Raw genomic sequence first — 72,089 nt, 5'->3', positions numbered from 1 at the left:
CGTAAGTTAGGGAGGGGGACATTTTTAACTTCATGACTGTTATTAATGGAGACAGACTTGGGCCCAATAGATGTTTAGCTAGTTTGCGAATGCCACTTGTTACATCAGGGCTTTTGCTCCAACCTCTTGCCGTTGTTTTGTGAAGGTACATCTCGCATCAATATGGACCCCAGAATATTTGTAGAGGTGTTCCGTTTGAATGCTTTGGCCGCCATAGGACCATCTTCGTCCTTGATATTTTCTTCTCCTGTAAGTTACTACCTTGGTTTTCGTCAGGTTTACGTCCAGATTATTCGCAGTTGTGTACGTACATAGTTGGTCAAGAAGCCGCTGTAGGCCTACCCTTGTGTAACTGAACAGTGATAGATCATCTACGTACAGGGGCTTACTGTCCCGGGTGCCACAAATTTTTGGGGACTGACTAGTGATGTGATTGAGGGATTGTGATAGATCTGCAATGAAGAAATTAAAGCGCAGGGGGGCCAACACGCACCCCTGTTCCACTCCACGTTATGTTTGTATTTTCCTTGAGATATGTGCTCCTTCACCCATTTTTATGCAGATCCAGGTGCCGGTGTGAAGCTGGATGATGGCCTCCAATAGGGGGCAAGGTATCCCCCATTTCGGTGGCTCGGACCACAGTAACCCCCTTGGTACACAATCAAACGCTGCCTTAAAATCAACAAAGCAGTAGTGTTTTAGGCATTTTGCAACTGCTGCTTTGTTCGTCAGGACTGATATCGCAAGCAAATTGGAAGGGTTCCTGATTTGGCCACAAATCCTGTCCGGTGAAAGGGGAATAACTGTGTTTGTTCCGTCCACAGCGTAAGATCTTCCAACAACAGGCTGGGTAGTATTTGGCATTGTTGTCAAGAAGGGCGATCAACCTATAGCTTTTTGGTTCTGAGATTGTGTCTCCTTCATGGATTGGATGAATTATAGCCCCACAGCATGATGGTGGTATCATGTGGTCTGACAAAAGTCGAATAGCAATGAACTGTTCCGCCCAGAACAAGATGTTTTGTTTGTATAGAGCCTGCGGTAGCCCGTTTGGCCCGGGTGCCCCATCCAATTGTCATTTGTTATGATGAGTGCTATTCAAGATGCTAAGACTTACAGAGCATTACTACCCAGATACTGTGAGTGCCGTAGTTGGGGGTAAACTTCATAGTCTGTTGTATGTAATGACCTGGTGTTGCTGTCGATGTGTCGGTCACCTTCCTCCAGAGCAGTTGTACCTGTGGTGGGTTGTAATTGATGCAGAGAACATATTTCGGCCGAAGGCACCATTTGTGCCAAGTTGACAGCAGGAGTGACTTCCTTATCTGTGGCTTCAAAATGACTGGTTAAAAACGATGCCTACTCTTCTTCTGGGATGTTGGCAAAGCCTTGTCCCCTCTGACCATTCAATTGCCGATTCACAAAGGACCAGAAACCCTTTGAATTGGGGTTCTTACTGGCATGAAGAAGTTTTAGCCAAAATTGTTCTGAAAGTTCTGAAAGTTCACAATACTCAACAGAGACTGCTTGCCTGAGGGCTTGTAGATGTTAAGCGGCATCTCTGCTGTGCTGTGTTGTTGAGTTTCTAAATCTCAGCTGTGGTAACAATTTGGTTGCCTCCATTAAATCTACGGGTGGAGTGAACAAATTTGAGAAACATTTGTTCTATAAAGTTCACCCATGCAATCATTGGCGATATGTTGTTTGTACTGTTCTCACTCAAGGATGCCCTGCAAACGGTCATGATGGTGTCTATGGTGGAGCTTGTCCATTTAAGCCTTTTGAGATTCTCCGTATAAGTTCCACAGGTTGTCAGTCTTGCAGTGGCATGATGTGGTAGGTTAGATGACAAGGTTATTATTTGTGGACGGTGGTCGCTCTCCCTCTGCGCAGCGATGCAGTAATTCTCAATCAAGGGGAGCATTTCTCCATTGCAGATGGAGTAATGGATGTAAGAATAAGATTTCCCATTGGTTCTTGCCCAATTAGATGGCTTGTCCTTCAGAAATCAACCATTCCAAATTGTGCAAGCCATACTGTTGTGGAACCATGTATTCGCCGAGCTCGCTGTACCTACAACCCCTAGGTTTTGTCTGCTCCATGGTAGTGTGAGTTTACCTGGGAACATTACCTCATAATCTTCCGGAAGGTCTCGGAAGAGGTTTGTGTTATAGTCCCCTGTGATCAAGCACGCTGTGTTGGTGTAACCGTTTAGCAGGGCAGACATGATTTGAATTAGATGGTCGAGCTTGGATCTTTTCTCCCTGGCACTTGGACTGCTGCACACATTTATCAGCAACAGCTGTTGTTGTCATTTCGAGCTTCTAATCCTTACACCACCAGTAAGCCAATCCTCCTCAAATGGTAACTGGTCGGTTTTTACTTTTAACTTGGCTGAGATGTAAATGAATAGCCCACCTCTTGGTCTACCAAACTCATGGGTTCTTGCGGCAGGGGCCCTATTTTCCTGGTAGCCTTATAGTGGTTGGCTTGTCTCGGCCCGTGTTTCCTGGAGAAGTTTGACTTCGTGGGTTTCTAAAAACATAATCACGTCCGGGAACTGGGATTTCCGTATGAGACCACTAATGTTCCAGGAGCACATGGATAATCGGGATGTATTAGCTTGAGCATCTCTTCGAGAATAATTCAGTCCTGATTCTCTCTGGTTAATGCTGGTGTCAGCCAGGCCCAGTCGCCTCCCGTGTGGTCTGAGTACTTTGCCTTTTGAACCTTGTTTTCCATGACGGTGCCACCTTGAGCTTTTTTTAGTATTGAAAATGGATTGTTCCTGTCGATATTTATAATAACCAATGGCTTTTCTAGTACTGTGGGAATACCTGGGTCTTTCTGGGTGATTATTTTGATATCCCACCTCTTGAACTGCTTCATTCTAAGTAGAATTTGCTCTGTAATTGCTACTGATGCTAGTGTGACTAATGTGGACTCTGTAGTTTGTTGGCCTTTGGGGGGGTAGAAATTATACCACAGTTCAGGGATAGATTTAAACAGCCTAAGGATAGTCCCCCTATTTAAGGTGTCATGGGATCCTTGAGAGGGGTACTCCGGAATGAACAATAACCTAGCTATTTGATTTGTGGAGATCAACTCCTGATCAAAGGCTGGATTGTTGCCGCTGGTCCCTTTAGGGACCTGTTCCTTCCTTCTTGGGTCTGTTGTTGGTCTTGCTTCTACTCCTCTTGTTGGTCATGGTGCCAATGATTCGTTTTAGATGATTCTTCCTTATGCACTTTCGGATCGACCGGATCTTTTGTGATCATTATCCAGATGCTGTCAATGCGACATAGTGCTGAATCATTGCTAAGTACTTTGTCAAGATTATGTCGCTCTGTGACTACTTTTCTGATGGGCCTCGGGTTTAATGTACTCATGCTCCCTTTGTTGTTGCTTCCGTCCCGCTGAGGATGACGTCAGGAGTGGTGGAATCAAGGCTTCTTTCATTGACTCTGCTGTAATCAGATTATGTTGTTTCACCCCCAAGACTCCCTCTGTATGGACAGGGGGTGGTCTTAGGTCATTTTTGAAATGTACTTCCTGTGACTTTAAGCCCTGCGACTTGTGACCTATCGGTTCAGCTACTACCTTCAAGGACGGCATCCATATTGTTTGCAGCGGTGAGGTGCTACTTTCACTACCAGTTGAATAAGATCTTGTTTCGCCTTTGAAGATTGGAAAGGGGTCGAATGTTGATTTTTGGGTAGAGTGGTTGACCTTATTGTGCTGTTTTTGAGTCTTTTCTTTTCCCTCTTACTAAGGGGTCGCTGTTGCATCGGGTCTTCAGTTGCTGAGTTGCTTGGTACAGCTTTCCCATTGCCCAAAGCTGTCTTAGTCTTTGACACGGTCAAGGGATCTATCCTCTGCCCTAGCTGGTCTAGATTCTTCTCTCTGGTTGCTGGAGTTTTCTGCTCTTGGGGCAATTCTCAAAACACTGAATAAATATGAATAACTACTAATAAGATGGCCAAAAATTTAATATGGATAAATACAGGTGGAGATGTAGAAAAATAAATACCATAAAACTGGAAGCACTATTTATGAAGTAGTGTACAGCTTGTCAGCAACCCTACAGACTTAAGAGTTCTTTGAGTAACCTGCTTCTTTCTGAAGTAGCTGTGGACTGAATTTGTTAAGAGGTGCAACCCAGCTCTCTGAGCATCAGGAGAAGGATCAACACCTCTCTGAAACCCATGCAGTGTTCTCGCATACGGCCAGATTTATTGACAAACATCACTACACCACTGTGAGAAGTTGGCCTGGTATATGATGCTCACTAGTTAAAGTGATCACCTTGTACCATGCCAAGCAACCCTTATGGTGTGGTTGTAAGTCAACCTTTTCGGACTAGCTGCCCTAGTGGTAGCGTAGGCTAAGCAGTCTTTGAGGCTAAACTCGTGAAGCGTGTTAAGCCAGCTGTTTTACCAAATGCAACCCCCTTTTATACCAATGAAAGGACACCACACAGATATATATTCAAAATATATATGTATTTATTTCTCAAAGTAACCCCTAGTCTCTTTATGAGCACAGGAGCACAAATCGTCAAACAAGATTACAGTAGAATACACAGAAGTTGCACTTTATATGGATAGGCCCTGGTGGCCACTCGAACCATATACTAAAATAGTGGTATAAGTACCACGAACAGAAAAGGGAAAAGGCCTAGGGCCTCTAGAATCGCTGGGCCTACAAGGAGCTAACGTCAGTTAGTGACCAGGAGGTCCACGGGTGGCGTGTGCAGAGCAAATAGTCACACGCGTGCTCCCATAGGTTTCAATGGGTGCGTAAAAAGTACAAAGTTACTGCAAAGAGGATCTTCCGGATGGACTAGGAACTCAAGATTTGGAACACAGGCACTAGAGATGTAATACTACACTTGGGCACAGGTGTGCCAGCTTTACCTCACCCACAGGAAGCGGGTGCATAGGCCTCGAAGTGCGTCGGGTTTCTTCTATCTGTTCCGTGGAGCCTGAAGACAAAGATGCGGCAGGCGGTCGGTCCGGGAGAGATGCAGTGGATCCAAGAGTGGATCGGAGCTGTTGAAGACCTGTAAGCAGAGGGGACAGTGTTCACAGTCACTAGCCAGTGACCGGCGTGGCACCAGGTGGGTACCAGGCAATGTCGGGTGCAAACAGGAAGAAAGGTGTAGCTTGTCTCTGCAGCCACGTGGTCCCTGGAGGTCGACGACGTCCAGGAGTCGGTTCACGAGCTGTCCCACGCAGGCTCTCGCTGTCGGCGGTGTCGGCGACTTGATCGAAGCAAACAAGCCTTGGCAAAAGCAATTGTTGTAGGAGATGAAATAAGCTGATGGTTCTGACCAGCAAGGTCAGAAGGACTGCTCCTTTGGAGGGGAGCAAGGGCCAGTCTGGAGCAACCAGACCAGCAGTGTATGTCTTGAAGTTCGTCGCCAAGATGGCCACTAGCCAGCGGGCCAGCAACCGGTTAGGCGCGTCGAGTGGCAAAATGCAGAAGGGCCCCACGCAGATCGTGGAGATGCTGGAGGGCTCATCTTTGGTGCAGATGCTGCTCGGGTGTTGGACTTCTCAGATCCCAAAGCACAACTTGGAGGGAGCCTCGGTTGTTGCACTTGTCAGCTTGTCGTAGTCGTTCCAAGATGGCTGGCTCCACGTGTCTCGGTGCCTCCACGGGTCTCCTCTTTTCAGGGACTGTGGATCGGGCGGTGAGACGTCTGGAGGTCCAGGTCTTGTCAGTCTCTGGGCTCGGGCTCCGGCGGGAGGCGGCGGCAAAGCAGACGTTGATTCGCTGGATGGTGCTTGCGTTAGCAAGGTGGTCACTCCCTGACCACAGGGGAGATTGGCTTCAGTCCTCTGTGCAACAGAGCGTCGAAGTTCCCGTCTTCTTCTTAGTGTTAAGTTGATTCCAGGATGTCTGAAGTCTTAGGACACAGCTCCTACCTTTAAGCGGATTCTAGGGGCCGGACTACCTGCTAGGTCCCTCCCTATGGGTGGGACCAGGAAGGGGGGTGGTTACACCCCCAATCCTTTGTCCAGCTCGCCCCAGGCCCGGGACTGGTGTGCCCCAGGACCGGTTTGAACTGGCATATGCACCGAGGCTCCTTGTGAGCCACAGGCATGTCTGGTTTCTTTCAAGCCCTACCTGACCAATACACAAAATCCTGTCTGGGGTGGTGCACGCACCTCCCCTGGCAGGAAACCCTTTGTCCACACCTCCCAAGCTGGAAGGACTCCCAGCAGCAGGAGGGCAGACTTGTGTCTGTGGTGGCAGCATCCATTTTGTGGAGCTGAGGCTATGTCTGATTTTACCCGGGTTTCAGGTACTGTACATGTCGTGTCCCTCTAGAAGGGTGGAATGCTAACCCCGTCGCCAGAATTGGCGAGGGGTTAGTATTCCAATTCGTATGACACCTTACTCGACATGTTTTGATAAAGCCAAACCAAAGATAGCATTTAACCGCGAGGTTCATAATGCACTTAAGAGTATATGGTATGACGATATCTGGAAACAGTAGAAGGAAGTTGTTCCGACCACTGCAGACAGGCTCCGCTCATGCTAGAGCACCATCTCACATGGAACCAAGCACTCTGCCTTCAGGATTGTTAAGGCCTGCCATAGGAGTGACTTATAGGTTACCAGGTGTCCCATTTAAGGTTAGGTATAGGTATACTACACCTAAGTAAGAGGTGATTACACCAACTTACCCCAGCTGAGTGATCAGCCAGTTGTGTCAAATTGTTAGGCCAAGCCTGGGGTGGCATAATACATGCTTCAGCCCCTGGCAGGCCTTGGGTACACCAATGCCCTGGGTACCTAGTGTACACTGGTACAGGGGCTGACAGGGTGATCCAACCAATTGGGTATGTACCTAGGGTACATGGAGTCCATTTTAAAGAGAGAACAGCCAGGCTGAGACCCTGAATAGCAGGATCTCAGGCCAACTAAGTCGAAAAACCAGCTAGACACTAGGCAAAAGTTTGGGGGTAACCATAGTCAGATATCCACCTTCCTACACAACCCCCCCCCAAACGAAGGGAGATAAGGCTGACCTTGACCAGGTAAGCCTATATTGCCCAAGTGGCCATATAAGGAGGAACCAGCACTGGCATGGTTACCCCCTGTCTCATGGTCCACTAAGCAATCCCTCACCCTAAGGGTATCAGAGGGTCTCCACCATAGGGAATCTCTACCTTTGGTGTGTCTTGGCAAAGTAAAAGGCTGGTGTTGAGATGGAGTACTGAAGTGAGTGTCCTCAAAGTGAGGCCTCACCTTCCTCCAATCCCCCTCCACCATGGATGCCTTTCTTTCCTTAACTGAGTTGCACTGTGCTCTCAGGGTCAGCCTCTGGCTACCTAAAGCTGGAGGCTGGGTCCCTTTTGTGGGCTTACTGGAGGGACAGGTCAGGTCTGGGGCACTAAGGTCCCATGTTTGCCTGTACCCAACAGAATCCCTCTGGGGGAGGTCCCTAACTACCTGTAAAGGAGATCCCTCAGGAATGTTTTTACCCATCACCTGACTAGGGCTACTAGCCAGGCAATCCTCATTCTTTTGATGGGGGGGTTCTTGTGGACAGGGGCCCTCTTGGGGTCCACTGGCCTCCCTGACCTCTGCAGCCCTGGGCTGACTGAGGCAGGGTAGAGAGAGGCAGGCTACCTGCACCAGACTGGGTCCCACCTTGGAAGGGGCCACTGACATCAGAGGCTCTGCCAGGCCAGGCCTGGCTACCACTGGGGCAGTTCCTTCACAAGGGGTGAGGTCAGCTCCCTGAGGAGGCTGACTTTTTCCTAATGTCTGGGGAGAGGGAGACTTTTCTTCCTCCCCACTACTCTCTGTTTGTGTGGAGTGATCCATAGTTTCAGGCTTCACTACACCTATGTCAGTCTGAGTATAGGCTGAGACCATTACAGCCTTGCCAACCTTTTCAGGGGGGCACTCAGTTTGTGTTTGAGCTGTGACTGTCACAGCTCTGCCAGTCTCTACAGGGAAGTCTGTCTGTGCCTGGGCTGTGGCTACCACTGCCCTTCCAACCTTTCCAGGGAGGAAATCTATTTGGACAGGGGTTGTGAATGGCACAACCCCACTACCCTTTTGTGACAGGCCTACCATTTTAGAATGGGTGTCTTGTTCAACTCCAGCCCAAGCTGAGAGTTCTAAGTCATTCCCCAGTAAGCAGTCTACAGGCAAGGTTGGGGACACTGCCACCCTTTTAGGGCCAGTGACACCTCCCCAGCTGAGACATACCTCTGCCATGGGATGACTGTTCTGTTTGCCATCAATGTTGGTCACCTGGTAGGAGAAACCAGGCAAAAGCTGCTCAGAGGGAACTAGCCAATGGGCCACCATTGTGATGCTAGCTCCAGTGTCTCTGTAGGCCTCAGCTTTTGTACCATTGATGTAGGGCTCCTGTCTGTACCTACCCAAAGTGTTGGGACAGGCAGTGAAGTTGGCAAACCCCATGCCACCATCACAGACAAGAGTATCTGCTGCAGGGGAATTGGCTAAGCCAGGGTCCCCCTGTGTTCCCCAAGTAAACCCACCCAAATTTTTGGGGGCACTCCCACCACCTGGGGGATTACTGCTGACAGTAATAGGTGGTGTGACAGGAGTAATTGGAGGAACAGTTTTGTTTGTAGCCCTTGGGCAACTGTTGTCAGTTTTCCAATGCCCAGGAGTTTTACACTCATGGCAGTAAGGCTTTTTACCTGTGGTAGCGGAGGGAGCTTGGGACCCACCACCCTGTGTGGAGTTTTGGGGCCCTGAGGAAGATTTCTCTTTTGCCTTATCCCCTCCCTTCTCTTGAGGTTTGGTGGTATCTTTCTTTTGGTCACCACCCTGATTCTTAGGCCTGATCCTGGTCCTGACCCATTTATCTGCCCTCTTTCCCAATTCTTGGGGAGAGGTCAAATCTGAGTCTACCAGGTGTTGATGGAGGAGCTGGTTTTGACAGTTACTTAAAATCTGTTCTCTCATCATCAAATTGTACAATCCTGTATAATCAGATACCTTACTTCCCAGCAACCAACCCTCCAAAGCCTTAGTGGCACATTCAACATATTCAGACCAGTCCTGAGTCGGTGTCTTCTGGGTGTCTCTGAACATTAACCTGTACTGTTCAGTGGTTAAGCCTAACCCATCAACTAGGACACTCTTCAGGGCTCTGTAATTTCTGACATCCTCCTCCCTAACAGTGAGGAGTCTGTCTCTGCCTCTTCCTTCAAAGGAGAGCCAGAGGATTGCTGCCCACTGGTCTTCAGGAACCTGCTGTACTTTGCAGGCTCTCTCAAGAGCAGTTATCCATTTGTGGATATCATCCCCACTTTTGTAGGGGGGCACAACCTTAGACAGGTTCCTATTATCAAAGACCCTATCTTTGTCCTTAGGGACAATGCTGCCACCAGTGGGTATCGACCCACTCTCTCTAGGTTGCCTAGCCTTCCTCAGTTTTTCTTCCATCAGGGCTACTTCTAGCTCCTGCTTCCTGATCCTCAGCTGGGCTTCCTGCATTCTGGCCTCATGTTCCCTCCTCTGAGGGGTGGTCATCCTTTTCCTGGAGTGACCTTGAGAGCCTCTAGAGCCATGAGAAGCATTGGAGTCACCTGAGCGATTCCTTTGCCTCCCAAGCCCTGTGTTAAGTCCACTGGGGAGATCCAATGGGGTAAACCCACTGTCAGTCCCCAATAGCCTTAGTTTAGCTGGGCCAAGTATAACACTTGGCACTGGGCTAGTTCTCCCTTCATCATCACTACTTTCTGTATCAGCACCTTTATCACTCTCATCCTCTGTGGTATTATTGCCATCTAAGGGGTGACTATTGGAACTGGGTACCTCTGTAGCATCTTCAGAAGGGGGGGCCTCCTGTTCCTGACCCTAAGGGGGCTAACTGGGAAGCTTTCTTGAGCTCTCTCTGATTCTCATCATTTTGCAAGAGTTCTCTGAGCTCAGCAGAGGTAGGGTTCTTGGGCTGTTTAAGGCCTCTAAGAGTTGCCAAATGCCTGAGCTCATTCTGATTAAGGGTAGCAAAGATGGATGGTGCCCTCTGGGGGTCACTCTCAACAGAGATGGGTACAGTGGACCCCTCTGCCCCGGCCATTGCTCTTAAGTGTGGGTGGATGTGTTGCAATCTACCTACACTTGGGTTTACCTACTAAACCTATCTAGTAGTTGTAGTCAGGGTGTGCTACTCCCTTTGCTCTACAACAACTAAGTTCAGTAGAACTTATGTATATCTAATCTTGTTTTATATGTACCTACAGGTACCTATGTGATCTTTCAATTGGTAACCAAGAGATTACAATGGTAAAACACAGCAAGCTCAAATCCAACCGCTGCTCACCAATGTGAGAAGTTGGCCTGGTATATGATGCTCACTAGTTAAAGTGATCACCTTGTACCATGCCAAGCAACCCTTATGGTGTGGTTGTAAGTCAACCTTTTCGGACTAGCTGCCCTAGTGGTAGCGTAGGCTAAGCAGTCTTTGAGGCTAAACTCGTGAAGCGTGTTAAGCCAGCTGTTTTACCAAATGCAACCCCCTTTTATACCAATGAAAGGACACCACACAGATATATATTCAAAATATATATGTATTTATTTCTCAAAGTAACCCCTAGTCTCTTTATGAGCACAGGAGCACAAATCGTCAAACAAGATTACAGTAGAATACACAGAAGTTGCACTTTATATGGATAGGCCCTGGTGGCCACTCGAACCATATACTAAAATAGTGGTATAAGTACCACGAACAGAAAAGGGAAAAGGCCTAGGGCCTCTAGAATCGCTGGGCCTACAAGGAGCTAACGTCAGTTAGTGACCAGGAGGTCCACGGGTGGCGTGTGCAGAGCAAATAGTCACACGCGTGCTCCCATAGGTTTCAATGGGTGCGTAAAAAGTACAAAGTTACTGCAAAGAGGATCTTCCGGATGGACTAGGAACTCAAGATTTGGAACACAGGCACTAGAGATGTAATACTACACTTGGGCACAGGTGTGCCAGCTTTACCTCACCCACAGGAAGCGGGTGCATAGGCCTCGAAGTGCGTCGGGTTTCTTCTATCTGTTCCGTGGAGCCTGAAGACAAAGATGCAGCAGGCGGTCGGTCCGGGAGAGATGCAGTGGATCCAAGAGTGGATCGGAGCTGTTGAAGACCTGTAAGCAGAGGGGACAGTGTTCACAGTCACTAGCCAGTGACCGGCGTGGCACCAGGTGGGTACCAGGCAATGTCGGGTGCAAACAGGAAGAAAGGTGTAGCTTGTCTCTGCAGCCACGTGGTCCCTGGAGGTCGACTACGTCCAGGAGTCGGTTCACGAGCTGTCCCACGCAGGCTCTCGCTGTCAGCGGTGTCGGCGACTTGATCGAAGCAAACAAGCCTTGGCAAAAGCAATTGTTGTAGGAGATGAAATAAGCTGATGGTTCTGACCAGCAAGGTCAGAAGGACTGCTCCTTTGGAGGGGAGCAAGGGCCAGTCTGGAGCAACCAGACCAGCGGTGTATGTCTTGAAGTTCATCGCCAAGATGGCCACTAGCCAGCGGGCCAGCAACCGGTTAGGCGCGTCGAGTGGCAAAATGCAGAAGGGCCCCACACAGATCGTGGAGATGCTGGAGGGCTCACCTTTGGTGCAGATGTTGCTCGGGTGTTGGGCTTCTCAGATCCTAAAGCAAAACTTGGAGGGAGCCTCGGTTGTTGCACTTGTCAGCTTGTCGTAGTTGTTCCAAGATGGCTGGCTCCACGTGTCTCGGTGCCTCCCCGGGTCTCCTCTTTTCAGGGACTGTGGATCGGGCGGTGAGAGGTCTGGAGGTCCAGGTCTTGTCAGTCTCTGGGCTCGGGCTCCGGCGGGAGGCGGCGGCAAAGCAGACGTTGATTCGCTGGATGGTGCTTGCGTTAGCAAGGTGGTCACTCCCTGACCACAGGGGAGATTGGCTTCAGTCCTCTGTGCAGCAGAGCGTCGAAGTTCCCGTCTTCTTCTTAGTGTTAAGTTGATTCCAGGATGTCTGAAGTCTTAGGACACAGCTCCTACCTTTAAGCGGATTCTAGGGGCCGGACTACCTGCTAGGTCCCTCCCTATGGGTGGGACCAGGAAGGGGGGTGGTTACACCCCCAATCCTTTGTCCAGCTCGCCCCAGGCCCGGGACTGGTGTGCCCCAGGACCGGTTTGAACTGGCATATGCACCGAGGCTCCTTGTGAGCCACAGGCATGTCTGGTTTCTTTCAAGCCCTACCTGACCAATACACAAAATCCTGTCTGGGGTGGTGCACGCACCTCCCCTGGCAGGAAACCCTTTGTCCACACCTCCCAAGCTGGAAGGACTCCCAGCAGCAGGAGGGCAGACTTGTGTCTGTGGTGGCAGCATCCATTTTGTGGAGCTGAGGCTATGTCTGATTTTACCCGGGTTTCAGGTACTGTACATGTCGTGTCCCTCTAGAAGGGTGGAATGCTAACCCCGTCGCCAGAATTGTCGAGGGGTTAGTATTCCAATTCGTATGACACCTTACTCGACATGTTTTGATAAAGCCAAACCAAAGATAGCATTTAACCGCGAGGTTCATAATGCACTTAAGAGTATATGGTATGACGATATCTGGAAACAGTAGAAGGAAGTTGTTCCGACCACTGCAGACAGGCTCAGCTCATGCCAGAGCACCATCTCACATGGAACCAAGCACTCTGCCTTCAGGATTGTTAAGGCCTGCCATAGGAGTGACTTATAGGTTACCAGGTGTCCCATGTAAGGTTAGGTATAGGTATACTACACCTAAGTAAGAGGTGATTACACCAACTTACCCCAGCTGAGTGATCAGCCAGTTGTGTCAAATTGTTAGGCCAAGCCTGGGGTGGCATAATACATGCTTCAGCCCCTGGCAGGCCTTGGGTACACCAATGCCCTGGGTACCTAGTGTACACTGGTACAGGGGCTGACAGGGTGATCCAACCAATTGGGTATGTACCTAGGGTACATGGAGTCCATTTTAAAGAGAGAACAGCCAGGCTGAGACCCTGAATAGCAGGATCTCAGGCCAACTAAGTCGAAAAACCAGCTAGACACTAGGCAAAAGTTTGGGGGTAACCATAGTCAGATATCCACCTTCCTACAACCACACAGGCATGTTTGCTGATGAAGAGATGTAGTAGTGTCAGTACATTGAAGCGCGGACTCATTTGTGCTGTTACATTTATTTCTTATGAGGCAGACTCCAGTTAATCCTTTCCTATGATCTGGCTTGTCCTAGAGCATGTAATGTCATTTACTGTGATGTCAGTAGTCGGTACACGTTTCTTACTTGTGCTGTCTGCATTATATGCATTAATTCAGGGAAATTACAAGTAATTTGTATTAACTGGATAACTCAAATGCAAAAAAGGCCCTCGGCTTTGTGCTGAAACAGCTCAGCTCTACATGATACGGCCACACGAGAGTGAAAATCAAGAAATCCGCAAAACTTTGCAGACAAAAGACAATGTTCACACAACCGTATTAGATTTACTATCACCTGTGATAGGGAAATTACTACTCAAGTGTTGTGATACTTATGCAATTCCCATCTTATGCTACCTAAAGGATATTGTTTTCAAATATTTTTATTTAAGACTGCATTTTCATTGGCTATCACTTCAGCAGGGCGACAGGGAGAGCTTCAAGCGCCACCAGCGTCTCCTTGTTTTTAAGTCTTGCTTTCCAAACAGCCGTCAGCTGTCTGTAGGCGAAAGCATCTTGTGAACCATTCCAATAACCTACTATGGGCTTAGGGCCCATGCACTGCATGCCATTTGTTGGCTTTATTACTATTCTCATTTATCGGCTTCTTATTAGATGGTTGGTGTTTCTCTTCATGCGGTTCCCCTCCCCTGAAGCACAGCCTCTTCACCATCTTTTTTATTGGATAATGTTGTATTTATAACACTTTAACTTATTACCTGGATAGAGTGTGTATGCCATGCGTTCTTGCATGAGGGATTCTGAATCTAGAATATAAGGGGGCAGCTGGTAGGGAACTGCCTGGCACACAGATGTGGGTACTGTGCGATGCCACAAATAAACTTCCTACTGAAACTCATAGGATCTCCGCGTGTTGAACTTAACTAACACTGGCGACGAGGGGGAAAGGGCACTTTCTACCCATTGCAGCACAGGAGTTGTGTCCTCTTCTGGAACCTGAATCATTTTCGGCTAATAAGCTTTGTGGATTGGATTATTTCCTGCTTTTGCATGCGGCAACAGCAACGAGGAAATATATGGTGATTGCTTTGATTCTCCACATCCTACCGGTACAAGCACAATTTATTAGGATTATATTGCTTGTAGGTTACTACATTTGCTTACCGTTGCAAGGCTCAGCATCATTTGAATTTTGCATTCTTACGCTGCCGTAAACAAGATCCAGTGTTCGAATTCCTCCTGCGCTGCTGTGTCTTATGGATGAATTGTGGAGAGCGTGCAGTGCAGCATCTGACGTCATCATGTATTTAAACACCAAAGCCATTTTGGATTGTGATACCATTGTACTCTGCGCAAGAACATTTCATGTTACACTACGCAGTGTGCGGATACACCACCATAATTGAGATTGACATTGAGGGGTCTAGCCAACAACAGACTCCTATGATTTGGAGGATTTGAGAGTGACTTTATGATTCCTTGCAATAGAAACTATAAAACGTAGGAGGATTTCGAATGACATTGTCAGTTAAGGTGACATTTTTGCCTGTTGGATTTGGCATATATCACCTTTTCTGAGCAGTTTGATCCACCAGCTAATTTTTACAGAGTAAAGGTGACCCACCTATTCCATGGATTGGATGGAAAGAGTAATTTATAACGTATATGAAAGCCATTGATGAAGAAAGAATGGCTGCCTAAAGAAAAAAATAATATTTTACTACATTGCCAAGGTTCAGAAGGACAGGTGGTTGTTAAAACATTACCTCAAGTTGCTCCTCAAGGAGGACAAGAGGATCTTAATGTTTTTGAAGAAGCCTTATCAAGAATCGAGCACAGGTATAAGTCGACATCTAGCATAGCTCTGAACAGATTTAAGTTTTATACATCAGCTCAAAGAGAGGGAGAGTCATTTGATGATTTTCTTTCAATGAATTGCAACTTTGGGGGTTTTACTGATAAGATGATCTGAGAACAAATTATTGTGAATATAAAGAGTAGAATTGCATTAGTATAGTGGATGCAAGTTTGTATAGTGTAGGAAGTGTGGGAAGTAAGAATGGAATGTCGCACCCTGAATGACAATGAAAGGAGGAATGCTGTCACAGAGAGGGAATTGATGGCAGGTGTGTGGGCGGCGGAAAACTGCCGCCATTATATTTGGGGATCTTGCTTTCCTTTCAAAATTGATCACAAACCCCTTGTTAATATTTTTTCTCCTGGTGGGGAAAGGAATGAGACAACTCGCCTTGCCATGTTGATGTCCAAGCTTCAGGAGCACAGTTTTAGAGTTGAGTATGTTCCTGGCAAAAGCATTGCACGGTGGACTGTTTGTCAAGATTACCATGTGTTCATGAAGAAAGTTCAGATGAACTGAGAGAAGTGGACATGATTGCCACCATTTCAGATGCTGTCTCTCGAGGTTTTGAGAGTATTAGTAAAGAGATGTAGAAAGAGTGTGTGGAAAGTGATCAGCTATTGAAGAGTGCGATGGAATATGTGAAGGAAGGTTGGCCAAAGAAGAGAGTAATTTCTGCTGAATTACTTCCTTTCTGGAATATCTCTTGAAAGTTGGAGGCAGAGATGTTGTTTAAAGAAGTAAAGTGTATACCACTCTGTGGATTGCGTTACCACATTTTGTAATCAGCCCATGAAGGACATATGGGTGTGTCTTCCATGAAAACACTTGATAGGATGATGTTTTGATGGCCAGGTTTAGACAAGATGGTGGACAGAGTGGTGAGGGAGTGTGTTCCAATCTTGAAAAAAATGTTAAAGGTGGTTCCAGCTCCTTTATGGCCTGTTGAATGGCCGGAATTTCCATGCAAGAAAGTGGCATTTGATATTTTTGGGCCTTTTAATGCTTTACCCTAGGATTGCGGTTTTGCCGTGGTTTTGGTGGATTACATTCTAAGTGGCCAGAGGTCAAGTTTGTTGCACAAGCCACCACTAATGCAGTTATTGAGTTTTTCAAAGAGATTTTTGCCCAGGAGGGCTTTCCAAACGTTTTGGTCACCGACAATGGAATGCAGTGAAAATCATGTGACATGGAAAGCTTTCTCAGGTATAGTAAGTGACATTAGTCATGTCACTACTGAGTTATTTGAACCTCACGGGAATAGACAATTGCAAAGGTTTAATTGTGTTTTGACGGAAAAGGTAGTGTGGGTGCAGTGTTTTGGCTGTGAATGGAAAAACAAGTTGAGGGAGAAGATGTGGTTGTATCACATCACTACCCATACAACCGCTGAGGTAAGACCACTTAGATTGTTAAGGGACAGGGATCCTGTGTCTAAGTTGTGTCCGTGGTGGTTTAAGAAAAGACAAACACAGGTGGAAGATGTTATTGTAAAGGAAGAAGTGGCTCTGAAGGTGGAAACAAAGCAGGAACAAGTCAAGCAAGCTTATGGCTCTAAGTGGAAGGTAAAAGAACCTACGTTTGAAGAAGGAGATTGGATTAGGGTTCACAAACTAGGTACGTTTTCCAAACGTTTGGAGAGTGGCCAAGGTCAACAAAAACAGTGTGGTTACTCAAGATAGCATGGTTTGGAACATCAGGAGAGTGGCGATGTGAAAGGGTGATGGAGGACTTCAGGGAGGGAGTTTAGCTACCAATTTAAGAACAATACATGGTAACCGGTGGATGGTACAACAAGACATGCTCAGTGATAATACTGAATGTGTGGCATCACGGGTCAAGGGAAAAAAAATCTCTGGAGAAGACCTCCTGTGTGATAAGTAGATTATGTGTAGTGTTTGTCAATTTGCTGTTGTCTTGGATTTTGTGTGTATGTGCTTGGGTTGTGTCGCCCTTAAGTTGTTATATTGTCTGTTTATGGGGATAGATGTGTGTTATATTTATATGTCTTTCATTTCAATTTATTAGCTGTTATAGAGTGTTTATTTTTTAGTATGCCATGCGTACTTTCATGAGGGATTCTGAATCTAGAATGTATGGGGGCAGATTAGTTTTTAACTACCTGGCATACAGATGCGGGTACCGTGCTGCGCTAATAATTAACTTCCTTCTAAAACTCATTGGATCTTGGCATGTTCAACTTAACAGATGACTTGAGTTCTTCCACTGCTCACATTAAGGGAACTACTTTTTTTATTTGTTTCAACTCCCCATCAGAATGCATGTATTTTTTGCCTCTCTCCTCCATCTGCGGCTTCACCTCAAACACCTGCTCACTGCTCTCAGTGTGTTTCAAGGTGTTACCTTATAACTCCCCCAAGCTCTCCATTGCTTTCCTTACCCCTCCCTACCTTTTTTCTATTATTCTTTTTCTTCCCCCCCATTGGTCACTCACCCTCAACCACTCCCTGTTGCTTCCCCATCACTCACTCACTCCATCTACTCCTCCATTGTTCCCTAAACTTGTTGTGCAACATAACATTTTTATCATTTTGTTATATTATGTGAGGCCTCTGAAGCTGGCATTTTCTGCCGCCCCTCTGCAGAGTACAGCACACTTCTGCTCAACTGGAATTACACTTTGTTTTTTTTTACAAATCCAAATGGTGTCTCCGATCCTGGATCGCCAAATTAAAACAAATGGCCTCCACATCATTATTTCCAGGCACGCGCACACATGATAATGTTTTTGCTCTTTCTTTTGCTGATGCTACATATCATTCCCAAAAACATTTTGCTTTTTGCAAGAATTGGCCAAGCCAATCGGTTAAAAAACAGGACCTATTGGCTTTACCAATGCTTGTTACTTAAAGTTGAGACAAGGGGGCATATTAGCAAGGACATGCGGTATTTTCCGCAAAACGCGCTTAGCGCGTATTTTTTTATCGCCGCCTATTGCCAGATATTATCGCAGCGATAGCACGCTAGTAGCAACGTTTATCTCTGATGCGATAAAATATCCAGCGATAGCGACTAAATGCGTGAATATCGCTGGAAATCCAGCAAAATTCACGCATTAACGCCAATGGGGACCTAACCTGACAATACACCTCCCATTGATTACACAGGTTAGTAATGTTTTGATCAGGTGTTAGATTCTGGCGATAATCGCGCTTAGCGTGACTTTTTTTATCGCACAGCCTGCGTTGCAAATAAGCGATAGCTGTGTTAGCGACTGCTTTCAGTCGCAAACAATTTGGGTACGCCCACTTTGCATGTCATTAGCGATGAATATCACTGACATGCAAAGCGGGCCCCAAAACGGTCGCTATCGCCTGAAAGCTGTCGCTAACTGCTGTTAGTGACAGCTTGCTAATAGGGCGATAAACTAATTGCCGCTTTAGCGGCAAAAAGTGCCGCTAAAGCGGCGATGAAGCCCTTGCTAATATGCCCCTAAGTTCCATAAATCTAATTTTATCTCCCTGCCTTCTCTTTTTCATCCTCCTCCTGCACAGGATGGAGCCTAGATGTTAACCACTAAGGGCCAGATGTATGACCTAGAATTGCATGCGCAAACGGGTTTGGACCCGGATGCGCATGCAATTTCAGTCTGGGCCATGTACAATTCCTAAATAGCGAGTCGCAATTCATTTGTGATTAGCTATTTAGGAATTGCGAGTCGCAATTAGGAAAGGGGCGTTCCCTTCCTAATTGCATCCGCAAATCAATGTACGAATGTTTTGTGACTGAAATTGCGGTCGCAAAACACTTGCAAATTACCACCCTCTTCAAGAGGGCTATAATGCAATTGCAATTTGGAAGGGGTCCCCAGGGGACCCCTTCCACTTTGTGACTGTCTCTAAAAATATTGTTTAAGGGCATGCAGTGGTCCCAGGGACCACTACCTGCCCTGTACCGCATAAAAGCAAGTAAAAAGATTGTCATGCAAATAGGCTTATTAAAAAAGCTGAGGGGTATATTCACAAGAACGTGTGATAACTACTGCAAGAGTAGCCGAACGCAACTTTCAACATCGCAGCCCATTGCGGGAAAATTTTGCGTGCCTACCAAGTATTCACAACGCGGCGGTAGCATGCAATAGTCACCAGATAACGAGTCAAATGGCCGCGCAAAATCCAATGCCACACTGCAAAAATGCAAAACGCGAACGCAAAAAATCATGTGATGAGGCCAATCGCGGTAAAAAAAATCGCGAAAACCAGCCACAGGCCTGCAGATCCCACGTGACTGGCGGGAAAATGCACCTTAAAAGACACAAAAAAAAACCACCAAAACCAATTCAAACTGCGTAGCACCATGGATGCACCCAGACTGAGTGCAGAGGACATGCCGAACTTCCCAAGCTCCACAGAAGACCAGCATGGAACCCCGGGGTCTGGGAACGGCAAGGAGAAGAGGAAGAGGAAGACGGGGTTCAGTCCACAGGAAGACCGGATCATCGTCACAGAGGTGATAGAAAACTATCAACAACTGTTCGGCACCTGCCCTGAAGCACTGGTAAAACAAACAGAAACATGGCAGTCCATTGTCACAAAAGTCAATGCAATCGGAGTGTCGAGGAGGTCAATGGAGGAGGTCAGGAGGCGCTAACATGAAGTACACAGCCAAACTAAGGAGAAACTCGCCGCCAACAGGAATGCAGCAACAGCGACTGGAGGGGGGAGTCCTGCGACACAAGAGGAGCTGGATGAGCTGGAGGAAATGGTGGCCACAGTCAGCAGTGTGGAGACGGTGGCAGGAGTTGGGGGCATGGACACAGCTCGATACGACCTGACCCAACAGCAACAGGGTGAGTAACTACCAGGGACAGGGGGGACGGGGTAGATGGGCACAATGGGACACATGCACAAATATGTGGCTCACACTGCACACCCACAATGATCGTGGAACATGTCCCTGACAGCCTTGGCACACTGCAGCACACAGAGAAACACCAAGTAGACCCCCGTCCACTATGTGCACAAAGGGGACCCCCAACACCAATATCACAACCTACCCATGCACATGTGCTGAATCCAGGAAAGCAGCGGCTCTGTGAGCCACACTGACTATGCAAGTGACACTGCATGACAGATAGCATGGCTGCAGTCACAATACATACCATGGACCACGAATCGACATGGAGGTGTCCCAGTGCGGATCACATCCGTAAAGGAGCAGGTCACACTCTGACATATCCACGTGCACCCACAACTCATGCCACACAACACACGCAGCAGACGAACAATGCACCAGGCCACAAAATCTGTCCGGGAGCACATATGACCCAAGTCAAAAACAATACACCCCCCGAAAAGCACACAATTCAAAGGCCGCCTTCCTCAAAGGGTGAAGGGTACACCGAATCAGAGCTGTAGGGCCAACTACCCTACAATGCAGCACCCACACATAGCAATCACAGTACATCAGAAATGACGGCAACGTGGTACAATGCGCAACACCAGAGTACAGAGCTCACAACATGTTTCGCTCGTGCGTATCAACTGTCCACTCACATCAGGCATTGCCTGACACTGTGTGATGACAATGTACAGGTACTACCACACATCCATCATGTAGTCGGTAAACACACTGTCTCCCATCAAATAACCAGCTCCACCAAAACAGTCACAATGTACATTGCATGCAGTCTGAATGTAAACATCTGCAATCTTTCAAAATACATTTACATCACTGTTAACCTGCATCACCATTTTACACTTCAGAGGGACAAAAAACACCTTGTGCAGAGCACACCACACTTCCCATCAGTGATGATGAAGAGGACAACCTACACATATTTTAGGACACCCTCCAATGGATAATGGACAGCCTCCGCACCCCATCCCCAGGAGCAGGGCAGGCCAGCTGCCTCGAGGTGACCCCACCACCTGCACAGACCACACAGCAGGAAACACACACCACCACGGCTGTCTCCCAGGGCCCCTCCGACCAAGACATGGAATTACAACAGCGTGTGTTGGCATGCCAGGTGGAGTTGGCTGATCAGCTGCGGGTGGGTTTCGAGCTTGTGGCAGCCAAACTCGATGCCATACGTGGGTGTCTGAGTCCCATCAGGGACAACATACAGTCCCTATCGGACACCCCCTGTACGTACCATGCTTCACCACAGACCTTGGCTGACCTCGCTGGGGTCATTAATCAGATACAAGAACTGTCTGGTCAGACAGGCACCAGCGATGACAGCACAGAGTTGGCACAGCTGCAGAGGGCAATGGAGACCATGGAGCAGATGCAGGCTGCACGTCTTGCTGCCATGTCTGGACACCAGCGAGCAGTAGCCGGGAACTTCAACGCCAAGCAGTACATCATCTTGCCATTGATGCCACTGACCCTGTCACAGATGGCTGCAGCGGGAACATCGACACACACAGCACCTACCCCTGATATGTCAGTGGCACACGGTGATGCAGCCCCATCACCTTCGCAGTCTGATGTGTCAGTGGCACACAGTGATGCAGCCATTACCCCGCCACACAATCCTGACACACCGGACACAGAACCTGTATCAGGGGAGTAAGATGGGGATGGAAATTACTGTGTGAGGAAGGAGGCAGTAGAATCCATCACCGCCATATGGTCTGTCCCTGCCTGGTTTTGACCTGTGCATCATGCCCTGGGACACCTCCCACTGACACCCGGAACACTCTGCGACATTCACCCGGACCCCAACACGGACTGCCATATCCTCACTGCTGGACAATCACACAGCAAGCCTGCTGCGGACTGCACTCCCCCTCGTCCAAATCACTTTTCATTCCCCAAAGGACTCTGTTTGGCCCACCGCTGGGCTTCCATGTAATGTGGGCTTGGATGGCCATGTACAGCTCCAGGTCCGTCAATCCCCTGAATGTGAATAAAACATTCTAAATCACACATATGTGTCATGTCTATGTTCACTTACATATAGAGGTATGGCGGGACGTAGGGACAATGATGCACATGTATGTACACCTTGGTAACTGACATCTATGCGTATGTATATCCCTGAGACACATGGCCAATTGGATGACTGTGGAGGTGAGTACTAGCTGTGTCCCTAGCTGGTAGAGAGGTGTGGCTCACTGGATAGAGGCGGCAGACCCGTAAGCAGAGAATTGGCCAGGGACCAGGGTTCAATTCCCGACGCGGCAGGGTTGTGGACCAGGGTCAAAACGGACTCGATAATTCTCGCCTCGGTACCTACTCTAACCAGGAACACACTCGGCAACTCTGGGCATTAAGCTTGCCTCATCTCTACAACGGCCCCCCACAGATGCTGGGGATGCCTGGTTTCACCTTGGAGATACCCAGAAAGGGACCTTCTCACAGGGATAGCCAGGACGGGTTCCCCAGCAGTCTATAGTGCCGGGACACCTCCTCGTGAGGTAGCTGTTCGCGCTTTACAAATATCAGTATAGTCCCCATTGCACATTAACTACAGTCTCACAACCCCCCAACATAGGCACACATACATGTATTGAATAGGGCTGTGTGTAGGAATGCCCAATCGGTAGCAGGCCAGAGGTGGTGTCCTACAACACATGTGACAACCGGACCCCACGTCGCATACCTAAGCGCACACATCTGTGCGGCCATGTCCTGTTACAATTCATAACATAGCTACACAGGGACAGGCTTAAGGCGCTTACAGGCAGCATGGGCACATGTCGAGGTTCAGGAAATGGTGTGGCAAAAATGGACAACGGTCTCAGCATACCTTGCCGTTCTGGACGAGTCATGTGTTGTCTGGCGTCTGCCCATTGCCCCATGTGAGGGGGCTCGACTCACTGCCCATGTGATCAGCATAATGCTCTGCCACCGGAGTGCGCAGATTGTCTGCTCTGCTGACAGTGATCATTTGGAAGGGTCCGACCGGTTCACATGTCGTCCTACATTGCCATGTGTGTTCACTCACCCCAGCAGTGTGTTCGAATTGGTAACATTGCAAAACGACGCTGTGTTGCTCCGAGCATGGACTGGCATCACCTTGCACAGTTGTGTGTACACATGCGTAGTTCCACGCACATGCATCCAGAGTCCTGACGATGGCAGACATGTCCTCTGTTGTGGTGGGATATGTGAGCATTCCTCACGATGCAACAAGTTGTTGGGACCTGTGCTATGGGTGACAATCCGATGTGGCTGCAGAGACGTACTTACTCGTCCTTAAATGCAAGCGCAGCTTCATGTGCAATGTGTTCCAATAGTACGTCGTTGTCGTGTTCGAGGAACACCAGGGTGAGCCAATCCATTAACTGGTCCGGGCAGGTGTGCTCAGCCCACGCCGTTTCCCCAATCCGCAACACAGCCCAATAGGGGAGCCCCTCGATGTGGTCACTGCATATAAGGAATTGTACAATGTCCCATGCACAACTGCCAATACATACGCAGTATGTCAAGGCATCCCATGCACGGCTGTCTCGGTTACACTCCTATTTGTGATCCAACAGGAGGCACAGACACACGTCATAGTACAATTCATCTACGATTGTGTTGGATAGGCAGTCATCCATGGGACACTTGAATGTGCATGTTCGGCAGTAAAACCAGGGCTGGACGCAGGTGACGTAGGCCAGGCGTAAGCTCAGCCGGTAGCTGATCCACAGCACTGCCAGTGGCAGTGCGCCCAGTGAATGCAGCATACGTGCACGGTACTGTTCCACGTGACGGGGGTTGTACATGTGCCCGGGATGGCCTGACATTGCGTTGGTGCGTCTCGTGGAACCGGCACTCTTCTGGACTGCGGCAGTTGTGTGGAGGATATGCCACAGCTCTGGGCTATGATTAGATTGTGTGTGCCACGTTGGGTAGAATGGGTTGCTGTTTCTGTGAGAGTCAAGGGCATCCCATGTGAGTGTACCTCAGGCATGGCCTTCTGTGTGTGGGGTGTGTATAAGTTAGATAGTTCATTTGCGCAATTCGTGGTGTGGGAGTCATCCACGTCTGCCATGGCATCTCTCTCCGGGTGTTCCAGCCGCATTCAGGACCAAGGTCATAGGTGTAGGTGTCCTCCCGCCTTCTGCATTGGTACAAAGGAGCTTTCATACCTAATGTGTGTCTGACTACTACTTGCATTTTCAGAATGTGATGTGGCTTTTGCACTGAGATTGAGGCAAGGTCTTGGGCTCATGGTGTCCCGATAGCGATACACACACACACAGGTTGGCATGTAGGGCCAGGTGCCAGGGAGGCCTTGCGCTGCTTGTGCAGTCTCACTCCGTATCGCACTCTCCCTCCCTCCCTCTCTCCCTCTCTTTCCTTTGTTGTGCGCATGGCACTCCTTCTTCTCTTGGATTTTGTCTTCCAGGCTGTGTCGTACAGATTGTCCAGTGTGGACCTGCTACGACTCATCCGAATGGTTTTTGGGTTTTGGTTTGAATGGTGTTTTGTGTTGGTGATTGCATTGCTGTATGACTGATTCTCCATTTTCTGGGCATGCATGTGTGTTGGTATTCCTGCTTGTGCGACATCAGTCAAAAGATTTTTTGGGGTGGATTCTTAGTGTTGGTGTGCAGTTTATTTGTCCGGGGGGGGGGGCGTGGTGGGGGCCAGGATGGGAGGGGGTTGCGGGCCTGGGTATGGTGTCGGTGGGTGTTGTGGCCCTATTGGGTGTCCGTGTAGCCTGGGCAGTTGCTCGGGGGCATCTGTGGTTCTTCATGTGTGGCTCTGGGCTGTGCTCCCTTTCGTGGTGCAGGCTGTGGTCCGACTTTGCACCAGGTCAGAGAAGGTGTTATTTTCCTGCTCAACGTGCCTTATTGTCTGTTTTATGTTCTTATCGCAGTTCTGTCTGGTCGTTGTGAATGTTGTGGAGTGGTGTTGTCCCGGCTTTGGGCACGGGAACGCCTACTCTGCATCTCATTAGCGATAGTTGCGGTGGTCTTCTGTGGCGATGTTTTTGCGGCTGCTATCGCGGGTAAACTGGTGCTGTGTGCAGTTAACACCAGCTTGTGAATGGGGCGATCGATTTATCACAACTTTGACTGCGATAAAGTGCCGTTAACTCGGCGATAGCTCCTTGTGAATATCCCCCCCGAGTGTATTACCTCTGTTCATTGAAGAATCAGCTGTTTTTCATGAGGCTAAAGTGACACAGAAGGCAGGAAGTGCGCAGCAGCCAATGGATGTTGTTCTGCTTTGATGGGACCGCTGGTTCACCCTGCTTGGACTATGGTTTAGTTGCGTTACGCAGCACTGTGCAGGCAAACTGCCTCTCTTCCCCTCGCTCTAACTGGTCAGCATTAGTAGTATGCCCATGCGTGCAGCCGCAAGGCCTGCTGCCCACCACAACGAGGCTTACTGCCATGCGGCAAGTGCAGTGTTAGGGCTGCTGACGTCGATGAACGAAGTTCCCTGGTTGCTTCATTTGTGGAATGACGGGGACTAGAAGGCTCTGGGCAGCTCAGGAATCATATCTTTAATGTCAAATTCCTGCCACAGCCACCCTGGGCCATTAAATGATAGGACAATGAGTGTCACCCTTGACCTCCCCGACACGTGCTGCCTTGTCATGTCTGTGGGGGGTCGCCTGGGGCTGCGGTGAGTGTTTAACGGCGCAGGGCACAGCTCTGAAGACAGCGTGCCCTATGCCATGATACCCTCTTCACTGTGACTTCAATCTACAGCTGAGCTGCAGATTAGATGCAAAGCACATCTGCAGAGAGGAGCCCCGGAATCATGAGGTCACTGTGCCAGCATACTGCCCTCTTCCACTGGCAGCTGTCTGAGCAGCTGTCTGCAGTGAAAGTGTCTCCGCAGACCACAGCTACAGTGGCCAGGCCGAGCAGCAGGATGTACTATTACCCCAGCAGCACTGTCCAGTGACTCTGTTGGGAAGTCAAAGAGGACGTGTTTTTAATGTTCCTGCTGGAGAGAGATCGCAGTTTTGTCTAGTGCAAGTAATGACTCACCAGTAGCGCAGAGGGTTAATGTGCCTGCTGCAAAGAATGCGTATCATGCATATCACAGAACCTAATGTTGCTAAAAGGAGTTAGCTTAGGTACAAATGCTATTTTATTGGTGAAGCCAATCCCAACCACTGTGGTACGTTTTAAATCCTGAGTTTGTGCTTCTCCAGACCAAATGCTCTTAAAATATACAGCCTACTAGTATATGTAACATGTGACTCCGACATGTTGTAATCCTCGTTGTTTTATCTAACATTTCCTAGATAGATTGATTTTCACACATATGATTGATTCATTGTCTCTGTGTAATGTGTCTGTGATGTAAAGTGCTCTGACACCCTGTGCTGGTATGTGTAGCGCTGTAAAACAAATGAAATGTTTGTGACAGAGGGACTATGGAGAGATGAGGGCCACTGTTGGACAGTGGTTGTCAGGGAAGCTGTGGAGGTGGGGGTCATGGGGCGCCAAAAAAGATTGTTGCACCGAGCGCCATCTGCTGGTCCTGAGAGAGAGAGTGAGTAAGTGATGTCTGTCACTGTGTTGTTTGAGATTGATAGTTTTGTCTACTTGGGACGGTGTTGTAATCGTTCCTGGTTATATGTACGTATGGGCTTTAATAGTACAGTGCTTATTTGATATTGCAAGTGGCAGTATTTATTTGATCTAACTGCGTGTGTGTTTGCATATGTGCACAACATTTTAATAAAGTACTGGCTATGCTTGATTTTGCTCACCAGGAAGTATCACTCTAAGAGGGATATGTATAAAAAAGTATCAGAGAGCGGGTTAGGTCCAAAATTACTAACGCCGCGCTCCGTCACTTTAGAAACGCAGAAATGCACTGTATTTATAATAATATGGTTCAACCCTGCCTTTCTCCCTGCAATGACGCTAAATTAAGCTGCCTAGCGCCAACGTAGGCACACTTGAACCATAATCAAAGAGTGTGTGTGTGCAGGGGAGGATTGTTTATGTACATGAATGTGTCCCTACCTGCACATAAAACAATCCAGAATGGCGATGTGTTACTTATACATGGGCTGCATTGTGCAACACACATAGAAGTTGCAAATCTTAATTTGTTAAATGATTGTTTATGTGCAGGAACAATCATTCCTGGCAATTTGCTGTTTCTATGTGTGCTGCACAATGCAGCACTCAAAGAAACAGCAAAAACCACGAAATAAAGCATTTCTCCTCTTTTTGCAGTGTTAAGACCAGTGGGCATATATATAAGAATGTGGCGGAGAGTCGGTGAGCTCCAAAATCGCTAATGCCACGCTCTGTCACTTTAGAAATGCAGGGATGCGCCGTATTTACAATATTATGGTGCACCCCTGCGTTTCTCCCTGCGCTGGTGCTAAAATCATCTGCCTAGCGCCAACACAAGCACCCTTGCACCATATTGAAAGGTTGTATGCATTGAGGGAATGATTGTTTATGTGCAGGAAGGTATTCCTTCCTGCACATAAGCAATCTAGAATGGCGATTTGTAACTTCTATGTGTGCTGCATTGTGCAGAAGTTGCAAATCATCATTTTTTTTAAATGATTGTTTATGTGCTGGAAGGTACACCTTCCTGCACATAAACAATCATTCATGGCAATTGCTGTTTCTAGAAAACAGAAAAACAAGGAGAAATAAAGCATTTCTCCTCATTTCCCCATGTTAAGACCTGGGGGCATATATAAGAAAGTGGTGGAGTGCGGGTTAGCTCCAAAATTGCTAATGCTGCTCTCTGTCACTTTAGAAATGCAGGGATGCGCCGTAATTACAATAATAAGGTACACCCCTGTGTTTCTACTTGCGCTGGTGCTAAATTTATCTGGCAGGCACCCTGGCACCATAGTATAAGGGTTTCTGCATTGAGGGAATGATTGTTTATGTGCAGGAAGGTTTCCCTTCCTGCACATAAACAATCCAGAATGGCGATTTGTAACTTCTATGTGTGCGGCATTGTGCAACACACATAGAAGTTGCAAATCGTCATTTTTTAAATGATTGTTCATGTGCAGGAAGGGACACCTTCCTGCACCTAAACGGTCGTTCATGGCAATTTGCGTTTCTATGTGTGCTGCATAATGCAGTGCACATAGAAACAGCAAAAACAAGGAGCAATAAAGCATTTCTCCTCGTTTCACCAGAGTAAGACCAGATGTTCCCGGACATTAATTTTGGTACTGCCCCATATTTACGCCGCTCTTGTAACTAAGGGGCAGCATCAAAATCAATGAATGTTGCGGTGGAATGCACACCACAACACCAATTGCACGCCCCTTTCACGTTAAGTGTAGCGTGAATGGGGACGTTATGTACAAAACAGTGTTTGGTCACATTAAGTGGCCTTACGTCACCGTGCAAATAAGGTGAAGGATTTCTCACCACAGGAACGTCCCAAGAAGTGACGTTTCTGTGGCGATAAGGGCTTATAAATATGTCCCCAAGTGTCTCACATTTGGTCGTTGAATGTCACTCATAAGTGCACTGAAACCATGGAAATGTCACACATATGCAGTCTGAAAACGTGGCAGCTATGCAGATGGCACAAACAGATCCCAATATTAAGGACGTGGAGACATTCAATGTACAGGCTTCTTTCCACAGTGCGAGGAAGATGAAACCAGACAACCGTGCTCAGACTTAGAGCCAAGGGGGTGGGCCCAGCCCAGCCTCCTCCGGGGTCTGACAGGCACCGCTCTGCAGGGGGTGGTAGGCACTCATTGTCGCGCGGTACATGCGATCAGCTGCGGCAACCCCTCCTCGTTAGTGATGGCAGACGGCAGGCTGGGCCAGCGAGTCCCGTAGCGGCTGTAATCCAAAAGCATTTTAGGACTAAATTCTAGGGATTTAAACTGAAAATTTACCCATGCACATTCATCATACGATAGACAAGCCTGCCCTGTGAGTTCTCAATTTAATGTTTCACTCACTTTACCTACAGATGAAGAAAGTGTGCTCAAATTAAAGGGAAAGACAGAAATAGACACTTTCTCTGGGGCCAACAAACTCTGTGAGATGGCAGATGGTTTCCTGCCATCTCATGAGTTATTCGCTCCATAGTGTGTTCCACTGCTGCGACAGAAAATGGATATCTGTGGGACTATTGGTGCCCGCGGAGCATCCCGTGGTTGTGTACCGTGGTGCATGCTGGCCTTCACCAATCAGTTTGAGTGATCAACAGCAGCTATGGGCTTGCCAGTTAACTGGAACCCCGTCTGAGCACTTCCAGTAGACTGCAGCGCAGCATCTGTCAAACCCATATCCTTACCTACAAATGGCACACAGAGCTCGAGCAACTATTCAATAAATGAGTTCCTGTCTAATTTGAAATAGAAGGTTTGTACTGCTTGGAAACTTTTTCAGCAGATACATATTTTCAGGCTAGATAAAAACATCCAAAATGTTCTTGCATAGACATGAAATACCCTTCTTAGGTCTGACCTAGAGACAGCCATAGCTGTCTCGCCAGCCTCATGTTTTCTAAAAAGTAAAAAAAAAATATATATATATATTTACAAATGGAGCAGCGTAATTTAGGCTCCACCCTGTATCCGTCATGTAATTACATTTATGTACCTATATACAAATTCTATATTCAAAGTGTGGTCTAGCTTCATTAACTTGTGTGACACACTTAAACAACGTATTAGTATCCAATCACTTGCTTACTATGCGTTTATTCTCTAAGCGCATCACATTGATGAAAAGGTTGATGCAACCATATCTAATGCATATTCATGACATATTTGCATTTATCAATGATTGTTTTCTTTCTATTAATTTACAATATTGTAACACGCATCCATTTTGGCTCTCGAACTAACCTGGCTTGACATTAGGCCTTGATTGAGCAGGTTGGTTTTAACGCTGCCAGTATGCCGTTCTTTCTTCTGCAGGCGCGTTATCATGAGTCTTGTTAGCTAGAGAAAGGCTTGTTTTCTGGATTAGACTGTTGATCGTGTGGTATGGGAGGAGAAAGTTGGCAATGAATTGTAAGGGAGAAGGCCTCCTGTCCACAGTGCACCAAGAAGATGCAACATTCAGAGTTAACAGCTGCGTACCTCATTACGTGGCGATGGGAACTTAGGGAGTATGTCGATTCCCCTTAAATGAGGCTACTGGCTTGGCTTTCAGTGGTGGGAGCAAGGTATGGATGTTCTAGAAACTACTGTCTGTGTTTTTAATTGGTTTATCATGGTTAGTTCGACAAACTTTTATTTTGACTCTGAGAGGGAACAACTCTCGCTGCCGGGTTTTCCTGGGTGTAAGCTCCATGCTGAACAATCTTCCTAGTTCCCAAACTTCTACTGAAGCTCGCCTTTATGCTGACACCTTCTATGCTCCCCTTTAGAGAACTTTGGTCCTGATCTATGTTTAAATTAGAAAAGGAAAGCTTCTTTATGGACCACCTGATAGCGACAATCTGTGTTCTTTACATTGAGGCTGTTACTATCTTGTATCTCATTTTATTACAACCTAATTTACTGCCACATTACGGTCTTCAAACCGTATTACTTGATCTTCTACATTTATTCCTGTTTTGCATATGTACTGGGGGATTAATGTTCTCAAATAAACCTTTATAATTGAATTAATTGGTTCTTGGTCTTCATTGTGGAGTCATATTTGGCTTCACAAATTGGAAATGTAATTCTGATGTTTGCTCCCTTACAACAATTCAAGTTGGGTAACAAAGGTCCATACGACTAATGGGGAAATATATTTGATGGTTTCACCAAGAGACTGAGGTTCATAAATCCGCACTCCATCACATATATATACACATATTGGGGCTTTTGGACATCTCTCTTCAGTAATTGGTCTGTTCACGTGTCATTCACATTTTGCTTCCACCCACCACGGTATACAGCACAGTACAATGGGCCAGCGCACTTCACCTATTGGCGGCTTGCATTGTGAGTGACAGCATTTTGCCTGATCACGTGTGCAGAGCCACCTTAAAAGGGGTACACTTAATTCCTGTAGGTGGTGGAACAGTATATGTATTTATTTGTGCTTTTTAGATAGATAGATAGATAGATAGATAGATAGATAGATAGATAGATAGATAGATAGATAGATAGATAGATAGATAGATAGATAGATTTCACTGAAAAAACCAAAGGTTAAAGTAACGTTATAGTTAGGCGAATTTGTCAGTGACAACATTGATGTTTTGTACTGAAAACAGCAAAGAAATGCACTAGTAATAATTAGTGGAGCGAACTATAACTTGTGCACTGCTTATGACCTCATAGATGACATCGCTCATGACATGTTCTATGACATCATTTATAACATCACTGATGACATCTCAAATGACATCATTGATGGCATCACTGTTGATATCATCCATACTTCTTTTGTACACATTGCTCTTTAAACGGTCATGAGCGAGGCATGGCAGAGGCACAAGTTATAGTTAGCTCTACTAAACACAACTGGTAAATTTCTGTGTTTTTCGTGTTCAAAACATTAAGGTTGTCACTGATGAATTCACCTAACTATAACGTTACTTTAACATTTGGTTTTTTAAGTGAGTTGCTAAGGTTTTTTTTTTTTTTAAGACATAACAGATCTTTTTACCATACCATACCTAACTATACAATTACTTTAATCTTTTTCAGCAAATTTATAGGGTTTTGGGGGAAGAGCCACAAGTCCAAACCCCATAAAGGCAGCCAATACCACACTGTGCAGGGCCTTTGGTCATGCACAGTAGGGGTTGGCCGCAGGGCCTGGCCTTCCCCATGCTGTTTTCTGCCCAGGGGACCCCATCCCCATGGCCCAGCATTATTTTTAGTGGGAGGTGGGGCACGTGGCCCCAAACCTGGCCCGATTTCTGCCTGGGGACTCCATCTCCAGGGGCCTAATGTGATTCTGAGGATGAGGGGGGCATGCAACCCATCTCCCTGGGCTGATTTCAGCCCCAGAAACCCCATCCCCACCGGGTCCCTGGACAATTAAAGGTGGGTGCCTTGGCGCTGACCCAAGGCACCCACCACACTCTCGGTGGGGACAGTGAGGGGAGCCCAAATGCCCTCATGGTCCCAACCACCTCTCCGCATACAGCAGGAGCCCGCCCAGCGGGAGCAGCTCCTGATGCTGCTCCCTCTAGGTGGGAGCACTCTTTTGATATGTTTCCCTGCCCTCTTCAGTGCGGGCAGGGAAAGAGAGTAAAAGTCAGCTTCCAGTGGGTGATAGCATTTTTTAAGCTCTCGCCCCATCTGGAGCAGACTTGGTGTTTGCTTCCGATTGAACTTCAAAAATGCTCCCAACAAGCAAGAACACACACAGGTTTCCCTGCCCCCACCAGTGTGGGCAGTGAAACCGCTATGTCCCTGATGTGGGCTTCCTGGGACGTAGCATATAGCAGGCCCCGGGCCATTCATTGCTTAGGGAGGGGGGGCTGTACTGCTCCCCTCCCTTAAAATAATCATCCCGCAGGGGTGGGCTCCCCAGGGCCTATTGATTCTTGAGGAGGGGGGCCGCATGGCCCTTCTCTCCTTTTATTAAATTTCGGCCCCAGGTGTAGGCTTCCCGGCCCCTTTGAGGCTTGGGAAAGGTGGCCACGCTGCTCCCTCCCCATTTTGTCCAGTTTCAGCACTGGGGGTGGGCTCACTGGGGCGTTTAGTCTTGAAAATAAGGGCAGCACGGCCCTAGGGGTGGTCTGCGTGCGCCTCTGGAGTCTCGGGGAGGGGGCCTTGCAGCCCTCCTACCCATATAAAGTAATTTTGAACCTCGGTTTGGCTCACCGGGGCCTCTGGAGGCTCATGGAGGGGGCCATGCAACCCCCTCCACTTTATGAACACAGCCCCGGGGGTAGACTTCCCAGGGCATACGGTTACTAAAAGCGGTCCGGCTACCTTTCTTTTCCAATCCAGCCAGAGTCTTGAGGGATTGTGGCATTTTTTGCCAGTTTGTTTTTGATTTTGGCCCCAGGGTGGGTCTCTCTGGGTCCCCCAACCCCCCAAGTGGCCTTTGAGGAAAGATTATCCCTACTATGCCCCTTATACTCTTTTTTTCTTTATAACTTCAGGACAGGGGACTAAGTCTCCGAGTCCCGTAATGGCTGCCTGCAACATTTTTCCTCATGTTGATTGTAGCCAATCCGAGCGCTCGCTCCCTGGGAGTGTTACTTCCACGGGAAGAGATGACCCAAGTGAAATAAAGCTCCCTGGGCCAATGAGAATGGCCTATTTTTAAATTGGTGCTCCTCTCCCGGACCCAACAATCCAGCTATATAATTATTTTTGCCCCTTAATATCTAAATATATACTGAACGAATTTACACCAAATCACAAAAAGCATAATCTGGGGATCAAGTTCTAGCTTCCGGCTGAATTTGGTGTAATTCCATTCAGCAGTTTTTGCTCTAGCCTCGTCTAAAGAAGTCTATGGAAAATGCAAGGAGATTTTGCATTTTGGGACGCCCCCTTTTTTCTCGCTGGTTGTGTGTGTGTGGTTGTATGTGGTTGTGTGTGGTTGTGTGTGTGTTGGTTGTGTGTATGTGTGGTTGTGTGTGTGGTTGTGGGTGTGTGTGTGGTTGTGTGTGTGTGTGGTTGTGGGTGGTTGTGGGTGGGTGTGGTTGTGTGGTTGTGCGTGTGTGTGGTTGTGTGTGTGTGTGGTTGTGTGTGTGTGTGGTTGTGTGTGTGGTTGTGTGTGTGTTTTTGTGTATGTGTGGTTGTGTATGTGTATGTGTGGTTGTATGTGTGGTTGTGTGTGTGGTTGGGTGTGGTTGTGAGTGGTTGTGTGTGGTTGGGTGTGTGGTGTGTGTGTGGTTGTGGGTGTGGTTGTGTGTGTGTGGTTGTGTGTGTGTGGTTGTGTGTGGTTGTGTGTGTGTGTCTGTGGTTGTGTGTATGTGTGTGGTTGTGGTTGTGTGTGGTTGTGCGTGTGTGTGGTTGTGTGTGTGACAGTAATACTAAAAGCATCTCAAAATAAAGGAACACAAACATCGAGTTTGTGGAAAGAGAAAACACGTTGTAAGTCAAACGGGCGCAGCAAAGGATTAACACAACAACAAAACAAACAAGATCACTTAGCGAAGACTGAGTGCTGATAATGGATACACCCAGCCCATCATCTTAAGAATTCGATTGCAGCCAATGTGCACTCAAACCTGCCCCCTCCTTGTGAGTTGCACCCCATATTTCATGAGTTGTAACTGCTGCACCCACCATAGCGCTTTGAGATCTAAAGCGCTACATAGGTCTAATCGATTAACCAGTCGCCAACATGCTGTGCTTTTAAAGAGAATGTGCCAAAAGTTTCCAGCTTCCTCATCATGTCCTCATGAAAGCGCCAACGAAAGGACTCCCTGAATGGTGCAACGGACATGAAGCAGCCGCTGCGATCAGAAATAAACACTATGAACGTTGTCCAGTTTCACAGTAACATTTCCTTAACGTTCTTTAAGTCACAAAACAGTAATACTAAAAGCATCTCAAAATAAAGGAACACAAACATCGAGTTTGTGGAAAGAGAAAGCACATTGTAAGTCAAACGGGCGCAGCAAAATATTAACACAACAACATGTTCTTTGATGTTCTTTGAACAAGAACATCAAAGGGGCGTCGCGAAAGTGATCGCGGGCGCTTAATGAGCATGACGAGGTTTGCCAGTCTCTGCTCCTAAGCGCGCGCCCGCGCACATGCACTGTAGCTCTAGGCTGGCCATGGTAGCTTTTTTTGAGCCCTCACAAAATGTCTCGCTAGACCAGCGCATGCACTGGGTCAGGCGAGACCTAAAAAACAGGGATTTTGCACCATTTTTGTGAGACGTGGAGTAGAGTTTGGCAACCTTTTGTGGCTATATTAAATTTGAAAATTGGACTCTGCATGCTTTTGTTTCGTAATACACTAAAGTAGAATAATTATTTTATGGACTGTGCGCAGCTGTCTACCACTTACCTTCTTCCCACTCCTCCCCTCGCAGGCACATACTGCTGCTTACCGGGTCTGATTGTAAACTTTGCTCTCTGGTACTTGTAATCCTGTTTTCATCTTTGTCAAAGCATTACTACATGTCATCACAGAACATTAGTCACGGCGCGCTACTCAAGCGGTGACTTCAGAGTAGGACAGTTTGGTACTGGCTGACATTACCGGCTTCAGGGTTTGATCTGATACCCTGGTTACTTACGAACAATTACCAATATTCACAGCCTGGAGGGGGGGGTGGGGGAGGGGGGAGGCGGGTCAGCAGTAGTTCAAAATAGCAAACATACAAACAGGAACAATGTGGGCTACATACATGACAGCGTGAAAAGTAAACTTCCGTTGCCATGGCAACGATGCTCTGCTTGCATCTCATGACAGGGGTCGCTGTGTCGATTGGTTCCTGATGCACTGTCCTAGACAGCAGGAACAGGAAGAGCTTCCATTATGGCAGCTCCAATTGGGGGTTCAGGGTTGTGCTGGCGGGGGGCAGCAGCCGAGGGGCGCTTCGAAATGTTTGCATAGCACGCTTTACTTGATCGTTTGACTTAAAAGTCCAAAAACCTCTAAGGTTAATAACGCACTAGGAACTACATCGAACTTTTGGAACGCTTCACTACAGAATTCAGTAAACAAACAAACAGCAAACAGGCGACGCCAGGGGCAGTGGGGGGCTGTTGCGCTCTCACGATAGCACGCCTAAACAACCCCCCACCCCACACACACACATTCAGAACAGCACCTGGTCACTTTATCAGACTAAGGCATACAGCTGCGGTGGGTCCACAGTTGCGAACATTAATTTGTTGGACATGGTCCTAAAAAGTAAGCGCCGGCACAGTCAACTGTTTTGGATTCATTCAAAGGGTCAAAAGAAGGAAAGTGAAATGAACCTATTTACATAGTGATCACAAACGTAGCATAGGTATTAGGAAAGGGGGCAGGAGCGTAACCTATCATAAAGAACTAACTCACACCATAGTCCAACTATGCGTCACACCCAAAAAATACTTCACAATGAAATAAAGAAACACCTATAGCCAGTGCATCCTCTAAGAGTTACCATAAAGCAGCAATTAGAAAGGCGTGCAACAACCGGGGTGTAGACAGCCCCATCTATTACCAGTTGAGAGGCAGGCCACTTTAAAGCTGGGGAACCAGGTTCGAGTCTGGCGGGAGACTTGAACATTCTGTGATCCTGGGCAAATCACTTAATCTCCTCATGCCTAGAAAAGAATGTGTCCGTTTGTAATGCAACTAGGTGGTCATATACAGCGCTCTGATACCTTCGGGTCAAGTACGCGCAATAGAGAACTGCAAAAAAAAACAAGCATTGGCCGCGCGTGCGGCAGGAGAAGTGGGAGTTGTGTGCACGCACGGCCAATGGTTTCCAAAAAAACACGAAAGTCAATGCGATCATGATCGCTGTAAAAGCGAAAGTGATCGCGATGAAGCTCTAAAGGCGTTCCTGAGTGCTGCTGGCTGGTCTAGCACATGGCAGCTGCGCGCGTGCACGCTCACGTGCACGCAAGCGTTAGGCCAGCCAGCAGCACTTAAAAAAGTCACCTACAATATGTCTCTCCAAGCCAGCGCATGCGCTGGGCTCAGCGAGACCTAAAATAACAGCAGTGCCTTAGCATGTTCCTCCATTTCTAGAAAAATAAAATCAGTGAAATTTATGCAACCCTTTCAACAATATTCTATATATAAAATAACCGAGGACAATATTTGCCAAGAACCTTCACGCAGAACAACAAAACAATCCATTACTATGTGTTTTTAAATGTGTATTGACAACATGGCTACTTGGTACCTTTTTAAACATTAACAGTGCATCCACTTAATAACCCCTTGTCACTTTCTGTTCTTGATTGGAGTATGAAAGCTCTGCACAGCAAGGACATTCTAATACTCTGCAGGGTTCTTATTCTCTTTGTGTAAAAACACTGAATCAACCCTTATTTTTAAAACAGATATGACATTTCACAGTAACAGACACTCTATAATTAGAGGTCTAAAAGTAAAGCAAATTAAAACTGCTGTACAACCAGTGCTGCAATGGATGTTAGCAACTAAAGCAGAACTGCAACTAATTAAACCCGGACAAAGAAGCATGAAGGCTGCAAACAGAATTCGACTGACACACATGAACTACTAAAAAAAAGTGGGTGTTGTGTAAGTTTAAATTACCTTCTTTATGTAGATGGTTCGCTCTCTCCATCTAGGTAAGGCGGGCTGGCTTTTTATTATCATTAATCAGCAATTCTCACAATAAGGAATATTGTGAATGTTATTATGCAGTCAATGACATTTACTTAAACATTTATGATGTAGTGGTACTTGAGCTGAACACAGTTAATGACTGTTTGCAAAGCTTCTTTAGTTAGACAGAAATACACCACATAGAACTCAGATACAATCAATCTTCCCAGCTAACCGCATGGCCAGGTAATGACATACACCACAGATGGCCACCCAATGTTTATGGAATAATGGGACATCCAGCAGCAAAGAAACCTGCACCAGTATACATCGATGGTCCTTTCGCAGAAGTAAGTTGAACGGGTGTAGTATTGGCCCTGAGTAAGTAGACTGAATCAACAATAAGATGGAATCCACTGAGTGCAGTTGGGTATACGGATGCATAAAATCCATTAAGCAACTACTCGGATGCCATTCTTTGCAAGTAAAAGATCACAGCTGACGTGACTTTCAAAAAGGCATTGGTCCTTAGGTCTCGCTGTATATTAAGGCACACAAAGTGATGCTGTGTGATTATTACGCAGCCAACTCTTTCGGTAAATACAGACCTAAAATCCAATCAATGGTTGGTAATACAGTTCCCTTTCAAGCTGTTCAGCCGTCAGAGTTCCTTGGATGGACTCACAGCCTGGATTAAAGACAGAGTACGCACTCTTCTCCCCGGCTTTCTTCTCTCCGGGTCCACGCATCCCTTCATATATCCAATAAAACATGGATAGAACAAAGTAGACCAGGCCAAACTCAAGTTCCACAAACAGGCCCAGAAGAACCAACCAGAGGAGAAACTTTAGAAGAAGCGCCTTTGTCAGCAGAGAGCCGGCTGGCTTGGACTGTTGAGGGTCAGAACCATCTTCGAAAGAACTGGCCGGGAGTAAAGGTGCTATCTAAAACACAAGAAAAGCGAATTAGCAAAGATTACAGGAAATCAGAAAAAAGCTTCTTGAAAACACACTGAGAGCAAAGAAACAAAATTGCTGTGAAATGTCTACATATAATCCGGTTACTGTACCTGTGTATCGTTTGTATAAGATCTTAGAAGTAGGAACAAACAAAGAGAAACAGGGTACACAGAAAACAAACTGACCCACGTATATTTAAGTGGAATAACACATTTGGTTACCATGACTTGAATCATTTAAATTAATTAATTAAAAAAGAAATTCAAGGGCAAAAGTTTTTAAAGGGAACATGAGCAGAAGGCCCAACAAATTATCATATTGCCATTTTTTTTTTTAACAGGCTCACCATTTACGTATTTTAGCCACAGCAAAGACGCTCGACAGTAAAAGCAGAAGGAGCAAACACCAGGAAGCATTAACTTCTCAGTGACACTAATGTTAAAGAAGCGAATAGGAGTATGGGGAAAACCGAATGGCGGGGGAGGGGGGTCATTTGAAGGAGAGCGACATGAGCAGACAACTAGTCAGCTTACTAAGGTAAGCCAGTCACATTCATAAATCACCAATATATATGGATTACTTCTTGAAACCTTTAGGATGGAGGGGCTGAAAAGATGGACGACAAGTAATGACCATCTCGCCCCCTACAGCTGATTCTTCCTGAAGGACTGAGGCCAAAGGAACATACTGTGCACAAGCGCGAATCCCAGAGGTAAAGTATGCATAACTGAAAGATCAATTCAAACAGAGCTGCGAGGACGTTTTCTCCAAATACTGGGCCAGGTATTGCCTACTTAGCCTCCCAAGGACTAAAGTACTGTTGCACTAGACAAGACTCTCTGTATGCTCGACTTCCAAATGGTACTCTACATGAGCAGGCCACGGAGTGACTCGGGTTGGGGTGCAGGTACCGCATGGCAGAGTAATCACAACCAATATACAACAATGGCCTCTCAGTGTTATTCCTTTTCAGAAAGAATATGACTTTATTTAATAACCAGGAAGTAAGGGAAACTAAAAAATAAAAGAAGATAACACAGCAAAGAGATATGATTCCCAAGTGTTTCAGTGTCAAATCAACAAGAAATGTAATCCCTAATGTACTAATTTATTGACATCACTTCAAGTAGTGTTACCATACTTCTTCAGCAGAAGTCACTTATTATATGCTTCATTGGACATACCCCGATTAGTCACTACTGTTACACACAGTTCCAAACAGTGGACTGGTGTTCAGGCAGATTGTAAATGTACACACTCACAAGTAACGGCAGACCTTGGATCGGATCATATTCTTGAATAAGGTTTACCTCAATTCTGGGTAAAAGAGTTCCTTCCCATTCTGGCTGACAGCGCATGGCTGAGGAGTCACCAGGCGCTGCAGGCAGATGGGATAGAAGCCAATTCTCCAGTACATGCAGCCCGTACAGCGCGTTCAGTGCCAACAGCCATGCACCAAGCTCCAATGTGCAGTGTGCATTTGAATAAAGTAAATTGGTATGCCTCGTGATGCACTGCAGGACACTTTTCCAGGACGATACATGAATGGCAGGATTGCAAGTGAGGAAGAAGCATGCAGTGCTTTGGGTCACTTCTCTGCGTTAGGACCCGTATCTTCATACACCACTGCGATGTATCTCAGATGTCTAGCAGCTGGGCTACTAGACACAAAAAGATAAACGTGGTTGGATTATCAGGGAGTTTCTCTCTCTGCTGTCCCACAGTTCCCACTAACACACTAGGAGCAGGATCATACCATGTCAAGTTTCTAAAAGCAGTCCCTACTCTCGTGAAAGAGATGAGGAGCTTAGGAGTCCACATTCTTTCCTATCCCATTGCTATTATGCAATTTCTTAGAGGAAGGCAACACACCAATGCTGATCGCCTCTTTAGAGAAGGATACAAAGCGGGCCACAGGACGAATGGTCTCTCATTCCCAAATCTGGGAATGTGGCATATGGGGTGTTTATTTTACCTGAAAGATAACTGAGGGACTCAGCATGAAATTGTTAAAAGCCCTTACTGCAATGTGTATTAATGAAGCTAACCAATGTTCCACTTTTCAACAGCCTCGTGAGGTTTGTTATCGTTTTCTACCCCACACTGGAAATGACAATAAAGGTGTTATCTGGATCAAGAATGTGACATCTATAAGACACCTTGGAAAGAGTAAATATCCCTTTACGAGACCATAACCCATAGGCCACTAATGTCATGTTCATGCCTGCATCTAACAGCACCATATTGTTGTACTACGTGGACTTGGAAGGAGGAACTGGGTAAATAAATTCAATACCATCAGTAATATCTATGGGATGATGTCGTTGCTGGCATCGGAATGGTCACAAAGGAAGAACAATTGAAAAGTTTCTGCCTCACCGATCAGACTCTCACAGCCTCAAAAATTTGACTTTTCGACATATAGTGCTCACTTTTTACCACAAATCTATTTTGGAAGCATCCAATCCCCCCCCCTATCTGCGCAGTCCTTTATAAGTGGCGGGCCTCAACTTTCCCAGGTGAGTGGTACATTACACATTGTATTGTAGTAATTCACTTACTGTGTGGTCTCTATATATTTTTCTCTTTTATTTATTGAATGTTTCTGGCTGGTATTATCACTCTGTGTGCTGTGATTGACATATAGTGTCATACTGTGTATGCTATTTCTTTGCAAACATAATGTAAATATTTTTACACCCAACAGATTAATCTAATTTTCTAGTAAGGCCATGGAAAGTAGCCGTAGAAAATGCCCCAGGGAATCACAAGGGCAGCAGGGTATATTTACACCACCTGCATTTAGCACTAAAATGAATGGCTACAGAAAACACGATTTAGTCCTGCTTAGCTGCAGCTTTAAACCACAACAGTAACACGTGTAAAAAATAAGTATTCGGTCATGTACAAAAATGTACTCTTATATATTAGTGAAGTCTGATCCAACCGTGCCCTGCAAGTCCACAAGGCTGGGGCTTAATATATAAATGTGCTAAAGTGCGAAAACGTGCTAAAAGGTAGAGGGAAGTATGCCCTCAATGTGCTAAAATTGAACTATCATTTCGTAAGCAAACTTACAATAGTCTATGACAAAGCCTAATTGTTAATAAAAGATCACTTTGGAGAGTAGGCAATCCTATATTGAGTCACAAGATCCATGGGGGTCGTTTCTCAAATGGACATCATTGTTATGCAGCTTGTAATGCAGGCCTGCGTCGGTTTCTCAGTTGCACGTTCTTGGATCTCTCTTGGTGGTGTCAACTTTAAACAGTCAGGCTTCATGGGTTGATCAACCTTTTTTATTTGCATCTGTTAACTCCAGCTCATCAAACAGGCCCTGTCGCTTTCAGCCCAGGTGCTGCTTCTTCCAGTGCGCAGACATCCCTAGTGCTTAGAGTGTGGTGATTAAATCCACCAGATGCACTGCTGTCTTTTGGCTTCTCTCTTTACAAGAAACGCCTTTCCCTCGAAAGTTACATTGACAGCTTTCTAGTTACTACGGTAGTCACAGAACGTCCATTCTGGAGCAAATGCTGCAGGGACATGGGACAATGCTAACCACTACTTTGTTTGTAGAATGTCGTTCTTGTGTATGTCAAAGTATCTTTCTTTTTTAAATCAATAACTGGCAAACGTTTGTTAAAGGACATTAAAGTGTCTTACAACCTACATAACCACCTTGAGTAGCCTCGAACTGCTCTGCCAAGTTACCACAGAGTGAAGCACTAAAGAGCAGTCCCTCGTTGATCCAGGATTAACAGGGCAGATATGTATGGAGCTGGATAACTGCTTATCTACATCTTGCTCCTTAGCCACACCCGTTGCCCGACAGTAAAAAAAACACAGCAGTTAACATGAAGCAGAAAATGAGCACTCTACCCACTGGATAACATTGAGCTGCTTTTGGTAGGTGAATGCTATTTGACAACTAATCAAGCAACCTCTCAGAGCTGTCTGCAAGCGCCATGAGACTTCCGAGTGATATGTGCGCTTAAAAAATTTCCCTGATTTGATTTTGATTTGATTGCTGTATAGGGTTTGGGATCATATCTTGTACCCAGAAGGTGGTGCCTGTGACCCACTGGTGAATTACAGTACTGGCCATGGGTACTATCCAGTAGCCTACAATTTTCTCAGGCATCAATTAAGAGAACTTAGATGGAGGAAGCTTTTAATAAAGTTCTGCAAGAAGCTTTCTGCAGACTTTGCAGTACTAAAGTATTGTGTAGACCAAATAAAAGTGGTTATTTTTTCTTAACAACTTTTCTAGTTTGGCTCAGAACCTCTTACTATGCTCAGTAATTCTGTAACCAAACTATTTAAGCTTGCTACTTGTTTTTCAGCAATTGAGTAAAGTATAATAATAACTTTATTGCATGATTAATTAAAATCTTACAATGAACAAATCATCAATACACGACCACTAAAACATATCTATAAATCCGAAATCCATCATAACCCTTGGCCGAACAATTTCCACAGCAAGTAACTGAGTAGAGTAAGCTGTAATACATGTTTTTCTTTTAACATAATTTACTTCAATACCTAGCCATATGTCATTAATACACTAAAAATGTAAGCACCAAAATCCTTATTTAGCATCTGACGACATTTTTATTGGAACTTGCCCTAAGGAAGCTCGTGATAGTGTGAAGCATGTTTGCTGCACTTTTACTTACCCTGCATGAGTACAAGAATAAAGGGATATAAAAGACAAATTATTTGCTTGTTTTGCCTCATGTTCTGGCTTTATGTTACGTGTTTGCACAATCTTTTTCATGTTGACTCTCTAATGTAAATAAATGGATCTAATTTTGGGCCATCTGGTAGTTGACCTACCGAGTTGGGCAAAACGGTTTGTGTACCCAGTAACTACCACTTTAAAGGAAGGGGAGTAGGAGGATAGGGAGGCAGGCTTTTTCCTCCTTTTATAATGTACCTAACAAAATAAGGAACCTAGAAGGATCCTAAAAAAGCCTACCTGGACAAAGATAGGTGCTCCATAATTAATAGAGTCCTACACTAGAAAAAACCTTTTGTTTTTCTATAGTCCCCTCACTCACCTAGGGTTGCCCCAGGGTGACATGCTTCATCATAGGGGTCCTCCCAGGCATCTACTGCCTGGGGCGTGCTGCAACTTGGCGAAATACGCAGGAGCACTTATATTTTCAACTATGTGTGGTGATGTGTAGTGCTGTGCTATGTGGAGTGAAAAAAAGGGAAAATTATAATAAAAATTACCTGGATAGTGAACCCTAATTTTATTCTGCTCCTATCCGGTAAATGTAGATTAAAATGGGGCTAGTAATAGAGTACAGTAACGTTATGTGTGCCTGTCCCTAATTACTTGGTCGACATGTTTCGTGGTTACCCCAACCACTTCCTCAGGACCGCGCAAGGACCAGCCTTGCGTGTACCACTCCGAGTTGTTACAAACAAATCACTAATTTGTATTGTTATTAAACTATTTGTTAATCAAATACGATACCCATAATACCAGGATTTCTTTCGAAGTATTGGGTCGTAGTTTTTTTTTTTTTTTTTTTTTTTTTTCAGGAGGGATAATTCTACTCCATGGTGTTTGCTGGGGCAAGGAGGCTCTAGATATTTGTCTAGAATGCACCATCAGCTATTGAACCTAGTGACTCCCAGGAACACCGCATACTGAGTGATTTGTTTGTAACAACTCGGAGTGGTACACGCAAGGCTGGTCCTTGCGCGGTCCTGAGGAAGTGGTTGGGGTAACCACGAAACATGTCGACCAAGTAATTAGGGACAGGCACACATAACGTTACTGTACTCTATTACTAGCCCCATTTTAATCTGCATTTACCGGATAGGAGCAGAATAAAATTAGGGTTCACTATCCAGGTAATTTTTATTATAATTTTCCCTTTTTTTCACTCCACATAGCACAGCACTACACATCACCACACATAGTTGAAAATATAAGTGCTCCTGCGTATTTCGCCAAGTTGCAGCACGCCCCAGGCAGTAGATGCCTGGGAGGACCCCTATGATGAAGCATGTCACCCTGGGGCAACCCTAGGTGAGTGAGGGGACTATAGAAAAACAAAAGGTTTTTTCTAGTGTAGGACTCTATTAATTATGGAGCACCTATCTTTGTCCAGGTAGGCTTTTTTAGGATCCTTCTAGGTTCCTTATTTTGTTAGGTACCCAGTAACTACTACAGGTGGTGCAGTAACAGGTTCCCTCGCTGCCAATATGTGTTTAGAATTATAATATCTAATAAATACCAGACACCTTGGAATTGAATGACAAGTTCAGCCTACTCGTGATCAGGTCCCTAGAGAGGAATCATGTTTCCTACTGTGCAGCTGTATCTTTCAATCTCCTGAGCTGGGAGTGGACGGTGGGCTATGCTCTTCCTCTCCTCTGGCGCAACTGAAGAGAGACATTGCTCTCCTGGCTAAGGGTTTGTGCATCCTCTAGCTAATGTGAGCATCGTAAGAGGGCGGTAGTCTTAAGTATGGCTCCCAGTACAAGGTAATGTGCCCTACTTGACTAGTGGCCGATCAAGAGCGAATGAAGAGCATCTATTTCCGCCTCCGAGACCTGTCGCCCCAACTGGCAGAGGATGTGCCTGGTGGCTTACGATGCTCCCTCCTGGCACAAATTGTGCTGGGGGAAGATTAGCTTCTCACAAGCACAAGTTTGCCATCACTAAGGAGGCAGGACAACTTATCACAGGTATGTATGAAACTACAAGTTTCGGACAAGCTGGCCCTCCTCTAGGAAGTTAAGCAGGAATTATTTTAGTCGACCAGTGAAAAGCTGAAGAAATTGAACGGGTGCAACAGGGGTGGGGCAGGGATTCTGCTTGTTCTGTTGCCCTGAACATCCAATCGCTCCCCTCAATGTGCAGTTAGGGGTAGTCCATGTGAGCCAATCTGTATTCTCTTGTGTGCTAAGCTCGCACGTTTCCCGTCCAAAGCTTTGCTTTGCATTCTGGGAATTGTGGTCCAGGTTTTATAATGCAATAAACAGGACTTCAAATCCCAGTGTGCAATGCTCGTGTCTGGACCAGGATAAACCACTGGTCCAGACCACTTCTGCTGTCCCGTGTTCAGTGGCATCAGGGCTGAATCTTTGCTTTGGCGCTGGGGGGGGGGGGGGGGGGGGGTCTCTGCTCAGCCCCTCTGTATGGGTCTCTGGGTAGGACTCCGCTGGGGGAGGGGGTCTCTGCTCAGCCCCCCTCTGTATGGGTCTCTGGGTTGGACGCCGCTGGGGGTCTCTACTCCACTGGGGGTCTCTGCTCAGCCCCCTCTGTACGAGTCTCAGGGTTGGACTCCGCTGGGGGTCTCTACTCCACTGGGGGTCTCTGCTCAACCCCCTCTATATGGGTCTCTGGGTTGGACTTCGCTGGGGGTCTCTGCTCAGCCCCCTCTGTATGGGTCTCTGGGTTGGACTCCGCTGGGGGTCTCTGTTCAGCCCCCTCTGTATGGGTCTCTGGGTTGGACTCCGCTGGAGGTCTCTGCTCAGCCCCCTCTGTATGGGTCTCTGGGTTGGACTCCACTGTTCGGACTCTGCTCAGTCCCCTCTTTAGGGGGTGTCTGGGTTGGACTCAGCTGGGGGTCTCTGCTTAGCCCCCTCTGTATGGGTCTCTAGGTTGGACTCCGCTGGGGGTCTCTGCTCAGCCCCCTCTGTATGGGTCTCTGGGTTGGACTCCGATGGGGGTCTCTGCTCAGCCCCCTCTGTAAGGGTCTCTGGGTTGGACTCTGCTGGGGGTCTCTGCTCAGCCCCCTCTGTATGGGTCTCTGGGTTGGACTCCGCTGTTCGTTCTTTGCTCAGCCCCCTCTGTAGGGGGCGTCAGGGTTGGACTCCGCTGGGGGTCTCTGCTCAGCCCCCCCTGTACGGGTCTCTGGGTTGGACTCCGCTGTTCGGTCTCTGCTCAGCCCCCTCTGTATGGGTCTCTGGGTTGGACTCCGCTGTTCGGTCTCTGCTCAGCCCCCTCTTTAGGGGGTGTCTGGGTTGGACTCCGCTGGGGGACTCTGCTCAGCCCCCTCTGTATGGCTCTCTGGGTTGGACTCCGCTGTTCAGTCTCTGCTCAGCCCCCTCTGTATGGGTCTCTGGGTGACTCCACTGGGGGTCTTTGCTCAGCCCTCTCTGTATGGGTCTCTGGGTGACTCCACTGGGGGTCTCTGCTCAGCCCCCTCTGTATGGGTCTCTGGGTTGGACTCCGCTGTTCAGTCTCTTCTCAGCCCCCTTTGTATGGGTCTCTGGGTTGGACTCCGCTGTTCGGTCTCTGCTCAGCCCCCTCTTTAGGGGGTGTCTGGGTTGGACTCCGCTGGGGGTCTCTGCTCAGCCCCCTCTGAATTGGTCTCTGGGTTGGACTCCGCTGTTCGGTCTCTGCTCAGCCCCCTCTGTTTGGGTCTCTGGGTGACTCCGCTGGGGGTCTCTACTCAGCCCCCTCTGTATGGGTCTCTGGGTTAGACTCCGCTGGGGGTCTCTGCTCAGCCCTCTCTGTATGGGTCTCTGGGTGACTCCGCTGGGGGTCTCTACTCAGCCCCCTCTGTATGGATCTCTGGGTTGGACTCTGCTGTTCAGTCTCTCCTCAGCCCCCTCTGTATGGGTCTCTGGGTTGGACTCTGCTGGTCGGTCTCTGCTCAGCCCCCTCTTTAGGAGGTCTCTGGGTTGGACTCTGCTGGGGGTCCCTGCTCAGCCCCCTCTGTATGGGTCTCTGCTGGGGTTTGTATGGGTCTCTGGGTTGAACTCCACTCGCAGTCTCTGCTCAGCCCACTCTGTATGAGTCTCTGGGTTGGACTCTGCATGGTCCTGTACTCGTCCCTCCTGCGGGCTGTGGCGGGTGAGCTGTGACCGTCTGCCGTCCTCACCTCTGGTCTGAGCGGGTCCTTCCTCTCCTCCGGCTCTAGAGGCGGGCCCGGGCCGCGGTTCTCCCCTCGAGGGAACCCCATCAAGGAGCAAGACTCGGCAGCCCGGTCTCCGCCGGGGTTAGCCCTTCTCTGTGCGGCTCTGAACTCTGCCAAACGCCGCTCCATCAGCTGCGCCAGCTCAGCACTGGCAGCCTGTCAACAGAGCAGCGCCGAGGTGACCTTCCGCCTAACGCCGCATGCTCTGTATAACTCTAGGCAACTCTACCCAATGCATCATGGCCGCCTGTCAACAAAACAGCAACAACTCGAGCTTCCGCCTAAAACCGCAACATCCCTCAGAACTCTAAGCACCTCTACCCAATCAGTCATGACTGCCTGGCAACAGCACAACAACAACCTGAGCATCCGACTAACACCGCAATATCCTTTAGAACTCCATGCACCTCTACCCAATCCGTCATGGCTGCCTGTCAACAAAACGCTACAGCGAACATCCGCAAACCCCGCCTATCCTATAACTGGCAGAACGTCTACCCAATCCTCCACAGCCGCGTCCGTGACGTCACGAAAGCAGTTCTCAAAACATACGCGCGCACGGGACGAGGATAAAGTGTGATGTGTTGTTTCTTTTGATTATTTTTTAATAACTCAAAGATAAAAGAGTGTGTTACATACATGTACTTAAATATATATTGTTATGTGCTGATTTACTGTTGCGAATGTTTTTTTGTAAACGTTCTTTTTATTTGTACTTTGGATTCCTTCTGCATAAAGCTCTCTGCGGCAGTTGCTTCGGGACGCTCATGCTAAAAGGCACGTCCAGCGGGCTCCTCATCTTGTGGAATACACTTCAGTGAAGAATCTTCTTCGTCTTCCTGTCCATGTTGTTTTCCTAACATTTTGACGACGAGTATGGTCAGAGGAGCTCACTACGCGCACTTTGGGGCATATTAACAAGGGCCCCACATAGCGGTAGAAATATTATCGCCGCTATCGCTGAAAATTATCGCCATGATAACGCTATATTAACAATACATAGCGCTATTGCGATAACATTTCAGCGATAGCGGTGTTTACCATGGAACATCGCTGGTTTTCCAGCGATGTTAATGGAGCGGGTAAAATGTTTTTTATATACCCAATCCATTTATATAGGTTTATATTAAAATGACTAATAATTAATTATAATAATTAATAGCTTGATGTGAAGGTACTAAATCAACCTTAATAACAGAAAGAATACACTTGGGAATGCATATGCATGGCTAAAATTAATGAATGAACTACGTTTGTATGCATATTAAAACGGTTAATGTTGCTTGAGTAGTGTTATTGTGATTTGCGCTTAAATAAACCAGCATTAACGGCTTTGGATGTTGCATATGGCTAGATAAATGCATACACATAAGGGTATTAGCAAGGGTATAACACTGTTTTAATTATTTCTATGTATTAATTACGATTTTGTGTTTCTTTGCTTAAAGTTGACTATTCTGGCCTACCAAAAGATGGCCGCCGACTGAAACCTAACTAGAGTACATTACTTCATCATTTGAACAATGGAGAAAGGCGCCTGCACTGACTTCGTTCGTGTCCCTTGTGTGACCTGTCAGACCATGCCTATGAAGACTACCCTGGGCGAGGTGCCAATGTCCCTGAACGTGGAGCAAATGTTGCTAATGGCAAATGAACTATCGAACTCAACCGGTTACCAACGAACTGATACAAATTGTACCTTGGATTAGTCTTTCCCATACATTCACTGTGAAACTTCTTCCACATGGGAAAATTTGAAAATGTTTCCTAATGTATTGAGATGTATTTGAATTCAGCCAATCGTTGGCTTGGGAAATGAGAAAATGTAACTGTTATATGTAAATTTTAGTATAAATATTAGTAGACTAGAGAGGGAAGGCTGCTGCTCTTCGCTAGACGTCACTTTGTGCCGAGCTATTGACGGAGAATCGATGATCAGAGATCCTTATGCTGACGGAAGAGGACGGAGACTTTAGAACTCTGATGAATTTATTGAGGACCAGTTCTGACTTAGAGAACGACATTTAGCCAGAATAGGTAAATATGACAAAAGATAATATTGCATTATTAGGATTTAACCTGCATTTAACTTAGATAAAGAAAATCATTATTTGAATTACTGTGTCGAGTGATTATTTCTTTGAAATGTTTATTGATTGATTTGAGAGTTAAAAGCATCATTAAACTAAATAACAACTAAATGATCCGATTGACCTCCTGATGGAGAAATGGTTAGAGTGATTCAGTAGAAGTGGTTTCCTCTATCAAAGCGAACAGCTGTAGTTTGGGATTTGATATCCCTCTGTAGGCACGGATAGTTTGAGAGAATGAATGTTGGTGTTATGGGCCCCACCAGCGTATGATGTGTGTATGTGCGTGTGAAAGAAATCATTCTGTCCGTGGAAGCAGGGGGAGATTTGGTAATCCGAACTGCACCAGTATTTCTGGTAGCTAGAGATGGTTTTTATTGTTTTGGTTTGATGATTTTGGCATGTATATAGCTTATCGATTATTGATTGGTATTGATAAATGTACTAACACTATATGTGGAAGTCGTATTGAGTTTTATGTCGTCTGTACGGCTTCTGGGAGGTAGGAAGTCGGGAATAGGTGACAGTTCCGTAGTAGAGCAGAGTTAAGGGCTGCTCTCGGGAAAGACGGGATTGTAGTTGCCCGTAGGTACACGGGAGAAACGTGTGACAATTGAAGTTGCACGGCGCATTGTCTGGGTTCGATTTGGTGACATCGCCGTGTGTTGCCATTAGTGAAATTCTCTGTGTGAGAGAAGTGTGAATGATAGCGAAGGGTTACTTGTGAAATTTTGGTCTTAGGTACCAGGAAACCAATTGGCATACCGATACGCTTATCACTGAAAAGGTAGCAGGTGTTCTCTGAGCTTGTTAGAAGGATAAAGTAGAGGTAAGCGCTGCTTTGTTAACGTATGTTATAATTCTGTAGTAGGACAGACTGTTCGCTGTTCTCGGAAAAGACAGGATTCTGTGTGAATGAACTATATTTTCTTGCGTGAAAGTGCGTGAATGAAATAGCATTCGGGTTAATTGCGGAACTCTGGATTTATTTCTCAGGAGCATTGCGTTTCCAACTATGTGTCTTAATTCCGGAGAAAACAGTTAATTGATGCTTGATAGAAGGGTGAAGTAGAGGGATGCGCTACTTTGCCAACGGACGTAATGATTCTGTAGTAGGGCAGAGGTAAGCGCTGCTCTCGGAGAAACAGGATTTTCGTGGGAAAGGTCTTTTGCTATTCTGTGGTTAGTGGAGCAGACAATGGAGATGTTTGTATGTTGTAACTAACAAATATTGTAAAATTGAAACAAAGTCTACCGAGTAGTTTTGTAAAGGAGGGGTAGACTGGAGACAGGAGTCAGGAGCAGGAGCTGCTGCAGCGACTGCTGACGTCAGGAAGACCGCGCTGGGATTGGACAGCTGGTTAGAGGGGTAGACGCTCCAGGATTGGTGCGTTAGTGTGAGTCGCGCAGGGATTGGAGATCGTGACGGTGACGTAGACGCTCCAGGATTGGTGCGTTAGTGTGAGTCGCGCAGGGATTGGAGATTGTGACAGTGACGTAGACGCTCCAGGATTGGTGCGTGAGTGAGAGTCGCGTTGCTATTGGACTAAAGATCGTACAGTTGCAGAAAAGACTAAAGGGATCACGAAAGAAAGGAAGATGTATTATCATTCACCCGAGAAAAAGAAAAAATCTTTGTTTAGCAAAATAAGAAATTGGTTCGTGAAAGACAAAGAGATTGTGACTAGGGAAGGGCAGTTACTTCCTCCGACGAAAACCCCCGCATCTTTCATGGTTGCGAAATATGGGTACCATACTTGCATCTGGTTAGACAATTGGGCAAAGTATACAAAGGAAGACGGAGTATTAGCGTTTCCAGAAAATGGTTCCTTTAATTTGGCAATATTAAGGAATTTGAGGGAGAGGATGATGAGCTTAGATCCGTGACCTAGGCCTACGCAGTTTGAGGCGTTAACAGAGTGGGAGACGAGATGCATGAGCGAGAAAAACAGAGAAATGGCAGTAGATACCGATATATGTTCGGACGGCCGAACGATTGTGAAACTCATTGTGATCGAATGAGAAGGTGGCGAGACGCAAGTATGACTGAAGGATTGTTTCCAGTGAGAACTGCAGGGGAAAGTGAGGGAAGAAAATGCATAGAAAAGAAAAACAATGTAGAAACCAGAAGGTACGGAGCAAATGACACAGAGGACGATGTCTTAGATGATATGTTTTACAAAAGTCCACCTCCCTACAGGCAGGAATTAGAAACACCAAATGTGGATACACCAGTGAGGGAAACTCTGAGAATCATTAAGACAACTTTTCCAGCATTTCCTGTGAGAGAAAAGGAAAAGGTAGTGGCAGAGTTCCCCATGAGAGAGATTCCAGGAGGGGGATACGTGCATCTCCCATGGACAAGACAGGATATTTTGTCATTTACCAATTGTGAGAAGTTGGCCTGGTATATGATGTTCACTAGTTAAAGAGACCACCTTGTACCATGCCAAGCAACCCTTATGGTGTGGTTGTAAGTCAACCTTTTCGGACTAGCTGCCCTAGTGGTAGCGTAGGCTAAGCAGTCTTTGAGGCTAAACTCGTGAAGCGTGTTAAGCAAGCTGTTTTACCAAATGCAACCCCCTTTTATACCAATGAAAGGACACCACACAGATATATATTCAAAATATATATGTATTTATTTCTCAAAGTAACCCCTAGTCTCTTTATGAGCACAGGAGCACAAATCGTCAAACAAGATTACAGTAGAATACACAGAAGTTGCACTTTATATGGATAGGCCCTGGTGGCCGCACAAACCATATACTAAAATAGTGGTATAAGTACCACGAACAGGAAAGGGAAAAGGCCTAGGGCCTCTAGAATCGCTGGGCCTACAAGGAGCTAACTTCAGTTAGTGACCAGGAGGTCCACGGGTTGCGTCTGCAGAGCAATTAGTCACACGCGTGCTCCCATAGGTTTTCAATGGGTGCGTAAAAAGTACAAAGTTACTGCAAAAAGGATCTTCCGGATGGACTATGAACTTAAGATTCGAAACACAGACACTAGAGATGATACTCTACACTTGGGCACCGGAGTGCCAGCTTTACCTCACCCACAGGAAGCGGTTGCGTAGGTGTCGAAGTTTGTCGGGTTTCTTCTATCTGTTCAATGGAGCCTGTGGACAAAGATGCTGCAGGCAATCGGTCCGGAAGAGATGCGGTGGATCCAAGAGTGGATCGGAGTTGTAGAAGACCTGTAAGCAGAGGGGACAGTGTTCACAGTCACTAGCCAGTGACCAGCGTGGCACCAGGTGGGTACCAGGCGATGTTGAGTGCAAACAGGAAGAAAGGTGTAGCTTGTCTCTGCAGCCACGTGGTCCCTGAAGGTCGACGACGTCCAGGAGTCGGTTCACGAGCTGTCCCACGCAGGCTCTCACTGTCGGCGGTGTCGGCGACTTGGTCGAAGCAAACATGCCTTGGCAAAAGCAATTGTTGTGGAAAACAAAATAAGCTGATGGTTCTGACCAGCAAGGTCAGAGGGACTGCTCCTTTGGAGGGGAGCAAGGACCAGTCTGGAGCAACCAGACCAGCGGTGTATTTCTTGAAGTTCGTCGCCAAGATGGCCACTAGCCAGTGGGCCAGCAACCGGGTAGGCGCGTCGAGTGGCAAAATGCAGAAGGGCCCCACGCAGATCGTGGAGATGCTGGAGGGCTCACCTTTGGTGCAGATGCTGCTCGGGTGTTGGGCTTCTCAGATCCCAAAGCACAACTTGGAGGGAGCCTCGGTTGTTGCGCTTGCAGCTTGTCGTGGTCTTTTCAAGATGGCTGGCTTCACGTGTCTCGGTGCCTCCACGGGTCTCCTCTTTTCAGGGACTGTGGATCGGGCGGTGAGAGGTCTGGAGGTCCAGGTCTTGTCAGTCTCTGGGCTCGGGCTCCGGCGGGAGGCGGCGGCAAAGCAGACGTTGATTCGCTGGATGGTGCTTGCGTTAGCAAGGTGGTCACTCCCTGACCACAGGGGAGATTGGCTTCAGTCCTCTGTGCGGCAGAGCATCAAAGTTCCCGTCTTCTTCTTAGTTTCAAGTTGATTCCAGGATGTCTGAAGTCTTAGGACACAGCTCCTACCTTTAAGCGGATTCTAGGGGCCGGACTACCTGCCAGGTCCCTCCCTAAGGATGGGACCAGGAAGGGGGGTGGTTACACCCCCAATCCTTTGTCCAGCTCGCCCCAGGCCCGGGACTGGTGTGCCCCAGGACCGGATTGAACTGGCATATGCACCGAGGCTCCTTGTGAGCCTCAGGCATATCTGGTTTCTTTCAAGCCCTACCTGACCAATACACAAAATCCTGTCTGGGGTGGTGCACGCACCTCCCCTGGCAGGAAACCCTTTGTCCACACCTCCCAAGCTGGAAGGACTCCCAGCAGCAGGAGGGCAGACTTGTGTCTGTGGTGGCAGCATCCATTTTGTGGAGCTGAGGCTATGTCTGATTTTACCCGGGTTTCAGGTACTGTACATGTCGTGTCCCTCTAGAAGGGTGGAATGCTAACCCCGTCGCCAGAATTGGCGAGGGGTTAGTATTCCAATTCGTATGACACCTTACTCGACATGTTTTGATAAAGCCAAACCCAAGTTAGCATTTAACCGCGAGGTTCATAATGCACTTAAGAGTATATGGTATGACGATATCTGGAAACAGTAGAAGGAAGTTGTTCCGACCACTGCAGACAGGCTCAGCTCATGCCAGAGCACCATCTCACATGGAACCAAGCACTCTGCCTTCAGGATTGTTAAGGCCTGCCATAGGAGTGACTTATAGGTTAACATGTGTCCCATTTAAGGTTAGGTATAGGTATACTACACCTAAGTAAGAGGTGGTTACACCAACTTACCCCAGCTGAGTGATCAGCCAGTTGTGTCAAATTTGTTAGGCCAAGCCTGGGGTGGCATAATACATGCTTCAGCCCCTGGCAGGCCTTAGATACACCAATGCCCTGGGTATCTAGTGTACACTGGTACAGGGGCTCACAGGGTGATCCACTTCCAATTAGTTATGCACCTAGGGTGCATAGTGTAAATTTAGTAGAGAGAACAGCAGGCTGGGGGTCTGATTGGCAGGCCCACAGCCTCAATATGTCAAAAACCAGTGAAGCAAAAAGCAAAAATTTGGGGTGACCATAGGATAGCAGACCCTACTCTCCTACACAACCCCCCCCCCCAAACGCAGGGACATTAAACTAGCCTTGACCAGTCTCGTCTTCATGTCCTAAGTGGAAGTACCTGGAGAGACCATCTGCATTCCCATGGTCAGTACCTGGCCGGTGCTCCACTGTAAAGTCCATACCCTGTAGGGAAATGGACCACCTAAGCAGTTTGGGGTTTTCACCCTTCATCTGATTTAGCCACAAGAGGGGCTTATGGTCGGTCTGAATCTTGAAGTGAGTGCCAAACAAGTATGGCCTCAACTTCTTCAGGGCCCACACCACAGCAAAGGCCTCCCTCTCAATAGCTGACCAATTCTTCTCTCTGGGGGTCAACCTTCTGCTAATAAAAGCAATGGGTTGGTCTTGACCATCTACATTAAGTTGTGACAGCACAGCTCCCACACCCAACTCAGAAGCATCTGTTTGGACAATAAACTCTTTGGAGTAGTCAGGACTTTTCAGGATAGGTGCAGAGCACATGGCCTCCTTCAGGTCATCAAATGCCTTTTGACAGCTTACTGTCCACTGAACCTTTTTGGGCATCTTCTTGGATGTCAGATCATTAAGAGGAGTCACAATGGACCCATAGTTCTTAACAAACTTCCTGTAGTACCCAGTCAAGCCCAAGAAAGCTCGAACTTGAGTCTGGGTGGTTGGAGGGGACCAGTCCTTGATGGATTGTATCTTACTCTCCAGTGGTTGAACTTGGCCTCCACCTACAAGGTGGCCCAAATACACAACCTTACTCTGCCCTATCTGGCACTTAGTAGCCTTGATAGTGAGGCCTGCCCTTTGCAGAGCCTCAAGAGCCTTCTTCAGGTGGATCAGGTGATCCTCCCAGGTGGAGCTAAAGACAGCAATGTCATCAAGATATGCTGCACAAAAGTCATCCAACCCAGTAAGGACTTGGTTCACCAGCCTTTGGAAGGTGGCAGGTGCATTCTTCAGACCAAAGGGCATCACCACAAACTGATAATGCCCACCTGGGGTTGAGAATGCTGTTTTGGCCTTAGACTCCTCAGCTAATCTGATTTGCCAATAGCCAGCTGTCAAGTCAAATGTGCTCAAAAACTTAGCAGAAGCTAGTTTGTCTATGAGCTCATCTGCCCTTGGAATAGGGTGTGCATCTGTCCTGGTGACAGCATTGAGACCCCTGTAGTCCACACAGAACCTCATCTCTCTCTTGCCATCTTTGGTGTGAGGTATGGGGACCAGAACCACTGGGCTAGCCCAGGGGCTCTCTGAGGGTTCAATGACACCTAATTCCAGCATTTTATGTACCTCAGCCTTTATACAGTCCCTGACGTGGTCAGGTTGTCTGTAAAGCTTGTTCTTTACAGGCAGACTGTCACCAGTGTCCACCACATGGGTACACCAGTCAGTTTGGCTAGGTATTAGGGAAAACATGTGTTGAAATGTTTGTAGAACTTGTCTACATTCAGTCTGCTGATGGGCAGTGAGGTTGCCTCCAAGGGTCACTCCTTCAACTGAGCCATCTTCAGGGTTCTGAGACAACAGGTCTGGGAGAGGGTCACTCTCTTCCTCCTGTCCCTCATCTGTAGCCATGAGCAAGCCCATGTCTGCCCTGTCAACATATGCTTTTAACCTGTTAACATGGAGTACCCTGTGGGGACTCCTGGGAGTTCCTAGGTCCACCAAGTAGGTGACCTCTCCCTTCTTTTCCAGGATTGTATGGGGTCCAGACCATTTGTCTTGGAGTGCTGCTGGGGCCACTGGCTCCAACACCCATACCTTCTGTCCTGGCTGAAACTCAACCAAGACAGCATTTAGGTCATGCCAAGCTTTTTGTAAGGCCTGGCTTGCCTCAAGGTTTTTTGATGCCTTCTCCATATACTCAGCCATCCTGGAGCGGAGACCAAGTACATAGTCCACTATGTCTTGTTTAGGCTTTTTGAGAGGTAACTCCCATCCTTCCTTCACTAAACACAGTGGGCCTCTTACAGGGTGCCCAAACAACAATTCAAAGGGGCTGTAGCCAACCCCCTTTTGTGGGACCTCTCTGTAAGCAAACAGAAGGCAGGGTAGAAGGATGTCCCATCTTCGCCTAAGCTTTTCAGGTAATCCTTTGATCATACCCTTTAGGGTCTTGTTGAATCTCTCAACAAGCCCATTGCATTGTGGGTGATAAGGGGTGGTGAACTTGTAGTTGACACCACATTCCTTCCACATATCTGTCAAGTATCCTGACATGAAGTTGGTACCTCTGTCAGAAACTACCTCCTTAGGAAACCCCACTCTGGAGAATACTCCCAGCAGGGCCCTGGCCACAACAGGTGCTGTAGTGGTCCTAAGGGGAATTGCCTCTGGATACCTGGTGGCATGATCCACTACCACCAGTATAAATCTGTGCCCAGATGCAGTGGGAAAATCCATGGGACCCACTATGTCTATTCCCACTCTTTCAAAGGGGACCCCCACCACAGGTAGTGGTATTAGGGGGGCCTTTGTTGTGCCACCTGATTTGCCACTGGCTTGGCAGGTCACACAGGAGCGACAAAACTCCTTTGTATCTTCATTCATATGAGGCCAGTGAAAGTGAGGGACAAGCCTGTCCCAAGTCTTGTTCTGGCCTAAGTGTCCTGCTAAAGGAATATCATGGGCCAAGGTAAGAAGGAAGCCCCTAAATTGCAGAGGTATAACCAACCTCCTGGTTGCACCAGGCTTGGGGTCTCTAGCCTCTGAATAAAGGAGCCCATCATCCCAATACACTTTATGGGTACCTTGAGCATTCCCAGCAGCCTCAGCAGCAGCCAGCTGTCTGAGGGGTTCAAGAGAGGGACAGGATAACTGAGCCTGCCTCAAGTCAGCCCTTGAAGGTCCCCCAGTCCCCAGAAACTCAACCTGATCAGGTTCAAGCTCTTCAGGGACAGTTCCTTCAGGGTTCTCTAGATCAGCTTCCTGGGAAGGTTGATCATCACTCTGAGGCAGGGGGGAAGGCACAGCCTTGACCCTCCTGTTCTTCTTCTTGGTAGGTGCTTGGTCCATTGTTCCAGGATCCAAGACCTGAGGTTCAGTAAGGCACTTTTTGGCCTGTGACCTGGTCACAGCAAGGACATGTGGTGATATACCTAACATCTCTGCATGTGTCCTGTACTCCACTTCAGACCATAGAGAACTCTCTAGGTCATTGCCCAACAAACATTCTACTGGGAGATCTGCACTAACCACAACCCTTTTGAGGCCAGTTACCCCTCCCCATGAGAAGTTAACAACTGCCACACTATGTGAAGTAGTGGCATTGCTGGCATTGGTCACCAGGTAATTCTCACCTGGTATGTACTGTCCAGGGTCCACAAAGCCTGGTGTCACCATAGTGACACTGGCACATGTGTCCCTGTAGGCTTGAGCCACTTTTTCATTAATTAAAGGGGTCTGTCTGTACTTGCCCAGGTTACTGGGGCTCACAGTCAGGGACAAATCTATGTCCCCATCACAGATCAGGACTGCCTGTGTCAGGGTTCTGTCTAAGTCAGAATCTCCTTCAGTTCCCATAGTGATTCCCACTACACCCTTTGTCTGGGGACCAACACTGCTAACAGTAGTACTGGGAGCAGGTGCCTTAGGGGCAACAGTGTTGGGGGCTCCACCCTTCTTACAATCACTAGTCCAGTGAGTTGTATTCTTGCAATGATTGCACCAGGGGTTCTTTTGACCTTCTTTCTTCTTCCCTTTAGGCTGGGACCCACCCTCTTTAGCATTAGTTTGGGGCCCTGTTGAAGACTTCTGGTCTTTAGATTTCTGATCTCCACCCTTTTGGTCTGTTTTCTTCTGATCACCCCCTTGGCCCTGGTTCTGGTTCTTTTGCTTAACCCTGGTTCTGACCCATTTGTCTGCCTTCTTTCCCAATTCTTGGGGAGAGGTCAGATCAGAGTCAACCAAGTGTTGATGCAGTTGCTGGTTTTGACAGTTATTTAAAATCTGTTCTCTCATCATCAAATTGTACAATCCTGTATAATCAGATACCTTACTTCCTAGCAACCAACCCTCCAAAGCCTTAGTGGCACATTCAATGTATTCAGACCAGTCCTGAGTCTGTGTCTTTTGGGTGTCTCTGAACATTAACCTGTACTGTTCAGTGGTTAAGCCTAACCCATCAACTAGGACACTCTTCAGGACTCTGTAATTTTTGACATCCTCTTCTCTAGTAGTGAGGAGTCTGTCTCTGCCTCTTCCTTCAAAGGAGAGCCAGAGGATTGCTGCCCACTGGTCTTCAGGAACCTGCTGCACTTTGCAGGCTCTCTCAAGAGCAGTCATCCATTTGTGGATGTCATCCCCACTTTTGTAGGGGGGCACAACCTTAGACAGGTTCCTATTATCAAAGACCCTATCTTTGTCCTTAGGGACAATGCTGCCACCAGTGGGTATAGACCCACTCTCTCTAGGTTGCCTAGCTTTGTTCAGTTTCTCTTCCATCAGGGCTACCTCTAGCTCCTGTTTCCTGATCCTCAGCTGGGCTTCCTGCATTCTGGCCTCATGCTCCCTCCTCTGAGGGGTGGTCATCCTTCTCCTGGAGTGACCTTGAGAGCCTCTAGAGGTATGAGAAGCATTGGATTCACCTGAGTGATTCCTTTGCCTCCCAAGCCCCTGGTTAAGTCCACTGGGGAGATCCAATGGGGGGATCCCATTGTCAGTCCCCAATAGCCTTAAGTTAGCTGGGCCACGTATAACACTTGGCACTGGGCTAGTTCTCCCTTCATCCTCACTACCCTCTGTATCCCCACCACTTTCCTCCTCTGTAGTATGATTCTCATCTAAGGGATGGCTATTGGAAAGGGGTACTTCAGTAGCATCTTCAGAAGGGGGGCCTCCTGTTCCTGTCCCTAAGGGGGCAAACTGGGAGGCTTTCCTGAGAGCTTTCTGATCTTCATCAGCCTGTAAAAGCTCCCTGAGTTCAGCAGAAGTAGGATTCTTGGGCTGTTTAAGGCCCCTGATATTTGCCAACTGCCTGAGCTCATTTTGATTTAGGGTAGCAAAGATGGATGGTGCCCTCTGGGGGTCACTCTCAACAGAGATGGGTACAGTGGACCCCTCTGCCCCAGCCATTGCTCTTAAGTGTGGGTGGATGTGTTGCAATCTACCTACACTTGGGTTTACCTACTAAACCTATCTAGTAGTTGTAGTCAGGGTGTGCTACTCCCTTTGCTCTACAACAACTAAGTTCAGTAGAACTTAAGTATATTTAATCTTGTTTTATATGTACCTACAGGTACCTATGTGATCTTTCAATTGGTAACCAAGAGATTACAATGGTAAAACACAGCAAGCTCAAATCCAACCGCTGCTCACCAATGTGAGAAGTTGGCCTGGTATATGATGTTCACTAGTTAAAGTGACCACCTTGTACCATGCCAAGCAACCCTTATGGTGTGGTTGTAAGTCAACCTTTTCGGACTAGCTGCCCTAGTGGTAGCGTAGGCTAAGCAGTCTTTGAGGCTAAACTCGTGAAGCGTGTTAAGCAAGCTGTTTTACCAAATGCAACCCCCTTTTGTACCAATGAAAGGACACCACACAGATATATATTCAAAATATATATGTATTTATTTCTCAAAGTAACCCCTAGTCTCTTTATGAGCACAGGAGCACAAATCGTCAAACAAGATTACAGTAGAATACACAGAAGTTGCACTTTATATGGATAGGCCTTGGTGGCCGCTCAAACCATATACTAAAATAGTGGTATAAGTACCACGAACAGGAAAGGGAAAAGGCCTAGGGCCTCTAGAATCGCTGGGCCTACAAGGAGCTAACTTCAGTTAGTGACCAGGAGGTCCACGGGTTGCGTGTGCAGAGCAATTAGTCACACGCGTGCTCCCATAGGTTTTCAATGGGTGCGTAAAAAGTACAAAGTTACTGCAAAAAGGATCTTACGGATGGACTATGAACTTAAGATTCGAAACACAGACACTAGAGATGATACTCTACACTTGGGCACCGGAGTGCCAGCTTTACCTCACCCACAGGAAGCGGGTGCGTAGGTGTCGAAGTGCGTCGGGTTTCTTCTATCTGTTCAATGGAGCCTGTGGACAAAGATGCTGCAGGCGATCGGTCCGGAAGAGATGCGGTGGATCCAAGAGTGGATCGGAGTTGTAGAAGACCTGTAAGCAGAGGGGACAGTGTTCACAGTCACTAGCCAGTGACCAGCGTGGCACCAGGTGGGTACCAGGCGATGTCGGGTGCAAACAGGAAGAAAGGTGTAGCTTGTCTCTGCAGCCACGTGGTCCCTGAAGGTCGACAACGTCCAGGAGTCGGTTCACGAGCTGTCCCACGCAGGCTCTCGCTGTCGGCGGTGTCGGCGACTTGGTCGAAGCAAACAAGCCTTGGCAAAAGCAATTGTTGTGGAAAACAAAATAAGCTGATGGTTCTGACCAGCAAGGTCAGAGGGACTGCTCCTTTGGAGGGGAGCAAGGGGCCATTCTGGAGCAACTAGACCAGTGGTGTATTTCTTGAAGTTCGTCACCAAGATGGCCACTAGCCAGCGGGCCAGCAACCGGGTAGGCGCGTCGAGTGGCAAAATGCAGAAGGGCCCCACGCAGATCGTGGAGATGCTGGAGGGCTCACCTTTGGTGCAGATGCTGCTCGGGTGTTGGGCTTCTCAGATCCCAAAGCACAACTTGGAGGGAGCCTCGGTTGTTGCGCTCGCAGCTTGTCGTGGTCTTTTCAAGATGGCTGGCTCCACGTGTCTCGGTGCCTCCACGGGTCTCCTCTTTTCAGGGACTGTGGATCGGGCGGTGAGAGGTCTGGAGGTCCAGTTCTTGTCAGTCTCTGGGCTCGGGCTCCGGCGGGAGGCGGCGGCAAAGCAGACGTTGATTCGCTGGATGGTGCTTGCGTTAGCAAGGTGGTCACTCCCTGACCACAGGGGAGATTGGCTTCAGTCCTCTGTGCGGCAGAGCGTCGAAGTTCCCGTCTTCTTCTTAGTTTCAAGTTGATTCCAGGATGTCTGAAGTCTTAGGACACAGCTCCTACCTTTAAGCGGATTCTAGGGGCCGGACTACCTGCCAGGTCCCTCCCTAAGGGTGGGACCAGGAAGGGGGGTGGTTACACCCCCAATCCTTTGTCCAGCTCGCCCCAGGCCCGGGACTGGTGTGCCCCAGGACCGGATTGAACTGGCATATGCACCGAGGCTCCTTGTGAGCCTCAGGCATGTCTGGTTTCTTTCAAGCCCTACCTGACCAATACACAAAATCCTGTCTGGGGTGGTGCACGCACCTCCCCTGGCAGGAAACCCTTTGTCCACACCTCCCAAGCTGGAAGGACTCCCAGCAGCAGAAGGGCAGACTTGTGTCTGTGGTGGCAGCATCCATTTTGTGGAGCTGAGGCTATGTCTGATTTTACCCGGGTTTCAGGTACTGTACATGTCGTGTCCCTCTAGAAGGGTGGAATGCTAACCCCGTCGCCAGAATTGGTGAGGGGTTAGTATTCCAATTCGTATGACACCTTACTCGACATGTTTTGATAAAGCCAAACCCAAGTTAGCATTTAACCGCGAGGTTCATAATGCACTTAAGAGTATATGGTATGACGATATCTGGAAACAGTAGAAGGAAGTTGTTCCGACCACTGCAGACAGGCTCATCTCATGCCAGAGCACCATCTCACATGGAACCAAGCACTCTGCCTTCAGGATTGTTAAGGCCTGCCATAGGAGTGACTTATAGGTTAACATGTGTCCCATTTAAGGTTAGGTATAGGTATACTACACCTAAGTAAGAGGTGGTTACACCAACTTACCCCAGCTGAGTGATCAGCCAGTTGTGTCAAATTTGTTAGGCCACGCCTGGGGTGGCATAATACATGCTTGAGCCCCTGGCAGGCCTTAGATACACCAATGCCCTGGGTACCTAGTGTACACTGGTACAGGGGCTCACAGGGTGATCCACTTCCAATTGGTTATGCACCTAGGGTGCATAGTGTAAATTTAGTAGAGAGAACAGCAGGCTGGGGGTCTGATTGGCAGGCCCACAGCCTCAATATGTCAAAAACCAGTGAAGCAAAAAGCAAAAATTTGGGGTGACCATAGGATAGCAGACCCTACTCTCCTACACCAATGACTTCCCTCGATTGCGAGAAAAGCCGGTCGAGTGGTACAGACAGGTAGACAGATTGTTAAATTGTCAAAAGTGCTGTGGATTGATCTGAATAGTCTGTTTGATATAATAGTGCCAGCAGACTTGTGGGCAGAATGCAAGATAGTCATAGATTGGCCAACTAAAGAATACCCGAGAGGTCCCAAAACAGGAGCACCAGACCCAGAGGTAATGAAGAAATATGAACAGGTCATGGTGTTCTTGAAAAACAAAGTGCCTCCCAAAGAAACAGACTGGGTTAAAATAGATCGAACCCATCACGAAGCGAAAGAGTCAGTTCACGCATACTATGCAAGGCTAATATTAGCTTTCAAACAGTTCAGTGGGGATGACAATCTGGGAGAGAAGGACCTGAGTCATTTTGTGTACAGATTTGTGTATGGTCTACGTCCAGAAATTGGGGAAATGATTAAGCAGCATACCGTGGACTGGCAGAGCAAGAAAATAGATGAGATCCTAAGGCATGCTAAATACTTTAGTGATGAGATTGAGGCAAAGCAGCGAAAACTAAAAGAAAAGGCAATGTGGGCTCAAGTGAAAGTCGCAGAGAGACAGGAAGCTCAGCTGGTTGAACAAGCCAATAACCCAGGCATTAAACCGAGATTTGGCCCAGGAAAAGGGAAAGGTAATATAGAAGAAGCTAAAAAGAAATTTCCATGCCACAATTGCGGAAGGTTAGGGCACTGGAAATCCGAGTGTAAATATCCACCAAGTACTAATAATGAAAATCCATCATTGAATTCACAGGTGCAGTGTGAGGGGAGTGGCCCACCGCCGCAATAGCAGAAGGCTGTTAATCCACAGAATCAGGTGCCAAAACCGCCACTACCGCAAAGCAGGAACACCCAAAGATATAGCAAGGAAGCGGGATTCTACAATGAAGAACAGGTAAACAAACCGCAACGCGCGAGTGCTGTGTCACAATACTGGCTGCGAAATGACGAGAGTGAGTCAGAGGAGACTTATTGACGGTGCCGAAAAGAGGAAGAAGGGTGCGTACTTGGCGCAACTCTAGAAATAGATCAGACAGGACCATTTGTGGATGGGAAAGTTAATGATGAAAGCATTACTTTTCTAGTAGACACTGGAGCTACGCAATCTACTGTCAGATCAGCAGACGTGAAAAATCTTCCTCTTTCGGATTAAACAATCCAAGTAGTTGGTGTATCAAACACCCAGATTAGAACGTACCTTACTGAACCAGTAAAGGTCAGAATAGGGAAATTTTCAGACATGCACCGATTTGTGGTGTGTGACACCAGTCCTGTGAATTTGCTAGGTAGGGATTTGTTGTGCAAAATGAATTGCACCATATTCTGTACACCAGACGGAATAGCTTTTGAAACACCAGATGAGGATGTTCTGTATAAAATGACCATAGCTAACAGAGAGAGTGAGGTTGCTGGAACCTATGCAATATTCAATACAGATGAATTGCCCCCAGAATTGAAACAGACAGTGAAGGCAGCAGTCTGGGATTTCACTTGAGAAGATGTAGGCCTGATGAGAAATGTAGACCCAGTGAAAATCTCTGTAAAGGAAGGAGCAGTTTTCCCAAACATTCCACAATACAGACTGACACCCGAAATAATTGCAGGAGTAACACCTCTAATTGAGAAAATGATCCAGCAAGGAGTGTTCAGAGAAATATTGAGCAGTCCATGTAACTCACCTATAATGGGACTGAAAAAGCCTAATGGGAAGTTCAGGATTGTGCAAGATTTGAGAAAGATTAACAAGATTGTTGTGTCATGTTGTCCCATTGTTCCAAATCCATCAGTGATTTTGTATCAGATTCCCCATGATGCAGAATGGTACACAGTAATTGATTTGTGTCATGCTTTCTTTTCTATTCCGTTGCATCTTGACAGCCAGCCGATTTTTGCATTTCGGTTTGGAAAGCGTATTTTGGCATGGTGCCGCATCCCACAGGGGTACACAGAGAGCCCCTCTATTTTCAATCAGTTGCTAAAGAAATCTCTGGAAAGTCTTACCATGCCTGAAAATTCGGTTTTGGTTCAGTATATTGACGACCTATTGGTGGCGTCAAAGACACGCGAAGCTTGTGAAACGGACACAATAGCTTTACTGAACCATTTGGCAGATGGAGGACTAAAAGTATCTCCAACAAAATTGCAATACTGTAAAAAAGAAGTACAATATTTGGGTCATACCATTGAAAAAGGGCTGAGAAAAGTAACCATAGACAGGATCAGAATCATTAGAGGAATGAGAGCTCCAATGACCCAATGAGAGGTGAGAATGTTCCTAGGGATGGTTGGTTACTGTCGACAGTGGATAAGTAACTTTTCCTTGATTGCCAAACCATTGGTGAAATTGACGAAAAGTGAGGTTAAAGACCCCCTTGAACTAAACAAAGAAGAATTGGCAGCATTCAGACAGCTAAAGAACAGTCTTTGTGAAGCTCCAGCTCTGGGAATGCCAGACTATGAGAAAGCGTTTGAGTTGTACTGCAGTGAGAGAAACGGATGTGCACTCTCAGTGTTAATACAGAAACATGGAAGGCAAAGGAGACCAGTGGCATATTTTTCGTCAATGTTAGATCCAGTGGCGGTAGGTCTGCCAGGATGTCTGAAAGCAGTAGCTGCTACATGCCGAAGCCTAGAGCAGAGTGAAGGAATCGTGATGGGGTATCCAGTAAGAGTGTTTGTACCTCACAGTGTGGCGATCCTTTTAACAAGGAGTCGAACACATGTCCTGTCACATAGTCGGCTGACTAAGTATGAGAAGGTCATTCTAGGTGCAACCAATGTGAGTCTGGAAAGATGTGTGAATGTGAATCCAGCTACACTTTTGCCTGATGCAGAGAGAGTGGAGGTAAGAGATGATGTTGATCATGATTGTCTGGATGTGCTTGACTATTGCACGAAACCTCGACCTGACATAAGAAATCTGCCATTGCCAGAAAGTGATTATGTGTTTTTTGTGGATGGATCTTGTCTGAGAACAGATGAAGGAGTGTTGAGTGCAGCATATGCAGTATGCACAGTTTCAGCAGTTATAGAAGCATCACTCTTGAAAGGAGTTAAATCCGCTCAAGTAGCAGAAATAGTGGCATTGACAAAAGCATGCAAAAGTGGGAGAAATGTGAGAGTGACTGTGATGACTGATAGCCAGTATGGCTTCGGAGTTGTCCACGACTTTGGCCAATTATGGCTACAAAGAGGTTTCCTGACCTCAAGTGGAACTCCCATAAGGAATGCAGAAGTGGTTGGAAAATTGCTTGAGGCAATACAAATGCCCAAAGAACTGGCTGTGGTAAAATGTGCTGCTCATGGTCAAGGAAGTGATTACATCACTACAGGGAATCGCTTTTAAAATGACATGGCTCAGTATTGTGCACGAAACCAGTATTCTATTAATCGGTCAAAGGAAAGGGAAATGTCTTCTTGCTCCTTAATGTTTACTAACGTTGTGGGAACATGGGATGAGGTGAGGCAGTTGCAGGATGAAGCAGGAGATGAAGAAATGAAGCAGTGGGTAAAAGCAGGTTGTGCACCAAGGGAGAAAGATCATGTGTGGGTCTATCGGGATGGAAGACCAGTAATGCCTGATAGCATGATGTCAACCATGGCACGGATGTATCATGGCCAAGGACATCTGGGAAGGGATGCCATGATAAGGGCTTTTAAGCAGACCTGGTACAATGCAAAATTCAGGTTGATAGCAGAGAGTCTCTGTCAAAGATGCCTGATATGTCAGCAGTACAATCCTGGAAGGAAAACCGTGGTGAGTCTAGGCACCATAGGCCGGGAGGGAGGACCTTTCACCAGAATGCAAATAGATTTCATTGAAATGCCCCCTTATAACAAACTGAGGTATGTTTTGGTGGTAGTTTGTCTGTTCTCTAGGTGGGTGGAAGCATACCCAACCAGAAGAAATGATGGAATCACAGTGGCCAAGCTCTTGTTGAGGGAATTCATCCCAAGGTTCGGGTTCCCAGTGACCATTGAATCAGACAGAGGAGGGCACTTTTATAATGAAATTATGAAACTGATCTGTGAAGCATTGAATGTGCAACAAAAACTGCATTGTGCCTGCCGACCAGAGGCTTCTGGTGTGGTCGAACTAATGAATGGTACCATCAAAAACAGATTAGGGAAAATGTGTTTAGCCACAGGAATGAAATGGCCTGATGTCTTGCCTCTAGTTTTGATGACAATCAGATCTACTCCAGACAGAACTACAGGTTTGAGTCCCCACGAAATCATTATGGGACGAGCTATGAGACACGTGTTTGTACCAGTCAACAAGCTGATGACTATAACTGATGACTTGATTTTGGATTACTGTAAAGGCCTGGCTGACGCAGTCCATTCTGTGTTTCACCAGGTTGGAGCGGATGCCACCACACTTGAAAAGAAACTAGCCCATGATTTGAGCCTAGGGGACTGGGTGAGAATAAAAGTCCACAGAAGAAGGAATTGCTTGGTTCCAAGGTGGGGAAGGCCAAGGCAAGTCATCTTGACTACAACAACTGCCGTGAAGTGTGCTGGATTGGAAAATTGGATCCATGCAAGTCACACATTGAGAGTTCCAAATCCAGCCGATAGCATTGGGAAAGAATATTTCGATGATTCGGGATCAAGTGATGATTCAGGCGATGCGAATGCAAAGTCAAAGGAAAATCCTGAAAGAGGGGAAAAGGAGCCAAGACTAGTTCAGACTCCAAGAGAAGAAATTCTGAGGAAGAGATTGCAGATTTCAGATGGTTCAGATTCTGGAGACGAACAAAACGCCAGTGGTGAGCACAGAAAGAAGAAACGAAAAGAATGTCCAGTCAGAAGTAACATTTACACCAGATGAGAGAGTAGAAGAAGTTCCGCCTGAGAAAATACTAGAAGGAGAAGAAGGGACAGTCACAGAGAGAGAGGGACAGATTGCGGAAGACCCCCGAGGAGGTGTAGGAACACCCAGCTAGGTGAAGGGACAAGTAGTCAGCAGGAAAATTGCGTGCCGGAGACCCGAGGAGGGACAGAAGTAGGGCCAACACAAGAGGTGGAAAAAGAGACTGTTGAAAAAGAAAAACCAAACGAGACAGAATCTGAAGACAGTGAAACTGAAATACCAGAGGGGCGAGTTCTAAGAAAGAGAACTTGGATTGAGGAAAGAAACAGTAAAGACGGCAAAACAAGAAGGAATGCTAAAGGAGATCTTTGGCCAAACAAAATTAAGAGACTGAGATATCGATTGACACGAGTCAAACCCTCGGAAGCTGAACAAGTGAATGAAGTAACCAGTCAGCACAAAGAAAAAGAGGGAGAGACAGAAGTGTCTGAAGCAAACAAACGATCGAGAAAACCAAACCAGAAGTATAAGTCACCTGAATGGACGTATGTGGCACTGCCTGAACAAGGAGAAGAGGTAGATAGTCAAGGAAATCCAGAGGAGACTTTACTGAGAGTGGTGAAAGAAGAAGAAACAGCGGAAATCCTGAGAGTTATCCTATCCGATATCGGAGAAGAAGCGGAAGATCAGGAAATTCTGTATGTGGATGACGAGAAGGAAGTGAAAAACGACGAGAGGCCAAGCTGAGTAATTTCAAACAGGTCCTTGTAGAAATATAAAGGATTGAATAAGAAATTGAAGTATTTGGATCACCTGATAAGGGCTTAGCTCTTGTAGGAAAGCTACAAGAGGCGGAGTAGAAGAGGCTAAGTCAAAAGACACGGTTAATTTTAACAAGATGGCTAACATAGATGATAACAAGAGTAGATGTACCTTTATGAGAAGATGGTGCAAGACATGGTGTTGTTGTACAGGACTATTGATGCTTCTTTGGAGCGTACTCGCTCTTTTTATCTCTTTCAAAGTAACTTTAGATACGCTAGAGGGACATACAGAGAATATGACTAACATAGTGAAGAGTTCACAAAAGGTAGTTCCATTTAGAACAAGCACTGAGCATATGCACAAGGATAGGTCAATAACTGATTTTTCTAGCAATGTTTTTTCAAAATTATTGTATGAATATGTAAAAACAATGGACGTAAGGGATTGCTATGTATGCATGCAGTTACCTGCCTCTGTTTCAGAAGGGGTGACTTATCATCACCTCCCAGCAACTTATGGAATAACATGTAGCGTTTTAACTAGTATATTTTATCAAGTAGGGAAATTAGAATATAATTTGTCTAATATAGATAATATTCTTGGACAATTGCCCATGAATAATGAATTGAATCCAGCTAAAGCTGCTAATGTATTAGGTGAGATTTTTATAGAAACTAAAGAACTAACTTTAGAATATATTTTTAAGAACAATTTAACTTGCAGTTTGAAGACAGAAGAGAAAACATTTTTGGATATGGTCGAAGAGAGGAGATTGAAAATACACAAGAATGCAGAAGGACATAAGGAAGGGGAAAACATTTGGGAAATAGATGGGAAAAAGGAGACAAAGGGTGATGCTAGACCAACAATAGCTATAGATTCACCACAGAAAGGCAAATTATGCATTATGAGAGAAAGATCACAATATGATTATTATTATATAGGGACAAGTGAGTGTTATGATACATATTTTATTGCATCTGGATGGGGATTTAGAGGCGGAGAAGATCCAGTTTTTCCTGGACTGTACTATATTTGTGGGAACAAGGCTTATTATAGGTTGCCCGACCATTGGTATGGCACATGTTATGTTGGCCTGGTCTTTCCAAAGATCTTTCACATGGATAGAGTAGAAAATAGTGGACCAAATAACCTACTAATGCGTAGCAGAAGAGAAACCTGGTTAGAAATTGTAGGTGATATTTTTGGAGCCTTGATACCAGCAGTGGGAATATCTTTGAATGCAAATAATATTCGGAAATTGTCAACCATAGTGGATCGCTTGTCAACAAGCACCGCTGGAGGATTTCTTTTGGTAAGCACTGAAATGGTTGCCATGCGTGCTATGATTATGCAAAATCGACTTTCCCTTGATATCTTATTGGCAAAAGAGGGTGGAGTCTGTGGAATGCTGAAAGTTCAACATTGTTGCACTTACATTCCTGATGAAAGCAAGGATCTAAAAGTATATATTAAAAATATTACAGAATTGCATGATGAAATAAAACCACTGGAGGTTGAAAGTATCTGGACTAGAATTAGTAATAAGATGGCTGCTATTAAAGCTTTCTCAGGTAAATTAGGTAGCACTATATTAGGGAAAATATTATTTCCATTAACGTGTGTGATTTTCATATTATTAATACTTAGATTAGGATGTATGAGTTGTAGACATAGAAGAAATAAAAAGAAGGTTAAACGAGAAATTTACAAAAAGAAGGAAAAGAAACAAGAAAGAGATTTTAATGAAATAGAATTGGATGAATGGAAGGAGAGTATGTATGACAAAACCAAAAGAGAAGATGAAAAAGAAACAGAATTCTAATTGAGCAAGAAAACATTTCGAATTTCCGTAAAAGGGGAAATAAATTGATTTTGTGGGTTTTGTTTGTGGTGATAAAAATCACCAAAGGGGGGATTGATGGAGCGGGTAAAATGTTTTGTATATACCCAATCCATTTATATAGGTTTATATTAAAATGACTAATAATTAATTATAATAATGAATAGCTTGATGTGAAGGTACTAAATCAACCTTATTAACAGAAAGAATACACGTGGGAATGCATATGCATGGCTAAAATTAATGAATGAACTAAGGTTGTATGCATATTAAAACGGTAAATGTTGCTTGAGTAGTGTTATTGTGATTTGCGCTTAAATAAACCAGCATTAACGGCTTTGGATGTTGCATATGGCTAGATAAATGCATACACATAAGGGTATTAGCAAGGGTATAACACTGTTTTAATTATTTCTATGTATTAATTACGATTTTGTGTTTCTTTGCTTAAAGTTGACTATTCTGGCCTACCAAAAGATGGCCGCCGACTGAAACCTAACTAGAGTACATTACTTCATCATTTGAACAATGGAGAAAGGCGCCTGCACTGACTTCGTTCGTGTCCCTTGTGTGACCTGTCAGACCATGCCCATGAAGACTACCCTGGGCGAGGTGCCAATGTCCCTGAACGTGGAGCAAATGTTGCTAATGGCAAATGAACTATCGAACTCAACCGGTTACCAACGAACTGATACAATTTGTACCTGGGATTAGTCTTTCCCATACATTCACTGTGAAACTTCTTCCACATGGGAAAATTTGAAAATGTTTCCTAATGTATTGAGATGTATTTGAATTCAGCCAATCGTTGGCTTGGGAAATGAGAAAATGTAACTGTTATATGTAAATTTTAGTATAAATATTAGTAGACTAGAGAGGGAAGGCTGCTGCTCTTCGCTAGACGTCACTTTGCGCCGAGCTATTGACGGAGAATCGATGATCAGAGATCCTTATGCTGACGGAAGAGGACGGAGACTTTAGAACTCTGATGAATTTACTGAGGACCAGTTCTGACTTAGAGAACGACATTTAGCCAGAATAGGTAAATATGACAAAAGATAATATTGCATTATTAGGATTTAACCTGCATTTAACTTAGATAAAGAAAATCATTATTTGAATTACTGTGTCGGGTGATTATTTCTTTGAAATGTTTATTGATTGATTTGAGAGTTAAAAGCATCATTAAACTAAATAATAACTAAATGATCCGATTGACCTCCTGATGGAGGAATGGTTAGGGTGATTCAGTAGAAGTGGTTTCCTCTATCAAAGCGAACAGCTGTAGTTTGGGATTTGATATCCCTCTGTAGGCACGGATAGTTTGAGAGAATGAATGTTGGTGTTATGGGCCCCACCAGCGTATGATGTGTGTATGTGCGTGTGACTGAGAAATCATTCCGTCCGTCGAAGCAGGGGGAGATTTGGTAATCCGAACTGCACCAATGTTCCATGGAAAACAACGATAACATTGCTGATACGACCCCGTGGTCGTATCAGCATAATCCACCTATCATTATTAGTATGCCTTAGTCTGGAATTTAACAGACGTTAAATTCCAGCGTTAAGGCAACGGTAGCGCGATTTTTTTAATCGCTGCACCTCCTTGTTGTTATCGCGAAGCTGCCTTGTTTTCATGTTTTCATGTGTTGTTTTCACAGCCACACCTTCTTTGCATCTCATTAGCGATGCGAGACAAGGCTGTGAAAAAAACGGGCTCTACATCAAAGAAATGCGCTAGAGTGTCCTTGATAATATTGCGATATAATTATCGCTGCTTATCACCCGAAAACGGACGCTAAAGCGGCGATAATTATATCGCCAGCCCTTGCTAATATGCCCCGTAGTTGCCTACTTTCACCGCCTTCTTGTTGTTGTGCCAGTCTCGCTATTGAACTTTCCCACTGGCTAGATTATCAGCGAGAGGTCCTCTCGGGTGTCCTCCTGTCACGGAGCCACATCGTGCCCTCGGCTCGAGCGCTTTCAGGAGCGAGACTGCGCGTCATCTTCCTGGTGACGTTTTCAGTGCACAGAGCCAATTGTGGTGGGCGCTTTAGGTCAGGCAAGTGCCGTGCTGTGATTTTGTGACTCTCCATGCAAGGACAGTTTGCCTGGCCAGGGGGAATGCGTCATCACGTTTATGACGTTTACACTGTCATTTTTTATGCATTTAACCTCTTCAGTGCCCCGCCCTTTCCCCGCCCTGTGCCGGGCTTTGAATTAGCGGGCGGGGTTCATGACGTGATAGTCTCGTCATGGGCACAGCGCGACCGTGCTCCATGACGAGACTATCTCGTCATGGGCACTGAAGGGGTTAAGAGTGTGATCCATCGCGCTGCATAGAGTTGCGCTACAGCGAGCCTGCACCCCCGGTGACAGGCACACCTGAGCTACTCTGCTCCTGTATTCAAGTTTGCTTGAAGTAAATACTGTAGCTTGCACCATC

At 46.6% G+C, this 72,089-nt stretch overlaps 1 protein-coding gene across 1 annotated transcript; it reads right to left on the bottom strand.

The window, feature by feature from the left end:
• Window positions 1–36,601: 36,601 nt before the first annotated feature.
• Window positions 36,602–47,112, bottom strand: SAYSD1 (SAYSVFN motif domain containing 1). The gene is made up of 2 exons (XM_085610238.1): window positions 46,856–47,112; window positions 36,602–37,985 (listed from the first exon to the last, which is right to left on the bottom strand). Exons 1-2 carry the CDS (start codon window positions 47,018–47,020, stop codon window positions 37,650–37,652), a joined length of 501 nt encoding a protein of 166 aa, XP_085466364.1. The 5' UTR covers window positions 47,021–47,112; the 3' UTR covers window positions 36,602–37,649.
• Between the last annotated feature and the right edge of the window lie 24,977 nt (window positions 47,113–72,089).

Source organism: Triturus cristatus, chromosome 6, assembly GCF_964204655.1.
Source record: "Triturus cristatus chromosome 6, aTriCri1.1, whole genome shotgun sequence".
Classification (NCBI taxonomy): domain Eukaryota; kingdom Metazoa; phylum Chordata; class Amphibia; order Caudata; family Salamandridae; genus Triturus; species Triturus cristatus.
The sequence above is the reverse complement of the archived record's forward strand: the minus strand, read 5'-3'. Positions and strand labels throughout refer to the sequence as shown.

Coding starts and splice junctions, on each gene's coding strand:
- SAYSD1 (XM_085610238.1), bottom strand. CDS start 47,020: ATGGAGCGGCGTTTGGCAGAGTTCAGAGCCGCACAGAGAAGGGCTAAC. Junction 37,986..46,855: donor AGGACCCGCTCAGACCAGAG/GTGAGGACGGCA, acceptor CTTGTGTTTTAG/ATAGCACCTTTACTCCCGGC.